Below are 60,948 nucleotides of genomic sequence, written 5' to 3'. Positions count from 1 at the left end.
CACTTTGAGCCGATGGGAAAGAGGAGGTTTGCCCACACCTCCTCCTACAATACCACCACCATCGGCCAGACCCATCGTTCCATCTCCGGAGTCCAGTGGGATTCGGCTCTCGCTCCCGAGGGCTTATGATGGCACCGCAGCCGGGTGTCAGGGTTTCCTGCTTCAAGTCGAACTCTACCTGGCAACCATTCACCCGGCGCCCTCGGGATACGAGAGCGTTTCCGCCCTCATCTCCTGTCTGTCCGGCAAGGCTTTGGAGTGGGCCAATGCCGAATGGAGGGGAATAGACGCTGCCACCGTCAGTTATGCGGAGTTCTCCCGCCGCTTCAGGGCGGTTTTCGATCATCCCCCAGAGGGGAAAGCGGCGGGGGAGCGTCTGTTCCACCTCAGACAGGGGAAGAGGAGCGCGCAAGAGTTCGCACTGGATTTCCGGACTCTGGCGGCCAATGCGGGATGGAATGAGAGGGCCCTCATCGACCACTATAGGTGCAGCCTACGGGAGGACGTTCGCCGAGAGTTGGCCTGCAGGGACACCAACTTGAGCTTCGATCAGTTGGTGGACATGTCGATCCGTCTGGATACCCTGCTGGCTACCCGCGGACGTCCGGAGCTGGGGCCGTCCATTCCATCCCCCAGCACCTCCGAGCCGAGCCCTATGGAGCTCGGGGGTGCTGGTGCTAGAGAGAGGAGGAGAGAGACCCGGAGAGAGGCCGTCCCCTGCACCAACTGTAGCCGTAGAGGACACACTGCGGTTCGGTGCTGGGGAGGGTCTCCTAGGGATCGAGGCAGCAGGTCACGCACTGATGAGTCATTCCAGGTGAGTAAGCGCCCAACTCACCCAGAGCTCTCTGTTGTCCACTTGTGTATCCAAGTTGAGTTTCCCCAGGTTTCATCTCATTCCCAGCATAAGGCGCTTGTCGATTCAGGCGCAGCTGGGAATTTTATTGATCATGATTTCTGTTATAAGTTAGGGATTCCCCTCATACCAGTAGATGTGCCTTTCCCTATCCATGCCCTAGACAGCCGTCCTTTGGGGTCAGGATTGATTAGGGAGGTCACGGCGCCACTTAAGATGAAGACGCAGGGGGGTCATGAGGAAATTATACAGTTTTATCTGATCGACTCTCCTGCGTTTCCCGTGGTGTTGGGGCTTCCTTGGTTAATATTACATTTACATTTTAGTCATTTAGCAGACGCTCTTATCCAGAGCGACTTACAGGGATCTCATGACCCCAACATTTCGTGGCAACAGAGGGCTCTCAGGGAGTGGTCTGATCAGTGTGTCGGGCGGTGTATAGGTGTTTCCGTAGGGGCGACAACAGTGGAAAGTCCGAACCAAGTGCCCGCACTGCACATTCCTCCTGAGTATAATGATTTGGCACTCGTCTTCAGTAAGAAGAGGGCGACTCAATTACCACCTCATAGACAGGGGGATTGTGCGATAGACCTCCAGGCAGGCGCTGCACTTCCGCGTAGTCATGTGTATCCTCTGTCTCAAGAGGAGACGGCGGCTATGGAGACATACATCGCCGAATCTCTGGGACAGGGATACATACGGCCCTCCACTTCTCCTGCGCCCTCAAGTTTCTTTTTTTGTGAAGAAGAAGGATGGAGGTTTGCGCCCGTGTATTGATTACCGTAGTCTCAATCAGATTACTATTAAATACAGTTATCCTCTCCCTCTGATTGCGAGTATGACAGAGTTATTACACGGAGCGCAATTCTTCACAAAATTGGATCTCAGGAGCGCTTACAACCTGGTGCGCATTAGGGAAGGAGATGAATGGAAAACAGCATTTAGTACCACCTCGGGTCACTATGAGTATCTCGTCATGCCATACGGGTTAATGAATGCTCCTTCAGTATTCCAATCATTTGTGGACGAGATTTTCCGGGATTTGCCTGGGCAGGATGTAGTGGTGTATATTGACAACGTTCTAATATACTCTGCTACACGAGCCGAGCATGTGGCCCTGGTGTGTCAGGTGTTGGGTAGGCTGTTGGAGCATGACTTGTATGTGAAGGCGGAGAAATGCCTGTTTTTCCAGGAGTCCATCTCCTTCCTGGGACATCGGTTGTCCGCGTCAGGGGTGGAGATGGAGATTGACCGCGTTTCAGCCGTGCGTAATTGGCAGACTCCCACCACGGTTAAGGAGGTGCAGCGGTTTTTGGGTTTTGCCAATTACTACCGGAGGTTTATCCGGGGTTTTGGACAGGTAGCAGCTCCCATCACCTCCCTGCTAAAGGGGGGCCCGGTGCGTTTGCAGTGGTCGGCTGAGGCGGACAGGGCGTTTAGACATCTGAAGGACCTGTTCACCTCGGTTCCGGTGCTGGCACATCCGGACCCCTCTTTGGCGTTCCAAGTGGAGGTGGACGCGTCAGAGGCGGGAATTGGGGCTGTACTGTCTCAACGCTCGGGCACGCCTCCTAAACTCCGTCCCTGTGCCTTTTACTCTAAGATGCTCAGCCCGGCGGAATGTAATTATGACGTGGGGGACAGGGAGCTGCTAGCTGTGGTTCAAGCCCTAAAGGTGTGGAGGCATTGGCTTGAGGGGGCTCAACACCCTTTTCTCATTCTGACTGACCATCGTAACCTGGAGTACATCCGGGCAGCTAGGAGACTGAACCCTCGTCAGGCTAGGTGGGCCATGTTTCTGGCCCGGTTTGTCTTTAAGCTCACGTATATACCAGGGTCACAGAACGTTAAGGCAGACGCCCTGTCCCGGCGATATGACACAGAGGAGAGGTCCATTGAGCCCACTCCCATACTTCCGGAGTCTTGTCTGGTGGCACCGGTGGTGTGGGAGGTCGATGCGGAGATCGAGCGGGCGTTACGTACCGACTCTACTCCTCCAGAGTGTCCGGAGGGGCGGAAGTACGTGCCGCTCGAGATCCGTGATCGACTGATTTATTGGGCTCACACGTCACCCTCCTCTGGTCATCCTGGTATTGGCCGGACAGTGCACTGCCTTAGTGAGAAGTACTGGTGGCCAACATTGGCAAAGGACGGGTTTATGTCTCCTCCTGCTCGGTGTGCGCTCAGTGTAAGGCACCTAGACACCTGCCCAGGGGGAAGTTACAACCCCTACCAGTTCCACAACGGCCGTGGTCTCACCTATCGGTGGACTTTGTCACGGACCTTCCCCCCTCCCAGGGGAATACCACTATTTTGGTCGTTGTGGATCGGTTTTGTCATTCTGATGCCGGGTCTCCCTACTGCCCTACAAACTGCTGAGGCCCTGTTTACACACGTCTTCCGGCACTACGGGGTACCTGAGGATATAGTGTCTGATCGGGGTCCCCAGTTCACCTCTAGAGTCTGGAGGGCGTTTATGGAACGCTTGGGGGTCTCGGTTAGCCTTACCTCGGGTTTCCACCCTGAGAGTAATGGGCAGGTGGAGAGAGTCAACCAGGATGTGGGTAGGTTTCTGAGGTCCTATTGCCAGGACCGGCAGGAGGAGTGGTCGGGGTATATCCCCTGGGCAGAGATTGCCCAGAACTCACTTCGCCACTCCTCCACTAATCTGACTCCTTTTCAGTGTGTGTTGGGGTATCAGCCGGTTCTGGCACCCTGGCATCAGAGCCAGATCGAGGCTCCTGCGGTGGATGAATGGTTTCGGCGCTCGGAGGAAACATGGAACGCTGCGCATGTCCATCTGCTGCGGGCTATCCGTAGGCATAAGGCGAGCGCCGATCGCCACCGTAGTGAGGGTCCAGTGTATGCACCTGGAGATCGAGTCTGGCTCTCGACTCGAAACCTACCCCTTCGCCTGCCCTGCCGGAAGCTGGGTCGGCGGTTTGTGGGGCCATTTAAAGTCCTGAGGAGATTGAACGAGGTATGTTACAGGTTACAACTGCCCAATGATTATCGCATTAACCCCTCGTTCCATGTGTCTCTCCTCAGGCCGGTGGTAGCTGGTCCACTCCAGGAGAATGAGATACGATAGGCTCCTCCGCCCCCACTGGACATCGAGGGGGCTCCGGCGTACTCAGTCCGGTCCATCGTGGATTCGAGACGTCGGATGGGGGGTCTGCAGTATCTCGTGGAGTGGGAGGGGTACGGTCCGGAGGAACGGTGCTGGGTGCCTAGGAGGGACATCTTAGATCCCTCCCTCTTGACAGAGTTCCACCGGAGTCATCCCACTCACCCTGCTCCGCATCCTCCTGGCCGTCCCCGAGGCCGGGGTCGGCGCACGGCTGGAGCCGCGCGTCAAGGGGGGGGTACTGTCACGGATTCTGCCGAGGCTGCTCCTCCTCCTTGCTCGGGCAGGCTTCGGCGTTCGTCGTCCCCGGAGTACTAGCTACTGCTGATCGATGTTTTCGGTGTTTGTCTTGTTTTGTCTAGATTAGTACACCTGTTGCCTATTAGTTTTGATTGTTTAGCCTATAATTTCCCTTGTTTCACGTTTGGGTTTTGTGTGTTATTGTTGTATGTCTAGTTGATGTTCGGCCTAGCTACTTCTCCAGATTACGCATATGGTGTTTTTCCCTCCAGTGTTGGAGACGTTTGTTTTGTGCGTAACGTTCAGTAAAGTAGTCAACCTGATTCTCTGTGTCCTGCGTCTGACTTCACTCGCCGCGTACACATCACCACCCTGACAGAGAAGAGGACCTGGGTTCCTTTATCCTCATTCCTCCGTAGCACAAAAAATTATAACTATTAAAACCATGAATATAGGGATAGACAATTACATTTAGCATTGAATTGTGTTTTTATCTCAGTGTCATTGTGTGTGTGTGTGTGTGCGCGCCTGCGTGTGTGTGTATTGGTGCCCTGGCTGCTTCCCCCAGTAAGAGGCCATTCATTCCCAGCTGTTGTATTTATCTTTGTGTCTGCCAGGCAGCAAACACAGAAAGGTTGTCTGAGACGTAGGAAACAGGTGGAGCGGTCAGATAGTCCGTGGGTATGAATGGGCAGGGTGGCCAGGAATAGGAGACGTACCCTAACTAACTCTGTATTGTTGCATTCCGTAGCAGTATGGACTGGACATGACATGGGATATCCCCTGAGAGTGTTTATCCCATTCACCTGGCTTTTGTTATTATTGACTGTTTGAAGGAAGTGGCTCATCATTGTTCTATGATCTAACCATGACATAGTTATTAGTTTGTTTGAATTTCAATTGTGTATGTTTTTATGTTGGATGACAAACAATAAAATGATAGCAAATCAACATGTGGTCAGGCTAAAAAGCAGCATTGTTCCTCCTCTGACAATAGAGCGAGAGAGTGAATCTATTCTCTGTGAAAGCATTTGTGTTGCTCTAAAATGTTACCTCCTGCACTGCGTTCGTAACATTTTACTGTCTCCCAGTGTTCACTTGGGCAAACTACACCTGTCTGCCAGTTATTCAGTTCAGCACTCTGTTGAAACATATCACAGATTGTAACTGACCCATAGCTGAGTTATAACTGAATTGTAATCGTTTTTTAGCCAAATTGTGGCCACTTAAAACATTCAAAATGACTCTAATTCTCTCTAATTTGCCCCTTTGGACTTCCTGTGCTGTAAAGAAGAGATCTTTGGTCAAGATTCACAATCCTCCTGCCCCAGTTCACAGTGCAAATGAGAATAGTAAAGGGCCACTTGGCTGCTGACCGTTGGAAAATGTGATGCAATATTTCTTGAAGACTCCAGGGAAGACCTTCATTATTGTCTTCCGGTCCATGATACAAATCCCAACTGTTCTCCTATACCCTAACGAATCAAAGTATTTTCAGCACATAGCTTTCTCAGTATTGTAACAATGACTCATAAGGCTCAAATGCACAGCGGCACTCACCATATATCAGAGGTCGTGAGAGGCCCAACACTTTCCTGGTCCTTTAAAAAAATGTGAGGACATGTGAGGCTTCAGGAAGTTCCCTACTGGCTGTTTTCTTTTAGTCCCGGTAGTTTGAGGCATGACATCACTGAGGCATTTTCCCTAGTCTCTCTGTTATCTTTGCAATCTCACACACACACACCCAGTCCTCCCACATACTTTCTAGACCTCAGGGACTGTAGCTGCTGTTGGATCTGAAGATTGAGCCTCACCTGAAGATAACCCTCTCATACAATAATGACTTTACAATCACAAGAGGCCAATTTAGATGGCTATAAAGGCATTATGAGACTGTTCTTTATCTTACAGCAAAACACAGAAACCAAAACTTAGAACGGACCATTGTTTGTACCAAGTTTCAAAGCTATATTATGCTAATCTAGTCAGTTCAATTCCATTTAGCATGATATTACTTTATTCCTTCTTGCATTTTTTGAAACAATAAAGCCCACTTTTTGTACTTCTCATTTGAGTGCTACGTTTATTTTACACATATTAAATTGGTACATAATAAAACGTTTTACACAATACAAACCTTAGAAAAGATTGTGTTCACCATCGTGAGAATGATCATAAACCAAGGCACATATTGCTCCCCTACAGAATAATCTAGCTGCATACAAAAGAAATGCATTTGAATGTTTTCTCTTCTCATTTTGGTGCCCAATACTGACACCCACTGGAGTGTATTTACACAGGTAGACTCACACCTACATACAGTATCAATCAATGCACAATTACACATCAATTAAACTACAAGTGTAAAAAAAGACTACATATTTTACACTTTCAGCTGACAAAGACCAGTGTCAAGTAAAATCATTTTGAAATAACGCAAAAGGAAGTGAGGCCAATATCAATATTCAGGCACATTTTCTATATACATTGTAGACAACTATATTTCCAGTACTCACAATCTCGATAACATGGATCCCGTATTGCCAAGTTACTTAGTGCCATTGAAAAATAGTCCGTAAGGTTTACAGATGATTATACAGAGCACCACTAACAGTAAGAGCTTGTGAAATAGAATAGAATTGTGAGCAGACAATGATTATTAATAGCATGGACCGAAGTAGATCAGGTATGTTATATAGAAATGGAGTACTGGAGACATAACATTACAGAACAGTTTACCAGTGGAAACTATTGTAAGCTGAGGTTTCACCATACTGATCTTTGGTAGATGGTCGACAATGAAATGAAATGTTGCCTGTTGTTAAAGTCATCATGGCTCTTGCATTGTTCTCTATCTATTTTGCCCTCTCCAAAAGGTTTTTCCCAGGCAGGAAAACAGGAAGCGGGCCGCAATGTGTTGCTTTACTTTAAAAGATAACAGGACAGGAAGAGGACTTCCTCACACACATATGTGCAGGAAGCTGATTCCAGTGTTTTGTTTGGGTGATGTGTAGGGGTGGACTCCGGTGTTTGAAAAAGGATGGAGGTCCAGCCCTCCATGTATATGATCCAGACAGGAAAGTGGTAAGATGGCTTCCACATATTGTATCCATAGTTTATGAGAGGTGGTCCCAAGTATTCAAAGCTTCAGTATACAACAAACAGTCCACATTCTAAATAATATGGAATAAAATGAAAACAGGAGTAAACCTTTGCTCTCTTTTTGCTGTATTCAGTCAAGAAGGACAATAGCGATAATGATAAACTTGAACTTGTGTAGATTGCCCTCATTATATTAAGCTGTTTCAGCAAATGGAGCAGAAGCACATGCTGTATGTTGAAGAAGTATGTTGAAGCAGTTTGTTGAAGCAGAATATTGAAGCAGTATGTGGAAGCAGTATGTTGAGGCAGTATGTTGAAGAAGAATATTGAAGCAGTATATTGAAGCAGTATGTTGAAGCAGTTTGTTGAAGCAGAATATTGAAGCAGTATGTGGAAGCAGTATGTTGAGGCAGTATGTTGAAGAAGAATATTGAAGCAGTATATTGAAGCAGTATGTTGAAGCAGTATGTTGAAGCAGTATGTTGAAGCAGAATATGGAAGCAGTATGTTGAAGCAGTATGTTGAAGCAGTATGTTGAAGAAGAATATTGAAGCAGTATATTGAAGCAGTATGTTGAAGCAGTATGTTGAAGAAGAATATTGAAGCAGTATATTGAAGCAGTATGTTGAAGAAGTATGTTGAAGCAGTATGTTGAAGCAGAATATGGAAGCAGTATGTTGAAGCAGTATGTTGAAGCAGATATGGAAGCAGTAGGTTGAAGCAGTACGTTGAAGCATTAGCTCAAAGATGAAAGGTTAAAGTTATTCAGATAACTTTGTTTTCATCCAAATGACTATTGAGATACTTCACATTTCCTGAGTTGGTTGTAATACTTTTGTTACAGTGGACCTCAGAGACCTGGGCTGTATCCACAACAATTGATGTGTTGATGAGTCCTGTCAAATAAACTGGGAATAGACTTTAATTCTTTCAGAGCTTCTGTTATCATTGTTTCCTGCCGGGCTCCCTGTGCAATAGTATCTCCTGAGGAGAAGGGTAATTCTGTCTGAAAGACAACTCAGGCTGCCACTGTGACTCACTGAATGGCCCACCTCTCACTACATAGCTACAGTTGGTTTAGTCAACCATAAAAAACACAATCAATCAAAATGAAGTTATACAGATTTCTGTGTGAGTAATCAGATAAAAAATCAAACTCATTTTCTCAATCTCCTCTGAAACCTAAAATAAATGTAAAACAAATAAATGAAGCACAGTTGTGGAATGTTAACAGTTTTCTTTACAGCAAATCTGTTTCCCTTTATCGTCATATTTACATGTGACAGAAATTAATGAAATGAAAGAAAAGGAAATAAAACACGATTTCTTTAAAATAATAATAATAACAAGGGAAAGAGAGGAAAAAGGAGACGTAAGAAGAGGAGGAACAGGAGGTAGAAGAAGAGGAAGCAAGAGAGAATTACTTCAAATTGGCACACGCTTGAGTGGACCCTATCATAGTGTGCTATGATTGGACGGATTAGTGGAATAAGTTAATCCCGTTGTGCTTTTAGTCAAAGGAAGAGCTGAGAGAGCTGAGAGACGTCCTGCCTGCTGGTCTTTAGGCTCAATGTGCTCAATACGGGGAGTCACTTCCCTCAGACCCATCCACCCCATAGAGCTCAGCCAGGGTTCTGAAGCGAGGGCCCCAGTCGTTTAAGAAGTCATAGTCAAGGTTAGAGCCAGTGGAGGAACTATCCAGGGAACTGAGGCTACCAGCCAGGGACTCTGGCCCCTCGTAGCCGTAGATGTGCAGGGTATCGTAGGGGATCCCATCCCTGTCATGGTCAGCGTCGTCTTTCTTCACCTCGATCATCATGGCCATGTCTCCCTTGCACGCTGTTGGTGGTTTCTTCACCATGGCGTAAAGGCTGGGGCCCTGCCTCATGCTCATGCTGCCGTCGTTCCGAGCTGAGGTCAGGATGGACACGTCGTAGCCGTTGGTGTCCATCTCCCCACCACCCTCCTCGTCATACGTCACCAGCTGCTCGTGGATCTCACTCTTTCCCCGAGTGACCAGGGCGTCCTTCTGGTGACGCTTCCTCATAGCAATCAGGATCACTATGACTGGAACGAGAACGAAAACATGTTTAATATCCATGACAGACACTTTGGGGTTTTAATAAGTACTGAAGGAGATAGGAGCGGGAAAAATATATATTTCATGAGGCAAATGAAATCGGGTGTGAGAAAATACTTTGTTGAATGGGTCTCCAGTATATTTCTTTGGGATTCATACGATAATGACTGTTTAATAGTTAATCACCACTTCATTATGTGTCTTTGATAACAAGACCGAATAACTGATCATCTTCTCATTAGCCTTCCCATTCTTCTCATGTTTTTCCCACATATCTGCTTTAGTGGAAGCCTACTGCAGCAGTGCGATTGCTCTCTGCTTCAGATATGAGCTTTTGACAAAACATCTCTGGCACATGGCTCATCTAATATGACAAATGGCTTTCTCCCAAGACAGCAGAGCAGAGAATGTATCAAAAAGAATATTCATCTCAATGCTTCCCGTTCCTTCCACTATTTACTTAGCTTGTCCTGGATTCTTGTATGTTATTTATCCAATCAGATACTTAGGTAAAACTCTTCAACTTTGTCCAAAAAAATTAAAATGAGTCGCACATCATCTGAATTGTTCACATTTACCTATCCTTCTCCCTGTGTCGTAAATACTTCATGATTTTACCCAAGAACACCTTGAGCTGAAGTACCTTGTTTAATGATCTCAGTTTTTTATTTCTTAGACGATTGCTCTATTTTACAATATGTCTTAATCAGGAACAGTGGTGTTGTAGAATGCCAGTTAAAATGGAGAGGGCTGTATACAGTAGAGGAGAGATTGACTCACCCAGAATAGTCAGGATGCACAACAGTATAGCAATCAGGGCGTGGACACTGACACCCATTTTGAGTTGGGCTGCTTTGCACTGGGTGTGGATCCTCTTGTTGTCACACCTGCACACTTTGATAGGCAGAGAGGTGATGCTGCTCATGGGAGGCCTGCCTCCATCGCTGATCTCAATGTCTATTACATAGTCCCTGGAGTCCTCCAGGCTGAAGCCTCCATGTTTCAGCACTATGTTAGATGTGTTGTCTAGGAGAGGTGGACATAAAACAATGTTAGTTATCAGAGGTTTGCCATGGTTAGATTTGGAGGACATTTTTATACATTATATGGGTCTTCATAGTGCATTGGTTCCAATGGTGGAATGTTCTTAGCTACAATTTACTTAGGTGTAGACTTTTGCATCTACCTAATAAGCAGACTGTTGAATCTGAGGGTTCCTGTGTAAGTGAAACTTTTCCGCACTAACAATCACCTAAAATCGCAGTAGGTAAGAATCCACAAAGCAGGATGATTGAATGTGCTCCGAACCTTGATATAGAAATTATGCTTTTCCACATATGATTATCTCCATGAGCTTTAGGTGCCAGTATATGTTGATAGAAACTGGGCATACTCATTTTGTATGTTCAATTTGGCTGGCCTAATTGAAGTAGAATTACAGTATATAACCATTCAGAAATAGAAGCTATGAAGGATGTCCTGTAGTGCATACTGTACATCAAAGCTAGAGATATGGCCTTAACATGCACATCATCACTAATGTAAGAACAACTTCTCACTGTTCTTCTGTTCTTCCGTTGCTATGACCTTCTCTCTAGTTGCACTGGGCTAATGTGCAGCCTACTCCCAGTGTTCCGTGTTCCTGGCTGATCAGTACATGGGGAAATGTCACATCAGTTCATTATGCAGTGCAGCCAACGAGGCAGCACAGACTGGACCAGGCCACCCCAGCGCTGCACTGAAAATGTTCCCCAGCCAGAGTGCCTCTGAGGTCGTCGCTGTTGCTCTCAAAATATGTATTGAAGGGCTGCTGGTTTTAAAGAGCTTGTACATCATGAATATTTCAGGGGCTCTCTGCGGTTTGTTGCTGTTCTCGTTTCCACCCGACTAGGTGGAGAACGTTCAGACGTCAGATAGCTTTAGAACGGAGCGCTGCCCAGGCTAATTCCTCTGCCACTGGGGAGCACAGTGCTATCCTGAGCCCATATGTGAACCAGCCAATCACATTATCCCTGTTATACCCACCTCACCACCCCTCACACCAACCAACAGCTTAGCATCAGTAGAATGTGTCTGCCTGCACAGCTCTAGTTGACATAATAAAGGTGCCACTTGTCATATGTTCATGCATAGAAATGATCAGTTCTCTCACCGTTGTTAGCGATGACTGAAAAGTTGGCGTTCGGCTTCACCAATGTGAAGCTGAATGCGGGCAAATGATCATCTTTGTCTGTGGCACTTATGGTCCCAATCACCTGTGTGAGGGGAATACATTTTAAGAAAGACATAATGCAATTTTCAGCAAGAGTTTAAAGATTGATGGCTTAGATAGATGACATCTAACTCTGGAAAAAATCCTACCGTGCCAGCCATATCATTTTCACAAACGAATATCTCTTCAATGGACAGCTCTGGTTTGTTGTCATTGATATCGATGACCAGTATGTTGACGTTCACAAAAGATTCCAGTCCTGAAGAGGAGACAGGAAACATGATTTTATTATTGGGAAACACCTAAAGCATACCAGTTATTAAGGTAAAACATGTTTTGGACATTAATTACATTTCATGCAATAAATGTGAATTTGCAGTTAATAAGATTAAAGATGATGGCTAATGTCATACCATTTGGTTCCTCCTTAGCTTTAACCTGGAACATGTGATTGGCTACATACTCCCGATCCAGCTTCCTCACTGTGAAAAGTTGTCCAGTTATGGGGTTGATACCAATGGGACTGTCCTTGTCCTCAATGGAATACCTGTAGAGGACACATTGAGACATTGTGGAAATGGCCTCTCAGAAAATAAGTGCTGTTTATTCTAGCATGTGCCAATTAGTGAAAGTGTAGGCCTACCGTATGGCCTTGTTGGCTTTATCAGGATCTCTGGCTGAAACGACTCCAATATTATTGACCATCATTTCCTCTATCACGTTGAAGTTATAGATGCTCTTGCTGAATTCTGGCTGCTCATCAACATCTAGTACCTGGATGGTCACCTGGGCCTTGATCACTGGATTGTCCTTATTATCTGCAGGGGACTGCAAGTGGTTCTCCCTCACATCCACAAAGAACGTGTAGCTGCTCTTAGTTTCATAATCAAGTCCCTGAAAAGAAGTAAGGAAGGTTAAGGAAAAGACTCAGTACATGTACTATACGTATAATCTTTAGCAAATGTGTCACTCTCATACATATTCCCTACAACGTTATCTATAATGTACAGGCTGTACTGATACTTTTTTCGCAGAATACTTTAAGTAGTTTAATTTTCTTAATTTACTTAATAATGCCCTTCAAGGAGTCTTTCAAGGACAATCATTTTCATATGTCCTTCAAAGAGTGCATGGTCTTATTTCTTTAGTCTCTGCTACTGTATAGTTCAGTGTTATGCATCACTCTGTAATGCTCACATGTACAGTAGAGTTTAGGACACATTAGGAAAGCATTAAACCTGGTTGCACTATTGAGACAAATGTGGATCATTTTCTGTGATATTTTTTTTTAAACAGTTTAGGATGAGTGAAATACCTGTTTCAGCAAGAGGTTGCCATCTTTGGTCTGACTGCGCTCCATTTCAAAGATGTCAGATGAAGGTGCTAGGGTGAAGATGGGGTCTTTATTCTGGATCTCATCTCTGTCCTCCAGGACCATGGTGTCTATTCTCTGTCCCCGCTTCATGTCCTCTTTCACACTAAATACATAGGAACCTAGGGGCAAAATACACTCTACATCTTAGTAAGAGAAGCTTCTGAGGGACATTATGGAATAATCCCTCATTTGCAGCTAAGCATTCCGTAACAATCATTCATATTTAGGTTTATCTCCTATAAGACCAATAATTGTCAATATGCTATATGTAGCTGTCAGGGATGTTCTATATTGCCCTTACTTTTGGTAAACGTGGCTATGTTATCATTGATGTCGCTGACTGCGATGGTGACAGAGGTGGTGGCGGTACCCCCTTGTTTAAGTCCTCTCAGATCCTGGGCTTGAACCACAACCACATAGCTACTCTGGGTCTCACGGTCCAGGTTCTCATACTTGGTGGTGATAATCCCTGAAATGAATAAGGGTTATTAGGAAAGAATATTGAAAAGAGATGAAGATACAATGGACTTTATGCCATATGAGTTAAAATGAATGAACATCTCCTACCTGTTGTGCTGTCTATATTGAAGACATCTCCCCCCTCTAATAATTTGTAAGCAAGTTCTCCATTTGCAGTCGTTGGATCATCTGCATCAGTGGCAGTGACTTCTATCACTTTAGTTCCTACACAGGGAAGAAATAAAGAGAAGGGATTTAGCAAAAGCAGTTTTTAATATCCAGCATAATCATCCCTGTGTTTAGGATTTGACCTCCTGTACCTCTTTTGGATCTCTCTTTGATAGAAGCGTTGAATGATTTAGTAAACACTGGATCGTTGTCATTGATGTCAGTAACCAGGATCACAAACTCTTCCACTCTCTCCACCAAGTTGTTGCTGGTATCAAACAGCTGGGCCTTTAGATGGTATGTGCTTTTCACCTCTCGATCCAATCGTTCAGTGACATAGATGTCTCCTTTTTCATCCACTTTGAAGATTGTGTTGGCACCTTCTCCTTCAATGACATAGCGTGTCCTGTAACCAGACTTAGTTGACTTTAACTACAAATAGAAAAACAGAAGACAATGTTAATTCAACTTTCTGGCATTCTACCTGAGCCTCCAAGAGTACACCGACATGGTAAAACAACGACATACCTTTCCAAGATAGTATTGGGTGTAGGTTGGCCTTTCCTCCTCCACGTAAAGGTTGTTCCACAACCACTCTCTCTTGTGCCTGTGGAGAACTGGGCTGGTTTGTAGTGCTGGCCTCTGGTCCATATGTTCAGCCATGGTTAGACTGAGGGACAGGGCCAAGGCAAAGAGACCCATCCACAGCTCTGGCCCAGTCATCTGCCTCCATGCAGACTGTCTCATCATCTGAAGGAAGGAAGGGAGAAGCAGAGGAAGGGAAAGCAGATCATTAAATTCGGGCCATTGAGACCACTCACGCCTCAGGCAACACACCTGGCTCAAAACTTATTTGTCTTCTTTCAATTGTTAACTATTACTTTGGGTGCATTTAATTAAGCTTGCCTGGCATGCCCGGTGGGCATTGTTGGCACTTTTGGGAGTTTTCCGCTAGAAAAGTTGAATGGACACTTTCTTTAAATGGACACTTTCTTTGTGGTCAAGAGGATAGCTAAACATTAAATCAGTCCATCCCAGATAATATACTTTATCTGGGTTATTCCACTCTTATTGTTGCCAGCCCTCAGCAGTGGATATTAAGATGAGGTGGATTATGGTTCGTAAATGTTCCCAAATGGCTTAATATCATATTCTAAAGTCCCAAAACTACTACAATCAAATGACTTTCATTACAACCCCATACAGCACAGATAATAAAGTATCTTATCTTCTCCACACTGACAATAGGTTTATCTGGGCCTTTGAGGTAAAGAACTTGGCACAAAGTGAGTATCTCATCATGTTTTGTTGTTCCATAACTTATTAAATCTTGTGTTCAGCTATTTATCGGAACAGTTAAAATGGTTTGTTAGAAAACATTTACTCTGTGCTATAACGTAAGGAGTCAAACCTTGTTACTCCTAATCATATGGGTTAACAGTGCGTCATCCGATGTCCTTCTTGCCACGCCCTGAAGTTTGTCCCATAAAGGAGAGAGGCCTTTTTTAAACTCCAGTTACTTTAGAGATAGACATCCTCAATCATCACTATTTGTAGCTGCTTTGTAGTCATGGATGGCCCACTATGTCAAAAATTGAATTTTTTGAATGTCTCCTTGTTCTGTTACTGGGTACATACAGTAAGTCCTCCCAGTGAGGTCATGATGTGAAGTCTGGGCTTTTATCAAGGAGAGGAAGTGTAAACACAATGCCCTTGGGAAATAACATTCACATTTCTAATGAAGGGTCATCATTACGCTAATGCTACTGTGGCCTTACACCCTTCCTGCAATTCAATTTCTGCCCCCGTCTTCTCCCCCCCTCTCTCTTTCTCTCCCTCTCTCTCTGTCTCTCTGGCTCTCTTTCTCTGACAATTTTCTTGAGCAGTAGCGAGAGTTAAGGAGACAACAATGGGATTTTTAAACAATGTGTTAAATGAGTTGGTTTAGGTAGGATGCTATCGGACAATTGTAAAGTATTTCATTCAGGACCTCAGCTATACCTAGTTCAAATGGATCAAACCCATTTAAACTCTCGAATGATGGGCAACCTATATCCATAATGTCAGTTTCTTGTTCTCCTCAAAGCGAGTCCATTGACCTTTCATTTGAATGCCATTCAATGATAACTGAAAGTATATTTCTCTGTCTGTGCCATTTTAAATGCTGTCTATGCAAATGTCCGATTTTATGACCATGTAGACATTTTTAAGAAGTTCTCAATAAGGCAGCTTATCTTGTAGAAAAAAAAGAGGAATACGGTACTGTATTTTGAAATATGCTGTACATTATTCCACATGACTCACACAGTTCACAACCTGGTATGCCTGAGACAATTGGTGCTGTGTTCCAATCCCAAGTAGCACACAAAGCTATATGGAAGATCCATATCAATTCATCAGTTTATGGATATATTCACACAACCTGACCTGATGCACCTGCGATCTCTAATCGTATACTGTACTGTAACATTAGTCAGAAAATAGGCAATATTTGGTAATATCAAGGCAAGCACTCAGCATACACATTATGTTGAAATCTGACTATTCAAGATCAACTATCAAGCAAGCCTCAATATTGTGATGATACTGTAGAATTAAGTGACGTACAATATGTGTGTGTGGGTGTGTGTGTTTGCCCGCTGTAGATTAAAACAGCTTTAATCACAGAGCAGCTTCCAACAATCTGTCTGCCTACTCACTCCTCTAGGAAACGCCGTCTGTCACTGATGAGCCGTCTCCTCAGCCCTGCTTCACCCACACACCATCACACTGGACTCACTGGCTCTCTCTGGCAGCACTTGTTCTCTGAGTCTAACAGACAGTGGCTATCTATCACACCTCTTCTCTGAGGTCTTTTACCAAAGTTATTTGACATTATATTTGCTAAAAGGATTAGTTCAGTGTCATTAGATGTTATTTGACTGGTTTAACTGCTATCCTAGCGTTCATCTGTATGTTTGACTTCATTCTCATCATTTCAAGCCTCAACAATTAGTTCTAGAGCAGCTGACGTCAGTATATATTTAAATTGCATATCTATCTATGTACAGTATCGAAACAATTCAATGTTATTAACACTGTCATAAATCTGGTATAGGTAAATGAATAAATTGTTCTACTTTTGAAAGGAAAAGGATAGGTTGAGTTACCTTACACTTAGGTCATAGAATACAAGACTCAATATGTTGTACACTATAGTGTAACTCAAGATGCACAGATGGTTTCAGGATTTGTTTTGATTTATTTCTCCCTCCTGGCTACAGAGTATTAGTGTAGCACATATAAACATAGTCAATCTGGTATCAAATTGTCTCGAGGGTTCAGCCTTCCACTCAGGGCTAATGTGATCAAATCAGTCACTGTTGCCCATTGTGGTAATAGATTATATCAGTTTGAGACGCAACAAGATACAACATACTGTATCGATGTGGTATTTCAATCATACATTTCATACGTATCCACACAAATGATAAAATGTTCTGAGTTATGTGTAACCAAACTTACAATAGAAACAAAACAATTCATACAGTATAAATGACTGGAATGACTTACTAGAGATGAATTGTTTTCAGAACTCCTCCTTTTTAGATCGTCCAATGCGTATGAGGCAGGTATAAGTCTCATGTAGATCCTGAGTGAAAGAGCAGTAGTAGTGTTAGCTGTTGGTTGTGGACCTGTCTGATTCTCTTCTCAGAGGGGAGCACTCAGGACTTCCAGGCCAGCCCAATGGCCACAAAGATCAGCCCAGTTCCCCTTGTCACGTTTCCTGTTACAGTCCCTCTCCTCTCCTCTTGTTGGAGTCCACTCTGTGGCCCCTGACGTGGAGAGTCCCACAGAGAATCAGATAGAACAAACAGCAGCTCCTAATTGCAGCCTGAAGAGCCTGGGCTGAGGGGGGAGAGGGAGGCATGCGATGCGTGGATCACAGCGCTGCACGTCGCTGCTGAAGTGACTGGAGGAGGCGGTGAGAGCACCAGCCACATGTTAAGAGGCAGGCAGACTGTGGCGCGTGGAGGGGCAGAGCGATGTGAGAAGCATTACATTCCTGCTCTCGCCTCCATGATGAAAACACAAAAAGAAGGAGAGAAAGCAAAGCGATTCATTATTCATACCTATGGGACAAAGATTATGATAAACAGGTTATAGACGTTAATCCCATGAGATTTCCCATATAGTGGTATTACATTTTTCAGGGCTACGGCGGCGTATCTGTCTCAGAGATCTTGTCTAAGCTGGTAAGTGAGATGAGTGGGCTTTCTCCATTGCCCTCTCGCTTATCCCTTGAGCATCATCTGTAATTTGGGGAATTGGACTGGAGCTGTATGGTTGTTTTTTTATCAAAGCCCCTCAGCAACACACCCTATAGATCTGAAGGGAGGCAGTCAATTTAGTGAGATTAGTCTTAAAGAGAGGGCAAGCCTATTTGACAGAAGACCTACGATGATACCTTGGGGCAGAGAGAGAGAGAGAGAGAGAGAGAGAGAGAGAGAGAGAGAGAGAGAGAGAGAGAGAGAGAGAGAGAGAGAGAGAGAGAGAGAGAGAGAGAGAGAGAGAGAGAGAGAGAGAGAGAGAGAGCGAGAGAGAGAGACTGCCCATTTGACGTTTGTTTATTTATTTGTTTATTTTCCGGCTTGGCAACCATTACTCTTCTCAACGTCTTCATGGATCAGACAGCAGACAGACAAGTAGCTCTAGAATGAAGTAGCCGTCCCTGGAGTGGGAGCAGCAAATCACCCTCCTGTCTCTCTCTATGTCTCTTACTCTTCTATTCTTCTCTCGTTATTCACCTGCTTTGACCTCACTTTACATTTCAATTCATTCTTTGATGGCTACTTGTAGGTATTTTCTTCTGGTAATGGACTCTCAAAGGGAAGCAGCCTTTATTATAATTAAAGCATTCTGTATTACAAGAAAATTACACCATCCTTTGTCACTGCAGGGGTCATGGTTCTAGCTGTTGTTGGTAGGAGGGAGGGGATCTGCTTCTTCTGTAGATATGTACTGTATAAAGAGAGAGAGATGTGATATTATGCACATAGCTATTTAGCTGTTTAGATATTAGATATAGTCATGGAAATCTACAGGGTTCCCATGAGAGGAACTGTGCTTAAGGCACAGCCTCTAGAATAAAGAGTTCAAAATGAATAAATTAAATCCCCCTATATCACGTTTCAGGAGAAGACCCAGATGCAGACAGTGTTGAAGTAACACAAGTTTATTACAAAAACAGGGGGCAGGCAAACGACAGGTCAAGGGCAGGCAGAGGTCAGTAATCCAGATCAGAGTCCAAAAGGTACAGAACGGCAGGCAGTCTCAGGGTCAGGGCAGGCAGAGGTCAATAATCCAGGGTGGTGTGACAAGGTACAGAACGGCAGGCAGGCTCAGGGTCAGGGCAGAATGGTCAAAACCGGGAAAACTAGAAAACAGGCTTGAGAAAGACAGGAGCAAGGGGAAAAACGCTGGGGCGCCACCTGGCGTCCTACCTGGGCTCACACCTGGTTGACCGGGGTGCCAGCGTTGAAACTCAGCGATGAGTCCTGGATCCAGGATGTCCCTAGCGGAACCCAGCAACTCTCCTCCGGGCCATAACCCTCCCAGTCAACCAGGTACTGGAAACCCCTGCCCTGAGGTTGAACCTTCAGGAGACGCCTCACCATGTACGCCGGTTGGCCATCGATGAGACGGGGGAAAGGGGTGGGCCTGAAAACAGGAGACAAAGGGCTGATCCTAGACACATGAAAAGTGGGATGTATACGGGGGGTACGGGGCAACAGAAGATGAACAGCAGAGGGGATAATGATCTTGGAGATGGGGAAAGGGCCGATAAACTGTGGGGAAAGTTTGCGGGACTCCACCCGGAGGGGCAGATCTTGGGTGGACAGCCATACCTTTTGCCCGAGACATTACCAGAGAGCCGGGGTCCGGTGGCGGTCCGCTTGTCGTCGATACCTGGAGATGGTCTTGAGAAGAGCCAACCAGGCTCTCCTCCAGGTATGACGACAGCGGTGGACAAACATCTGGGCCGAGGGTATGCCGGGAAGAGCGGGGGCTGATATCCCAGGAAATTCTCAAAGGGCGAAAGACCCGAGGCAGTGCAGGGAAGGGTGTTGCGGGTGTATTCGACCCACACTAGCTGCTGGCTCCAGGTGGTGGGGTTGGCGGAGACCAGGCAGCGCAGAGTCATCTCCAGGTCTTGGTTGGCTCGCTCCGACTGGCCGTTGGACTGAGGGTGGAAACCGGAGCACAAGCTGGCCGACGACCCAATGAATGTGCAGAACGCCTTCAAGAACGGAGACGAGAACTGAGGACCCCGGTCGGAGACCATGTCCACTGGGAGTCCATGGATCTGGAAGACGTGCTGCACCATGAGCTGGGCCGCTTTGGAAAACCGGCCCACAACTGTCAGGATGGTGGTGTTGCCATCAGACAGGGGAAGACCCGTGACAAAGTCCACGGATATGTGAGACCAGGGACGGTGAGGAACAGGCAGAGGTTGTAGGAGACCAGCCGGAGCTTGCCGGGGAGTCTTGTTCTGCGCACAGATGGTGCAGGCGGCGACGAACGCGGAGACGTCAGGAACCATGGTAGGCCACCAAAAGTGTTGTCGCACAGAGGCCAGGGTCCGACGGGAGCCCAGGTGGCATGCAAGCCTGGAGGAGTGGGCCCACTCCAGGACCGAGGAGTGGACAGCGCTAGGAACAAACATCCGGTTGTCTGGGGCCCCCCACATCATAATTCCTCTCCGTGGTGTTGAGGCAATGGGAGAAGAAGGCGCAGGGATGTAACTTGAGGTCCAGGGCCGAATGCTGGGACAGGACCACCCCCACTCCGACATTCGAAGCATCGGCCTCCACCACGAACTGGCGGGACGGGTCAGGATGAACCAAGATGGGAGCAATGGTGAAACGGTGTTTGAGGTCCCGGAACACCCGGTCAGCAGCTGGGGACCATGTGAACGGAACCTTGGGAGAGGTAAGTGCAGACAGGGGGGAAGCCAGGGTACTGTAACCCCGGATAAAGCGGCAATAAAAGTTGGCGAAGCCCAGGAAACGTTGCAGCTGCACTCTGGACGTAGGCTGTGGCCAATCCACCACCGCTCTCACCTTCCCGCTTTCACAAAAAGCTGGTTCTCCAGGAGGCGTTGGAGGACCTGTCGGACGTGGAGCACGTGTTCTTGGGCAGAGCGGGAGAAGACGAGGATGTCGTCGAGGTAGACGAAGATGAACTGGTTCAACATGTCGCGGAGAACATCATTAACCAGGGCCTGGAACACAGCCGGAGCATTGGTAAGGCCAAATGGCATGACCAGATACTCGTAGTGACCGCTCTGGCCGTGTTGAAGGCAGTCTTCCACTCGTCCCCCTCCCGTATCCGCACCAGATGGTAGGCGTTCCGTAGGTCCAGCTTGGAGAACACGTTGGCCCCCTGGAGCGGCTCGAAGGCCGAGGAGATGAGTGGTAGCGGGTAGCGGTTCTTCACAGTGATGTCGTTGAGGCCCCGGTAGTTGATGCACGGGGGCAGGGTTTTGTCCTTCTCCACAAAGAAGAACCCTGCGCCGGCGAAAAGGCAGAAGTACGGATGAACCCGGCAGCTAGGGAGTCCTCAATGTAGGTCTCCATAGCCTTGGTCTCCGGACCCGACAGCGAGTACAGTCGTCCCCATGGCGGAGTGGTGCCTGGGAGAAGGTCGATTCCGCAGTCGTAGGGTCAGTGCGGTAGAAGCGAAGTGGCCCGGGCCTTACTGAACACCTCCCGGAGGTCCTGGTACTCCTTGGGAATGGCGGAGAGGTCCGAGGCAACTTCCGAGCCCCCAGGAAGACGTCCCGGGGCAGGCTGCACTGACTTCAGGCAATGAGCGTGGCAGAACGGGCTCCAGCCCATGATGGCACCAGTAGACCAGTCAATAAAGGGGTTGTGTCGCTGGAGTCAAGAGAAACCCAATAGTCGATGGCCTCAGAGTCGGTCCCAGAGTACCCGGAGAGATTTCGACTGGTTCCCCCACAGCAAGATGGCATGAAAGGGGGTGTGAGTAAGGGGAGAAGAAAAGTTATCCATATGGCCCACCAGAGTACTCGCTCCTACAGGTGAGCCTGGTCTTTTAGTGGACAGGTGGACACAAAATGACCAGTAGTCCCGCAATACAGGCAACTCTTCATGTGAATCCTGTATTGCCGTCTGCCTAGTTGCATTGGCTCGGGAAGAGGTGAATCGGCAGACTTCGGAGACTCTCTGGGACTTCCGGGAGGGCTCGGAGGCGAGGTGTAACCGGACTTCCTCTCCTTCCTTCGTTTCCGTAGTCGGCCATCGATCCGAATGGTCAAGGCGATGAGCGAGTTGAGATCCGTCGGTAGTTCCCGGGCTGCAAGCTCGTCCTTTACTTCCTCCGATACTCTGTGCAGGAACGTGTCGAACTGCGCTTCCAGGTTCCAGGCACACTCAGCTGCCAACGTGCGGAAATCCACTGCATAGTCTGCCACACTGCGGGATTCTTGCTGAAGCTGGAGTAACTTCCGGGCAGCCTCTCTCAAGGACAATGGAGCATCGAAAACCTTCTTTACCTCCTGCATGAACTCCAGACTGAAGCATACGGCCGACTGTTGTTCCTACACTGCCGTAGCCCAGGCGGGAGCCCTCCCGGACATCAGCGTGAAGAGGTACGTTATCTCAGAGCGATTCAAGGGGAAGAAGGAGGGCTGCAGCTCGATGATGAGCAAACACTGAGCGAGAAATGCCCGACATGTTCTAGACTCTCCAGCGAAGTGTTCCGGGGGAGGTAAGCGGGGTTCTCGGGAAACCGAGGTGGCCGGGGAGGCCGTGCTGCTAACAGCTGGGTTACTGAGGGGCTGGGAGGTTACCGTCGTGGTAGGCTGCCTAACAGACAACCTGCGGAATTGCTCCAGCAAGGTGTTAAACGCTCGGTCATGGCATTCAGCCAAGGTCTGGAACCCTTTCATGAGACCACGAAGCAACTCCTCGTGCCTTCCAATGGTGGCTCCTTGGGAGGAGATGGCATTGCAGAGCTGGTCCGAGTCTGCTGGGTCAGTCATGGCCAGTTCGTACTATCACGTTTCAGGAGAAGACCCAGATGCAGACAGTGTTGAAGTAAAAAACTTTTCTTTCAAAAACAGGGGGCAGGCAAACGACAGGTCAAGGGCAGGCAGAGGTCAGTAATCCAGATCAGAGTCCAAAAGGTACAGAACGGCAGGCAGTCTCAGGGTCAGGGCAGGCAGAGGTCAATAATGCAGAGTGGTGTGACAAGGTACGGAACGGCAGGCAGTCTCAGGGTCAGGGAAGGCAGAATGGTCAAAACCGGGAAAACTAGAAAACAGGAACTTGAGAAAGACAGGAGCAAGGGGAAAACCGCTGGTAGGCTTGACGAAATAAAACAACTGGCAACAGACAAACAGAGAACACAGGTATAAATACACTGGGGATAATGGGGAAGATGGGTGACACCTGGAGGGGGTGGAGACAATCACAAAGACAGGTGGAACAGATCAGGGTGTGACACTCTAAATGCCATGCAGACCATAGATATAATTACAGAAATACATCCTTCTCAGAGCAGTAGATATTTAATCATAAAGATTATAAATATGTATGTGTTACTTTACATTGATCTGAACTGGCCCTGCATGTGACAGGGTGAGAGGTGTGCTGTGTGACTGAGATACTTCATTATGCAGACCAGGGGTGATTCTTGGAAAGGAAGCTTGATTTTCCATGTAGCCTATGCAAAGACTCAGCTACTTTTCATGACCGTCCTTAAAAGCGGTGTCTGGGAAATGTAATAAAAGTCACTCTGTAGGACTCAGAGGACACTCAGTGGAATGTAGCAGTGCTTTGACCTAATGATATTACTGGAAGCTCTTCTCATTTTCCGTTTTGGCAGTCATTTCTGTTTCAAGTGGTCAGCTAGTGGTTGTGTCGCACTGACTGTCTTGACCATTGAGACAGTGTTTAACCCTGTCCAGTCCTTGGTATGTGATCCTTGATGTTCATCACAGCCAGTGAAGGGGAGTCAATTCCTTGTGAAGTGTGCTCTTTAAAAATAGCAGGGTTCTTGTCATGGTTCATTTGCGTTGGGCAAGCAATACGCTGTATAGCCCCTTAGAGAATGGTGACGTACAGTTTACAAGAACTCATCTGACTGATCTCAATGTGAATGTGGCATTCAGCCTGGGGCTAGGATTGGGAGGGAACTGACTTTATAACCCCTGCATCCCAAATTCCCAAATCAACACATCTCCCCCTCCCATCTCTAACGCTATACATACTTCGACATTTTAAGCAATGCACCGAAACCCCTCTGAATGATTTTGCGCTGATTTTTGTAAAGGGTGGTTTCTTTTCTCTCCCCCTGATTTTACCTGACTCTGTGTGATTGCCCCCCACTTTCATCACTTTTCAAGCTTCTCGGACAATCCAGCCAGCGAGAGGTTATTTCAATGACACCAACCTGATGCAGAGGGTTGTGCCCCTCTCACTTTCCAGTGCTTTCAGATGGTGCCTACAATGCACTCTAGATCTGTTGTTTGGGGGAGGGGGGGGATCGGTAAATTATGCAACATGGTGGAAGCATTCCTCTTCACTGCATTATGGTTAAGTATTCAAGTTGGAAAATGTTAATGCTTCTAACACACCCAGTGTTAATTCAACTCAGCTAGACTGTGGTGGCTGGATGCTCACTCTAAATAAAGCAAAGTACAAGATACAGTCGAGTGGAAATAGGGAATTGTAAGGAATACAATGTACAGTGCCATGTTTTTAAACACTGAAAGTGATTACATCAAATGTCTAAATGTGTAAAATAAAAAGGTAATCTAGGTCATGTTACCTTGACAGTTCAAAGGTTAACCACTTTAACGATGTAGTACTGTAATAAAACATTTGATTTAACTGCTTTGACCAGTATATAATTAACAAATTCACTATATTTTGGTACAGTTTCTCTGAAACTAAAACCAAGCTGGCACTCCACTGTTAACACCAACAACAATCCAAACGAATAAGAAATGTTTTATGATAGCGAGATGTGTGGAGTTGAAGAAACCTGAAGCGATGCTTGGAAAAATGAAAGAGAAAGCCACTTAGTTGTTTGAGAAAATAGACTTAGGCAACGCTTTCATGTTGCTTTCCTTAGACTCACATGTTGAAACCATTAATTCCCAGAATATATTCCCTTCAGGTTTTTAGACTTGAGTTAAAATTGCCATAGAGTTTCATCATGGTGTTGCACTTTGCCCTTCATACCTTCTCTCAATAACAAACCGTACAGACACTGCATTATGGTTAACCACAAGAGAAAGCTCTTCATTTGGCAAAAATGCTGTAATTTGTCATGTACAGGACCAATAAAACCAACAGATATTATAATTGTCATATTTCAATTGATATTTTACTCCCAACATAGCTCATTTAAATCAGATGGAGAAATCATACATTATTCAGAGTGCGACTTTACGACTTTGTATCTACCCTTGATGAAGACTTTGTAAAAAAAGGAATAGTCAGTATAGAATAGTTGGGGTAGTTAGTCACACATCTGCCTTTAACTCATGACGTCCAAACTCCCATGATGCATAGGGCCGTACTGTATAATGTATGCCCTGACTCACTTCCCTGTCCTCACATCAGAGGTGATAGCTAGCTTCACTACAAAGACCTCTCATTGTCTTATTACACATTTTGAAAATCAGTGGTTCTGGTAATCTAATCTGCTCAGTCCTAATCAAGGAGCTCCAGCCCTCACAGTCATTTCCGTAGTGTCAAGCCTCGGCTTCCTCCCAAAACCAAACTAATCGGGAGCTCATGTCCTGTGTTTCAACCTTCTGGAAGCGGCCGCAATTGGGAACGGTTTATCTGCTCTCTATGTTTAATCAGGGAGCAGATTTGCACTCTAGCAGTTGATTACTACAACATAACCTCTATGGCCAATGGGCTGGGCAGCCCACAAAGTCGGCCTTTTATTTCTGATTGGGAAAAGAAACAAAGATGCAACATAACTCTTTGGTTATCAGCGTAGGCTATGTTTGTCTATTGTGGGAAGTATATGCATTTCGCTCGTTTGCTGTCTAATTGCACACTGATGCGTACACTCAGGCGCTCACACGCACACTCTCACAGACTCAGTCACAGACAAATGCAGACAAAAACACATAAGCCTAAATTTTTCCATCATAGACAAACACTGACGGACACATACTGTGTCACAATCTCTCTGTCACTGGCATAATCGCCTCTGTATCTGCGGGAACAAAAGTTCTCAGCTGGCCAGCTGTGCGCCGTCCAAGGGATTTCCATTTTCTCAACAGGAAGATAAGGGTTAAAGGTTTTAAAGGGGGAATGTAGCTACTGTTTCAATAGGAGGAAGTGGGATTGACCTAGCACAACAACAATATTCCTCCACTGCTGGTCAAAAGTTACCTCTACATTACAATCTGTTTGAATCCTCTTATCCGATACAAAAGTCTCCCACAAGTACCTATCTTTATTATTACCTGGCAAAATGAAGTGGCTTGGCAGTTAATCAATCAGACATTTCAATATCAGATTATCACCTCTCCAATCTCGTTCATATTCAATGTAAATATTCAATAGTACAAATGATTTCCATAGTGTTCCTTAACAGGTTATTGACAATGTTATTTATTTTGATTCCATCTGCTTTGAAATGGCTTGTAAAATTGAAATGATGGCCACTCATGTAAGGATGATATAACAAGCAATGGGATTATCAGACAATTAAAGAAGATTGAATCAATATTGAAAGGGTCACTACAGTTTGTTTTAATCAGCTTTAAAAAAAGTTAGGTTTGGAGAGCTCTTTGATCCTATAGCGACACAACAGCAGCTGGTATATCTGGCGTGTTCAGGGGAGTCATTTGACCAGGATGGATTCCCTTGTTGTTTATAGAAGGTTGGGATCATCCAAGGTATGCATATAAAATACTTTTAAACCTGTTATTAGAGGGGACATCCAAAGACTGATAACGGGAAAATGATTTATGTCGGATTTTGATCCCCTTTAGCATTGTAGCCTACATTTTCTAACCAATATTTCCAGGCGGAAAAAAAGAATTTGGACCCTGGTAATTGAAGAGGAAATGTGTGCCTCTTAAGTGGATTTTTGGATGTATGGATTTAGAAGCTGTAATGCTTTTGCCTAGCCCTAAACCAAAGCCACACTTTAACCCTTTCTACATTTGACTCAAGGCAAAGGGCTAATGTTTTTGTTTATTATATGCCACATGAGCCGCCACAATAGGGCACGGAGAGAGAATGAAAGAGAAAATACAAACAGAAACATCACGAGAGCTGATATTTCTGTGAATGTCCCCGAAAGCTTGGGGGGAAAAAGGTTGAGCTGGCTGTTAGTGACTTATCAGACACAGCCATGCACAGAGGCAGGATACCCAAGCCATTTGTCAGTCACCGCAGGCCGCAGTCTTAATTGAAGCATGATTAATAAATAAACCAAACTCCTACTGATTGTGGATTATCTCTATAAATATACCTAATTAATCCTGCATATAAATGTCATTGTTTTCCTATTTCTAGACATTGAAAAGCTCTTGTCTCCCATTGGTTTCTGCCTGAGAGAGGGAGTTGTTTTAGTGGATTTTTAATGGCACAATAAGACTTATTTTGCATCCACAAAGATGCCGTGCCGATAGCAAAGCTCATTGATAGAAAATAATCAAATGGTTCTGCCTAGGAGATAAAAGCTATTTGAGAGGATAATGAATCATTTTTGTTTGTCCCTCTCAGGGTTGGTAACAGATTACCCTCAGAGAGGGGGGATAAATACAGAGTGAGAGAAAGAAAGAAAGAGAGTGGCACTCCATTCCAATTTATCCACTCACCATGAAGTTACAGCCATGCAAAACACAAACTCATGCATAATGAATGCCAAACATAAGAATAACATTAAACACACTCGCTCTGCCTCATTGTGTCCCCGATTTCAGGCATAAAGTTGTGTCTGAGAAACTGAGCTCGAGGAAGAGCGTCAGAAGCACATCAATAACTTAACACATTTGTCAATTAAAATATGTAACAAAAACCCCATGGAAGTCAGTAAAAGATTATTACGAATTACCTGGTATGTATCAGTCTGACTGTGGCAGGAACGACCTCCTTCTCCTCCTGTGGACTGGAGTTGTGTGGCTTGCTCAAAGAAAGGGCTGTTCTTTTTAGGGGGTGGAATTAATAGTCTTATTAATGAGCGCTAATCAGTAAAAATAGCAATGGGGGTACTGTTTAGTCTGCCACACATAGCACATGTATATATGCTCCACATATTAATCAAGCGTGAAGGGCCCCTGGCTCCCTGGTGAATACGTGGTCGGACTTCGGAGGCCACAGCAGACCTGAGGTCATATCTTCTAGCCTTCCCAACACGCTGAGGTCATTAGGAGTGAAACAGAAACAGGAAATGAAAGATGCCTCGTTGCACACCTCAAAATATGATGCTGGTTCATTGACCCATTGCTCGTTTATGAAAGGGAACCTTTGTTAAGTGAATAGGTGGACAGTACAGTACCCCAAGACTAAATGGGAGTCAGTAGAGGCTTAGAGGAATAGCGTGATATACAGTGCCTTCAGAAAGTATTCATAACCATTGACCTATTCCACATTTTGCTGTGTTACAGCCTGAATTCAAAATGGATTAAATATTTTTAAAAAATCACTCATCTACACACAATACCCCATAATGACAAAGTGAAAACATGTTTTTAGACATTTTTGCAAATGTATTGAAAATTAAATATAGAAATATCTAATTTACACAACCCTGAGTCAATACTTTGTAGAAGCACCTTTGGCAGCGATTACAGCTGTGAGTCTTTCTGGGTAAGTCTTTAAGGACTTTCCAACATTTGCTCATTATACTTTTCAAAATTCTTCAAGCTCTGTCAAATTGGTTGTTGATCATTGCTAGACAACCATTTTCAGGTCTTGCCATAGATTTCAAGTAGATTTAAGTCAAAACTGTAACTCGGCCACTCAGGAACATCCATTGTCTTCTTGGTAAGCAACTCCAGTGTAGATTTGGCCTTGTGTTTTAGGTTATTGTCCTGCTGAAAGGTGAATTAATCTACTAGTGTCTGGTGGAAAGCAGACTGAACCAGGTTTTCCTCTAGGATTTTGCTTGTGCTTACCTCCATTCCGTTTCTTTTTTTATCCTGAAATACTCCCCAGTCCTTAACGTTTACAAGCATACCCATAACATGATGCAGCCACCATTATGCTTGAAAATATGGAGAGGTACTCAGTAATGTGCTATATTGGATTTGCCCCAAAGATAACACTTTTTATTCAGGAAAAAAAGTGATTGCTTTGCCACAGTTTTTTGCAGTATTACTTTAGTGCCTTGTTGCAAACAGGATACATGTTTTGCAATATTTTTTATTCTGTACAGGCTTACTTCTGTTCACTCTTTCAGTTAGGTTAGTATTGTGGAGAACTACAATGTTTGTTGATCCATCCTCAGTTTTCTTCTATTACAGCCATTAAACTCTGTAACTGTTTTAAAGTCAACAATGGCCTCATGGTGAAATCCCTGAGCGGTTTCCATCCTCTCCGGCAACTGAGTTAGGAAGGATGCCTGCATCTTTGTAGTGACTGGATGTATTGATACACCATCCAAAGTGTAATGTGGTCCTCTGTAGCTCAATTGGTAGAGCACGGCGCTTGTAACGCCAGGGTAGTGGGTTCGATCCCCAGGACCACCCATACGTAAAAATGTATGCACACATGACTGTAAGTCGCTTTGGATAAAAGCGTCTGCTAAATGGCATATTATTCATTAATAACTTCACCATGCTCAAAGGGATATTCAGTGTCTGCTTCTTTTTTTTTCTCCCAATGAAAACCTCCCTGGTCTTTGTGGTTGAATCTGTGTTTGAAATTCACTGCTCGACTGAGGGACCTTACAGATAATTTTATGTGTGGGGTACAGAGATAAGCTACTCATTAAAAATGACTACTGCACATAGAGTGAGTCCATGCAATGTATTATGTGACTTGTTAAGCAAATCTTTTGTCCTGAACTTATTTAGGCTTGCCATAACAAAGGGGTTGAATACTTATTGACTCATTGACATTTAATTAAGTTGTAAACATTTCAAAAAACATAATTCCACTTTGACATTATGGGGTATTGTGTGTAGGCCAGTGACAAACGAATCTCAATGTAATCCATTTTAAATTCAGGCTGTAACACAGCCAAATGTGGAAAAAGTCAAGGGGTGTGAATACTTTCTGAAGGCACTGTAGGTATTATGATGTTATGGCGTGATGTTTTCCTCTAATCAGACTACGTCTTTCATTAGCACTACCTCTTTCATTCCTTCCCTATCAACAACAGTATCGACATTAGAAATGAAAAATAAAAACAACTAAAAACCCATGCCGGCCATGCAAAGTGGAAGATTATCATGAGATATTTAATCCCTTTATCTTTTCTCATCTCTTGATTGCTTGGCTAAAGCCATTTCTCCCCACACTTTCCAGTCTCCACACCTTCAGACCTGTTTATCGCTTTTATTCCAGATTAAATTGGGCCCTAATCCCATTGAGGGGATCTGATTAAACCGCTGCACAGAGTGTCTGTCTCGTCTAAGTGATTTTCTTTGTTGCATCATCCCACCCCCCTGACATTACAAGAAGGAAACAATCTCCCTTGTTCTTGCACACATGAAAATAAGTTCAATATGCACACTGGAAAAGGAAGAATGAAAAAAAGACATGGGAGGTGTGGGGAAGTTAGTTACTTCCTTTTAAAATAACCAAGGTTACTTTGCGAGCTGTCCATCATGTCTTTGTGAAATAGGCCTCTTTTAAGTGTGTGGCCATATTTAAAGGAGTATAATTGTTGGACCCCTGTGGTTATTACTAATCTCTGCTTGGCATGATTCTCAACATGAATCAATACAGTTTACAGTCCCACACCATTAGCTGTGTTTTTTACAAGATGCATAAATACTCTGTTTTTAGTACTGTAGAGAGGGTGATAAACAAATGAATACTTCAGACATGCAGTATTATTATGAGATACTGCACTGGAATTCTACAAAGCCCACAGTCGCCATCTTGTGGATTTATTTTCCATTACAGCATCTTTTATGTGTTGCAGTTGTCTTGTACAGTCTATGGCAGTTCTGCTGAAAGCAGGGATAGTGTTGAGACATTTAACAATTGTGATTTTCCCTGTAAATAATCAGAGGATCCTTGGATGAAGACAATGATTACAATTTAAGTGTCTGATACGCCTTCATCAGCGGTTTTCTTCTGGCTATAGGTCCCTGTCTGCACATTTTGGAGCATCTCCAAAATGGCCCTGGCTGTTTTATTTGAAGAGGCTGAGTGCTGGGCTGTATAATTATCACTGATGAGTTTGCTTGTCGTGGAGTGGCATGCTGGGAAATTGGACGGAATTCAGGGACAGTTAGCCTGACTGTTCCCGAGATAGACAAGATGGCTGAGTCCAGGACGGGTTTAGCTGGTTGTTGCACCACGAATGAATGTGTGTTCTGCAATCGTTAGGAGTTACGACTGCACTAGATATACATGAGAAATGAATGGTTATGAATGGTCTGCATGAAATGCTCTCACTGTGCTGCTCTCATTGTGCTAGAAGATACAGAAACAGAACATTCCATCTTGCTCTTTCTGATGAATGAATGGAATTCTGAGTGTTTATGGTTTTCATTTAAGTGATAATGCCCGAGAAGCCGGTGTTTGGGGGATATATTGGCATCGGTGTTGTTAGGCCTGAGACGAAGCAGAGGCCCGGCAAACCGTGCCAATAAATTAATTTTCATCTTCTAGTTCATCCTTGCACAAGATATAGTCCCGACACAAATCTAAGGTTGCTATCCAAGCCGGCTGGTCGTTCGTTCTATCGGTTCGGTTGCCAGACATGCGACCCAGTCGCTCAGTCTTTTGGTTCTGTAACTATGGACGCGACCCAGTCGTTCATTCTAAATGTTCCATTGTCATACTGGCTGGCAATGTTCTTATCCCTTGCTTGCTAGCTAGTCAACTATGGCTCATTTACAGTCACGTCAAACAGTGCAGCAAAGTAGCTGCATTTGCGTTTGTTTAAGCTGTTTTCTAGTGATATTTATTTGGATACATCCATAACAATGAGCTAATGATGCACGATTTCGCTGGCATAGAAGATGTGCTCTCTCATCAGGACACTGTTGTTCAGAGGAGCTAGCCAACAACAAAGCTAACACAATCACTTCAAACTGAAGCTGGAAAGAATGCAAACTAGCTGCACTTCATTTTGTTTGACCTGTTTTCTATTGGCAATACTTTGTATATGTACAGTTGAAGTCTGAAGTTTACGTACACTTAGGTTGGAGTCATTAAAACTCATTTTTCAACCACTCCACAAATTTCTTGTTAACAAACTATAGTTTTGGCAAGTCGGTTAGGACATCTACTTTGTGCATGACACAAGTCATTTTTCCAACAATTGTTTACAGACAGATTATTTCACTTATAATTCACTGTATCACAATTCCAGTGGGTCAGAAGTTTACATACACTAAGTTGACTGTGCCTTTAAACAGCTTGGAAAATTCCAGAAAATGATGCCATGGCTTTAGAAGCTTCTGATAGGCTAATTGACATCATTTGAGTCAATCATTTGAGTCAGCAAGGAAGAAGCCACTATCCAAAACCGCCATAAAAAAGCCAGACTACGGTTTGCAACTGCACATGGGGACAAAGATCGTACTTTTTGGAGAAATGTCCTCTGGTCTGATGAAACAAAAATAGAACTGTTTGGCCATAATGACCATCGTTATGTTTGGAGGAAAAAGGGGGACTTGCAAGCCGAAGAACACCATCCCAACCGTGAAGCACGGGGGTGGCAGCATCATGCTGTGGGGGTGCTTTGCTGCAGGAGGGACTGGTGCACTTCACAAAATAGATGGCATCATGAGGAAGGAAAATGATGTGGATATATTGAAGCAACATCTCAAGACATCAGTCAGGAAGTTAAAGCTTGGTCGTAAATAGGTCTTCCAAATGGACAATGACCCCAAGCATACTTCCAAAGTTGTATCAAAAATGGCTTAAGGACAACAAAGTCTAGGTATTGGAGTGGCCATCACAAAGCCCTGACCTCAATCCTATAGAAAATGTGTGGGCAGAACTGAAAAAGTGTGTGCGAGCAAGGAGGCCTACAACCTGATTCAGTTACACCAGCTCTGTCAGGAGGAATAGGCCAAAATTCAGCTTGTGGAAGGCTACCCAAAACGTTTGACCCAAGTTAAACAATTTAAAGGCAATGCTACCAAATACTAATTGAGTGTATGTAAACTTCTGACCCACTGGGAATGTGGTGAAATAAATAAAAACTGAAATAAATCATTCTCTCTACTATTATTCTGACATTTCACATTCTCAAAATAAAGTGGTGATCCTAACTGACCTAAGACAGGGAATTTTTACTAGGATTAAATGTCAGGAATTGTGAAAAACTGAGTTTAAATGGATTTGGCTAAGGTGTATGTAAACTTCCAACTTCAACTGTGTATATACAGTGGTGGAAAAATGTACTTAGTCAGCCACCAATTGTGCAAGTTCTCCCACTTAAAAAGATGAGAGAGGCCTGTAATTTTCATCATAGGTACAGGTCAACTATGACAGACAAAATGAGAAAAAAAAATCCAGAAAATCACATTGTAGGATTTGTTATGAATTTAGTTGCAAATTATGGTGGAAAATAAGTATTTGGTCAATAACAAAAGTTTCTCAATACTTTGTTATATACCCTTTGTTGGCAATGACACAGGTCAAACGTTTTCTGTAAATCTTCACAAGGTTTTCACACACTGTTGCTGGTATTTTGGCCCATTCCTCCATGCAGATCTCCTCTAGAGCAGTGATGTTTTGGGGCTGTCGCTGGGCAACACAGACTTTCAACTCCCTCCAAAGATTTTCTATGGGGTTGAGATCTGGAGACTGGCTAGGCCACTCCAGGACCTTGAAATGCTTCTTACGAAGCCACTCCTTCGTTGCCCGGGCGGTGTGTTTGGGATCATTGTCATGCTGAAAGACCCAGCCACGTTTCATCTTCAATGCCCTTGCTGATGGAAGGAGGTTTTCACTCAAAATCTCACGATACATGGCCCCATTCATTCTTTCCTTTACACGGATCAGTCGTCCTGGTCCCATTGCAGAAAAACAGCCCCAAAGCATGATGTTTCCACCCCCATGCTTCACAGTAGGTATGATGTTCTTTGGATGCAATACAGCATTCTTTGTCCTCCAAACACGACGAGTTGAGTTTTTAACAAAAAGTTATATTTTGGTTTCATCTGACCATATGACATTCTCCCAGTCCTCTTCTGGATCATCCAAATGCACTCTAGCAAACTTCAGACGGGCCTGGACATGTACTGGCTTAAGCAGGGGGACACGTCTGGCACTGCAGGATTTGAGTCCCTGGCGGCGTAGTGTGTTACTGATGGTAGGCTTTGTTACTTTGGTCCCAGCTCTCTGCAGGTCATTCACTAGGTCCCCCAGTGTGGTTCTGGGATTTCTGCTCACCGTTCTGGTGATCATTTTGACCCCACGGGGTGAGATCTTGCGTGGAGCCCCAGATCGAGGGAGATTATCAGTGGTCTTGTATGTCTTCCATTTCCTAATAATTGCTCCCACAGTTGATTTCTTCAAACCAAGCTGCTTACCTATTGCAGATTCAGTCTTCCCAGCCTGGTGCAGGTCTACAATTTTGTTTCTGGTGTCCTTTGACAGCTCTTTGGTCTTGGCCATAGTGGAGTTTGGAGTGTGACTGTTTGAGGTTGTGGACAGGTGTCTTTTATACTGATAACAAGTTCAAACAGGTGCCATTAATACAGGTAACGAGTGGAGGACAGAGGAGCCTCTTAAAGAAGAAGTTACAGGTCTGTGAGACCCAGAAATCTTGCTTGTTTGTAGGTGACCAAATACTTATTTCCCACCATAATTTGCAAATAAATTCATTAAAAATCCTACAAACAACCAAGTTTGTGTCACGCCCTGGCTCTAGGGACTCTTTTAAGTTGAGCCAGGGTGTGTAGAGTTTATGTTTTGTGCTCGTTGTGTCTAGTCTAGTTTTTGTATATCTATGTTGGCCAGAGTGGTTCTCAATCAGAGGCAACGAGTATCAGCTGTTGCTGGTTGTCTCTGATTGGGAACCATATTTAGTCAGGTGGTTTTCCCACAGTGTTTGTGGGATCTTGTTCCGTGTTGGTTTGTACCTGTGGACGTCACGTATCGATTTGTTGTTTTGTTCGTGTATCATTTAATAAATAAGTATGTTCACCTTCCACGTTGCGCCTTGGTCCTCTATATCCGACGATCGTGACAGAAGATCCCACCAATACAGGACCAAGCAGCGTGCCCAGGCAGGAGAGGAGAAGCGGCGCCAACCGGGCAGTCGTCGGACAGGCGAGGGGCACCCCCAATAAATTTTTAGGGGGGGGCACATGGCAGGGACGACGGGGCCACTGGAGGCAGATAAGGGGCGAGTTGGTGGACGAGGAGAGAAGGCCACCGGGTTACGGGAGCCATTGGTGTATAGAGGGAAGGAAAATGTAGAGGCACGGCGAGAGGTACTGAAGTGTGTTGCCAGTCCGGTCCGGCCCGTTCCTGATCCCCGTGTAAGGCCAGTGGTGTGTGTTCCCAGTACGGTCCGGCCTGTTCCTGTCCATCGCGCCAAGCCTATGGTGCGCGTCGCCAGCCCGGCCCGGCCTGTTCCTGCTCCCCGCACCAAGCCAATGGTGCGCGTTGCCAGCCCGGCCCGGCCCGTTCCTGCTCCCCGCACCAAACCTGTGGTGCGCATCGCCAGCCCGTTCCGGCCTGTTCCTGCTCCCAGCACCAAGCTAGTGGTGCGCGTCGCCAGCCCGACCCGGTCTGTTCCTGCTCCCCGCACCAAACCTGTGGTGCGCATCGCCAGCCCGTGCCCGTTTCACCGGTGCCTGGTCAGGGACCGGTCAGCTGCTCCACACCGGAACCTGAGCAATCCGCTCCACCGAAGTCCAGTCCAGCTCCAGCCAGTGGGGCTAGACCAGACCAGGGGCACTACGGGGGGGTTAGTAGAGGGTGGTGGTCAAGCCCGGAGCCGGAACCGCCTCCGAGGAGGAATGCCCACCCAGCCCTCCCCTGTTCGGTGATGTTTAGGCGCGGTCGCAGTCCGCGCCTTTAGGGGGGGGTACTGTCACGCCCTGGCTCTAGGGACTCTTTTAAGTTGAGCCAGGGTGTGTAGAGTTTATGTTTTGTGCTCGTTGTGTCTAGTCTAGTTTTTGTATATCTATGTTGGCCAGAGTGGTTCTCAATCAGAGGCAACGAGTATCAGCTGTTGCTGGTTGTCTCTGATTGGGAACCATATTTAGTCAGGTGGTTTTCCCACAGTGTTTGTGGGATCTTGTTCCGTGTTGGTTTGTGTTTTGCACCTGTGGACGTCACGTATCGATTTGTTGTTTTGTTCGTGTATCATTTAATAAATAAGTATGTTCACCTTCCACGTTGCGCCTTGGTCCTCTATATCCGACGATTGTGACAGTTTGTGAACATGCACCATATTCATTCTCCAGGACATAATAAACGGTCAGGATAAAAGGCGTTCCCTCGGATGCTAAATCCAGGCATTTAGCAATACATCACATTTTTTATCGTTGGTCAAGAGAAACATATTTACCCAGATGCTATTCAGGCTAATTGCATTTTATGAAGGCAGCTGATCCCACCACTTTAATGCAATAAAATGTATATTTTAATCCCTATAAATCCAGATCATTGGATTTGATGACATGTCATAACTACAGGATTTACTGACATAAGAAGTAGTTTCTGCTCATCTTTCAAACTTCAGGGATATAAATCTGCTCACAGGCCTAGAAACAAGTTGACCAACACTTAACAGTAGCTATGTTACTACAATTATCTAATAGCTGGCAATACAAAACCTATCATGCGGCCTATTTAATTGAGCACTAAAAATAACTCCAAGGCAACGTGTCAGCAATTTCCCATCATCTTTCCTGTTAGACAAGTTGTGGGCTCTCATAAGCAGTGCTGTATTATCTGTCCATCAACAACCACAAGGATATTGGACTGGCCTATTGCTCAGAACAGTTGGAGTCCTGCCTGAAAAGCTTGTCATTTGGACAGAGAAAAATTGATAAACAACAACCGGAGACATGTAGTTATAGTACAGACTTCAGACTTCGAAACGTCAGCCGAGTTTCTGTCAAGCAATGCCCAGAATTTGTCAGGTCTGTTTTGGCATCTATAAAACAAATTAACTCTATTGTTGGAGACAACACAACATGATACATCAATTTCAGTTCAATTGTATGTGTAGTAAAACATATGCATACAAAGGCATCTAACAGCAGTCTGTTCTGCAGTCTGGAGAACACAATGGCAAACAATTGCAGTTGGCAGAACAAAACACAACCAACGTATTTTAATTGTTTTAATCAAAGCAGAAGTAGAATAAGACATCCACGTCAAAGTGGATTCAAGGTTTACTAAATGATGCCATTGAAATGTTGAAGATGATTAGAAAGACACTGTCACTTTCAGATATCTTCTTCTGTGGCTAAGTGTAGATTATTATGACTAGCAATAGTATGCACAGGGTTTGGCTACAGATTATGGGAAATCAACATATATTACAACTGCTAACTTATTAACACCCACTTTTTTTGTATACTGTATATATCAGAACTCGGGATAAGACCCAGATGGAGACAGTTCGGATCACAGATGTTTATTTACAAAACAGGGGGCAGGCAAACGACAGGTCAAGGGCAGGCAGAGGTCCGTAATCCAGGGTAGTGTCAGTAAGGTGCAGAATGGCAGGCAGGCTCAGGGTCAGGGCAGGCAGAGGTCAGTAATCCAGGGCAGTGTAAGAAAGGTACAGAATGGCAGGCAGGCTCAGGGTCAGGGCAGGCAGAGGTCAGTAATCCAGGGCAGTGTAAGAAAGGTACAGAAAGGCAGGCAGGCTCAGGGTCAGGGCAGGCAGAGGTCAGTAATCCAGGGCAGTGTAAGAAAGGTACAGAAAGGCAGGCAGGCTCAGGGTCAGGGCAGGCAGAATGGTCAAAACCGGAAGAACTAGAAAACAGGGACTAGACCAAACAGGAGTACGGGAAAAAACATGCTGGTAAACTTGACGAGACAAGACGAACTGGCAACAGACAAACAGAAAACACAGGTATAAATGCACAGGGGATAATGAGGGAAAATGGGCAACACCTGGAGGGGGTGGAGACAAGCACAAGACATGTGAAACAGATCAGGGTGTGACAGTATATTGCATTAACAGTGTCTAGAGAGAATGAGGTACAATACATAATTTGTGTATGGGTATGAGAGCTATGGGATATAAGTTGCTGTGAAGGGTACTTTGAGTGAGAACTCAGTTCCATTGCAGGAGGGAGAGAGCTCTCATTGCTCGGTTGTGTAGCAGTTGTTTGTCACGGAAGCAAACTGTTCTCAATTAACAGGCTGAACATTTTATCCAGTCGGCTTTAGCAGAGCGACTGCCTCCCCCACCTCCCTTCACACACACTGCACACCCTGGCTGCGTTGCGAAGCGCTGCTGGGAGGGCCCCAGCTCCGGCCCCCCATTCCTTGGTTCACACCTTCAGATATGCTGTGATGGAGATGCAAAGCTGGCTAATATAATTGCATATTAGCAAGCTTAGGCCTCCACCTCCCAGAGGGGTTGTTAATTCATCTCCACCAATTTACATTTCTGCCACTTTCTAATAACACTAATGAAAGAACTTTCCTCAGCAACAAGAAGGCCCCCAGTGCCTTTGGTAAGGGCTCAAGGTGCATTAAACACACAATAAATGCACAGAAAAACAGGGGCAAATCTCCCGACAGTGTTTGCCATATGCCACCAAGGTCCTAATTAGTGAGAGTTTTGTATTTTCAGAGGAGGAAAACACAAATGTGTCTGAATTTAGAGAACAGAAATGTTTCTCAGTGGGATACATTTCAAGCGAATAATAAGCAGAATTAAGCATTTTATGTTTCAAAGCACTTGAAGAGACTATTAATGAAGCAGCCATTGTGTGTGTGATTTTACTGCTGGCTTATTAGATGTGCAAATGATGTGCTGATGGCTCTTTAATCTGGGGAACTAGACGATGCAGTGTTCTCAGTGGGAGCTGGTGTACTGGGTTTAACTCTTCACTTCACCTACTGTCACTGATTCCCTGCAAAACTATTCAGAAGACACAAAGATCACTTTGACTTGTCCAAGTTTAAGTTCTGTAAATACATTTGGTGATAAAGCTGCATCGGAGCATCTGTTTGTAAACAGATACATCAGTAGATTGAAATTGTTATAAGACAGGCTCCTGTCATACAGCCCTCTTTATACAACTATTTCATCTGTGCAGCGAGGGGTTTAGAGTGGCGTTGGTGCAGTTAAAGAGCACTGCCCGCCCTCTCCATATAATTTTAATGGTAGGTTTATTTGAACAGTGAGAGACAGAATAACAACAACAAAAATCCAGAAAAACGCATGTCAAAAATTTTATAAATTGATTTGCATTTTAATGAGGGAAATAAGTATTTGACCCCTCTGCAAAACATGATTTAGTACTTGGTGGCAAAACCCTTGTTGGCAATCACAGAAGTCAGATGTTTGTTGGCCACCAGGTTTGCACACATCTCAGGAGGGATTTTGTTCCACTCCTCTTTGCAGATCTTCTCCAAGTCATTAAGGTTTCGAGGCTGACATTTGGCAGCTCGAACCTTCAGCTCCCTCCACAGATTTTCTATGGGATTAAGGTCTGGAGACTGGCTAGGCCACTCCAGGACCTTAATGTGCTTCTTCTTGAGCCACTCCTTTGTTGCCTTGGCCGTGTGTTTTGGGTCATTGTCATGCTGGAATACCCATCCACGACCCATTTTCAATGCCCTGGCTGAGGGAAGGAGGTTCTCACCCAAGATTTGACGGTACATGGCCCCGTCCATCGTCCCTTTGATGCAGTGAAGTTGTCCTGTCCCTTTAGCAAAAAAACACCCCCAATGTTTCCACCTCCATGTTTGATGGTGGGGATGGTGTTCTTGGGGTCATGGGCAGCATTCCTCCTCCTCCTCCAAACACGGCGAGTTGAGTTGATGCCAAAGAGCTCGATTTTGGTCTCATCTGACCACAACACTTTCACCCAGTTCTCCTCTGAATCATTCAGATGTTCATTGGCAAACTTCAGACGGCCCTGTATATGTGCTTTCTTGAGCAGGGGGACCTTGCGGGCGCTGCAGGATTTCAGTCCTTCACGGCGTAGTGTGTTACCAATTGTTTTCTTGGTAACTATGGTCCCAGCTGCCTTGAGATCATTGACAAGATCCTCTTGTGTAGTTCTGGGCTGATTCCTCACCGTTCTCATGATCATTGCAACTCCACGAGGTGAGATCTTGCATGGAGCCCCAGGCCGAGGGAGATTGACAGTTATTTTGTGTTTCTTCCATTTGCGAATAATCGCACCAACTGTTGTCACCTTCTCACCAAGCTGCTTGGCGATGGTCTTGTAGCCCATTCCAGCCTTGTGTAGGTCTACAATCTTGTCCCTGACATCATTGGAGAGCTCTTTGGTCTTGGCCATGGTGGAGAGTTTGGAATCTGATTGATTGATTGCTTCTGTGGACAGGTGTCTTTTAAACAGGTAACAAACTGAGATTAGGAGCACTCCCTTTAAGAGTGTGCTCCTAATCTCAGCTTGTTACTTGTATAAAAGACACCTGGGAGCCAGAAATCTTTCTGATTGAGAGGGGGTCAACTACTTATTTCCCTTGTTATTCTGTCTCTCACTGTTCAAATAAACCTACCATTAAAATTATAGACTGATCATTTCTTTGTCAGTGGGCAAATGTACAAAATCAGCAGGGGATCAAATACTTTTTTCCCTCACTGTATATGCAAGAACTGTGTGGCTTCCTGCTCTTCCTTCTCTGAAAGCTGAATTGTACTTTGCTTGCATGGCTGGTCTTTGCCACCAGCCTTTCATTTCACTCAAAAGTATGAGGCAATAAGAGGGAGGCAGAAGTCAAGAGGTGACAAGTCCACTGCAGAGCCCAGAGAGTCATTTTGGATCGAGTGGCACTCAGCACCTCAAGACAGTCCTCAGGTTAAAGACAAAATAAGAAAAAATATGAAAAAATCATTAGCTCCAGTCTGAGTTGTCATTTCCACAAAAAAACGGTGGAGACTTGCTCCTAGCGGTCATCTCAGTGGAGGGCAAAGCAGGCTCAGTCCCACTGAGGGTAAACTAATTGTCCCTGGAGCTCCCTCCAACCATCATAGAGAAAAATGAAATCCAGAGGCTGTCCAGTCCACCAGCGATTTACACACTTGGGCCATTGATTTGATCCTTTAATAATAATTGGAATTTGTGAAGCACAGCAGGAAAGGCCAGACGGGAGAAACAAAAAGATCAAAACAAACCTGAAGCTCTGTGGTTTAGAAGCCATAAGTGGACCCAAACAAACCGCCCTCCATCACTACAAACAGAAAGAGTGGTTGGCCACAATCTGGCCGCTTTTTGTGCTCAGCAGGCCATCAGAATGGAGGCTGCCTCGACAGGTTTATTAATGTAGCCTGTCATCTGTGCATGACTGAAATACAACATTTGCACAGTGTTGCAGAAAATAAGTGGGCTCTCAAACATTTGTTGCACTCTTTCCAGGCTGCGGGAAGATGTTTTAGGGTAGGGGTGCTGAATGTTTTTGTCACTAGATTCGCTTGTCTGCTGAGCCACCGGTCTGAGTGCACCACCTCGGCAACACCGGAATGGAAACCCAACGCACCCTAATCACCTCCAGCGCACCTGCACCTCATCACATTTACATTTACATTTACGTCATTTAGCAGACACTCTTATCCAGAGCGACTTACAAATTGGTGCATTCACCTTATAGCCAGTGGGATAACCACTTTACAATGTTTTTTTTTTTTTTTTTTTTTTTTTTTTGGGGGGGGGGGTAAGGGGTGGGGTAAGGGGGGGGGTAGAAGGATTACTTTATCCTATCCCAGGTATTCCTTAAAGAGGTGGGGACTGTTCAGGGTTGTGTTGTGTGTGATTGTTAGTGTCATGTCGTGTACTCGCTCATTGTTGTTCTCTTGCTCAGTGTTAAGTAAACCTTTACAGTTGAAGTCGGAAGTTTACATACATTTAGGTTGGAGTCATTAAAACTCATTTTTCAACCACTCCACAAATTTCTTATTAACAAACTATAGTTTTGGCAAGTCGGTTAGGACATCTACTTTGTGCATGACACAAGTCATTTTTCCAACAATTGTTTACAGACAGATTATTTCACTTATAATTCACTGTATCTGAATTCCTGTGGGTCAGAAGTTTACATACACTAAGTTGATGGTGCCTTTAAACAGCTTGGAAAATTCCAGAAAATGATGCCATGGCTTTAGAAGCTTCTGATAGGCTAATTGACATAATTTGAGTCAATTGGAGGTGTACCTGTGGATGTATTTCAAGGCCTACCTTCAAACGTAGTGCCTCTTTGCTTGACATCATGGGAAAATCAAAAGAAATCAGCCAAGACCAATTTCCAAATGCCTGAAAGTACCACGTTCATCTGTACAAACAATAGTACGCAAGTATAAACACTATGGGACCACGCTGCCGTCATACCGCTCAGGAAGGAGACACGTTCTGTCTCCTAGAGATTAATGTACTTTGGTGCGAAATGTGCAAATAAATCCCAGAACAACAGCAAAGGACCTTGTGAAGATGCTGGAGGAAACAGGTACAAAAGTAACTATATCCACAGTAAAACGAGTCCTATGTCGACATAACCTGAAAGGCCGCTCAGCAAGGAAGAAGCCACTGCTCCAAAAACGCCATAAAAAAGCCAGACTACGGTTTGCAACTGCACATGGGCACAAAGATCGTACTTTTCGGAGAAATGTCCTCTGGTCTGATGAAACAAAAATAGAACTATTTGGCCATAATGACCATTGTTATGTTTGGAGGAAAAAGGGGGTCTTGCAAGCCGAAGAACACCATCCCAACCATGAAGCACAGGGGTGGCAGCATCATGGTGTGGGGGTGCTTTGCTGCATGAGGGACTGGGGCACTTCACAAAATAGATGATATCATGAGGAAGGAAAATGATGTGGATATATTGAACTGAAAAAGCGTGTGCAAGCAAGGAGGCCTACAAACCTGACTCAGTTACACCAGCTCTGTCAGGAGGAATGGGCCAAAATTCACCCAACTTATTGTGGGAAGCTTGTGGAAGGCTACCCGGCACGTTTGACCCAAGTTAAACAATTTAAAGACAATGCTACCAAGTACTAATTGAGTGTATGTAAACTTCTGACCCACTGCGAATGTGATGAAATAAATAAAAGCTGAAATAAATCATTCTCTCTGCTATTATTCTGACATTTCACATTCTTAAAATAAAGTGGTGATCCTAACTGGCCTAAGACAGGGAATTTGTACTAGGATTAAATGTCAGGAATTGTGAAAAACTGAGTTTAAATGTATTTGGCTAAGGTGTATGTAAACATCCGACTTCAACTGTACATTGTTCCTGCGTCTGCGTCCTACCTCTTTGTATCCTCAGTACTCGTCACAGAATCACACACCTCATGAAGATGGATGCAGCAGGTAATCCTCCTGGAGTTTCCCAGCGCCTCGACCAGCAGCAGATTTCCCAGCTCAACGCCTCCATGCAGGACATGCTCCAAACACTGCATAAACTGACCATCGCTCCGGTTCCACCTCAGGGACCGGCGAGTGCACCTAGTCCACCTCCTCCTGTGCTATCACCAACGTCTGAGGGACCCCTCGTCCTGCCGGAGCGCTATGACGGGAAAACGACTAAATGTAGAGGCTTCCTGCTACAAGTTTCACTGTATCTGGCGCATCAGCATGGGGCATCCCCATCGGACCAAGCCAGGATAGTGCTGGTGATTTCGCTACTGAAGGGAAAGGCGCTGGATTGGGCCACGGCAGTCTGGCAACGAGGTGAGGCCGCGGCGCTTCCCTACTCCACCTTCCTCGATTGGTTCAGGGCGGTGTTTGATCATCCCACAGAGGGAAGGGACGGGGTTGAGCGTCTCCTCCGGCTACACCAGGGAGAGGAGGCTGCGTTCGAGTACGCCCTGAGCTTTTGCACGGTGGCGGTGTCTTCTGGCTGGAATGAGCGTGCTCTGCGCACAGCCTTCAGGAGAGGCTTACGGGAGGACATTACGATGGAACTCGCATGTCGGAACGACAAGATGGACCTTGATACCCTCATCGCCACATCCATTCGTCTCGACGACATGTTGAGAGACCGACGGCGTTCCCAACACCACCCGGAGCCTCGACGCTCACCCCATCTTTTTTATTTTTTTTGTCATTTAGCAGACGCTCTTATCCAGAGCGAGTGCATACATTATTTTTATTTTCTCATACTGGACCCCCGTGGGAATCGAACCCACAACCCTGGTGTTGCAAACGCCATGCTCTACCAACTGAGCTACATCCCTGAGCTATGGAAGCCACCCTGCCTCAGAGTCCTCACCCATGGAGGTGGGCAGCACCCCCTACCACGGACCACAGATCTCCTGGCGTTCCCTATCTAGGCAGTATGACCCCCGTCACCGCTCCGTGAGTGTTCCGTCATCACCTGTCACCAAATCATTGTTTTTAGTTCCCCTAACGGTGAATGGTTCTTCCTTCTCTTCGCTTTCCATGGCAATGATAGATTCCGGATCAGCGGGGAACCTTATCGATAGGGAGCTGGTCTCTGAATGGAGGTTGCCCACCGTGCCACTGTCTTCTCCGTTAAACATTACCTCGCTGGACAATAAACCACTCGGATCAGGCACCATTACGCACGTCACTCTCCCCATCACCATCACCATTCCCACACTACCGGAGCAACACGAGGAGCTGTCCTTCCACATCGTCACATCACCCCTTCACCGGATCGTGTTGGGATTGCCCTGGCTCAGACTACACAACCTCACCATCAATTAGATCACCAAGAGGATCACAGCCTGGTCTCCCTCATGCTGGAGGACTTGCCTGCCGGTGGTTTGTTGTTCCACGTCAGTGGATAGTCCGGAGTCGGCCCTCCAGCCCAACATTCCACGTGAGTACGCAGATCTCTCCGATGTCTTCTCTGCCTCCAAGGCTAAGTGTCTCCCTCCTCACAGGCCCCGGGACTGCGCCATTGACCTGCTGGAGGGACAACACCCCCTGAAGAGTCGCATTTACTCCCTTTCCATAGCGGAGACTGAGGCCCTGGAGAAGTATGTGGCGGAGACCCTGAAACAGGGGTTCATCAGACACTCTACCTCTCCTGCCTCCACCAGCTTCTTCTTCGTGGCCAAAAAAGACGGTGGACTGAGGCTGTGCATTGACTACTTGGGGCTGAACGCAGTCACCACCAAGTACCGGTACCCCCTCCCTCTGGTTCCGTCGGCCATTGAGCAGCTGCGAGGGGCCCGGTACTTACCAAGTTGGACCTGAGGAGTGCCTACAACCTGTTCCGAATCTGGGAAGGAGACAAGTGGAAGACGGCATTCAGCACTACCTCAGGCCACTATGAATACTGCGTCATGCCCTGCGACCTTGCCAACGCACCTGTGTTCCAGCCCTTCGTCAATGACGGACATGCTGAGTAGACAGGTGGTGGTGTACATCGACGATATCCTGATCTACTCGGCTACGTTCGAGGAGCACATCAGGGACGTCCGAGCGGTCCTACTCCGCCTCCGGGAACACAACCTGTTGGTGATGGGGGAGAAATGCGAATTCCACCAACAGGCCATCTCCTTCCTGGGATACAGGATCAGTCCTCAGGGGGTGTTCATGGAAAGAGCAAAGATGGACGCCGTCAGGTCATGGCCAGTCCCCACCACCATCAAGGGCCTACAGAGCTTCCTGGGCTTCGCACATGTCTACTGGCGATTCATCAGGTCCTTCAGCTCCATAGCCACCCCGATCACCTCTCTCCTTAAGGGTGACCTCAGAAGCTGGCCTGGAACCCTGAGGCTGACGCTGCCTTCAAGAGGCTGAAGGAGAGGTTCACCACAGCTTCCCACCTAAAACACCCAGATACATCTCGTCGTTTCATCCTGGAGATCGACGCATCTGAGGAGGGCATGGGTGGGGTCCTCTCCCAGCGGCAAGGTAAGACAGAGAAAATGTATCCCTGTGCCTTTTTCTCTAAAAAGCTTACCCCCGCAGAGAGGAACTATGGAGTTGGAGACAGGGAGCTGTTGGCAGTGGTCCTCGCTCTGGAGGAATGCAGTCCATCCATTCCGGATTCTCACTGACCACCGGAATTTGGAGCACATACGAGCAGCGAAACGGATGAACTCTCGTCAAGCCAGGTGGGCCCAATTTCTTCCTCGCTTTCAGTTTATTCTGTCCTACCGCCCAGGATCCCAGAATGTGAAGGCCGACGCACTTAACAGGATGGACCATACTGGAGAAAGGAAGGATCTGGGGGGCCCTATCCTGCCTCCGTCTCTCATCGTGGCACCTGTTGTTTGGGATGTGGACAAAGACATCCGCCTGGCGGCTCAGGAGGACCCAGCGCTTGCCAACGCCCCTCCGGGGCGTGTGTATGTACCCAACAGGGTCCGTGACTGCCTGCTGATCTGGGCGCACACCACCCTTACGGCAGGGCAATCCGGTATTCTCTCTCACAGAAATACTGGTGGCCCACCTTGACTACTGATGTCTCCCGCTATATCAACTCCTGTTCCGTATGTGCCCATACGAAGACCCCTCGGAACGCCCCGGCAGGCAAACTAGTTCCTCTCCCAGTGCCTCAGCGACCTTGGTCACACCTGTCCATAGACTTTGTCACCGACCTCCCACGTTCTTACGGCTTCAGCTCAGTCCTTGAGGCCGTAGATCGGTTCTCCAAATCATGCCGTTTTTTGCCACTAACTGATCTTCCTTCTGCACTCCAGGTCGCTGAGGTATAATGGACCGTGGCCCCCAATTCACCTCCTGAGTGTGGAAGGCTTTCCTGGAGAAGATCGGGGCCAAGATCTGGGTATAGGCCTCAGTCGAATGGGCAGGTGGAGCGCATGAACCAGGAGCTGGGGAGGTCTCTTCGTTGCCACTGTCAGGACCAGCAGGGTGAGTGGGAAAGGTTTCTTCCCTGGGCAGAATATGCCCAGAACTCCCTTGTTCACTCCTCCATGGGGCTCACTCCCTTCCAGTGCGTCCTGAGGTACCAGCCGGCCCTGGCCCCTTGGACACCCAGCCAGACCGATGCGCCCGCTGTCGACGAGGTCTGGGACTCCGCCCATGTTCATCTCCAGAGGGTCATTCGTCGGCAGAAAGACCAAGCTGACCGCCACCGCAGTGAGGCCCCCGTATTCCAGCCTGGTGATCGTGTCTGGCTGTCCACAAAAAACCCTCCTCTCCGCCTGCCCTGCAAGAAACTGAGCCCCCGATTTGTGGGGCAGTTTAAGGTCCTCCGGCGGATAAATGAGGTATCGTACTGGCTGCTCCTTCCCCCTCACTACCATGTCTCACCCACTTTTCATGTGTCTCTCCTCAGGCCGGTGGTCCCCTGCCCCTGGACATTGACGGGAGTCCGGAGTATACGGTGAGGGACCTGCTGGACTCCAGGTTCTGTGGGGGACGGCTCCATTACCTGGTGGACTGGGAGGGGTATGGTCCTGAGCAGAGGAGCTGGTTTCCGGCTGGTGACGTTCTGGACCCCAACCTAATTCGGGACTTCCACCGTCGCCGCCCTGACCGGCCCGCTCCTCGTCCTCAGGGTCGTCCTCCCGAACGGGGACGTTCTGCGGCGGGAGCCGTGCGTCTGGGGGTGGGGTACTGTCACGTCTCCTCCCGTTGCTCTGATTCGCCGGTCTACTGAGCCACCGGTCTGAGCGCACCACCTCGGCAACACCGGAATGGAAACCCAACGCACCCTAATCACCTCCAGTGCACCTGCACCTCATCACCACCCCTATATAGCCCTGGACTGTTCAGTGTTGTGTTGTGTGTGATTGTTAGTGTCATGTTGTGTACTCTCTCTTTGTTGTTCTCTTGCTCAGTGTTAAGTAAACTTTTACATTGTTGATTGTCTGCGTCCTACCTCTTCGTATCCTCAGTACTCGTCACACTTCCCAAGGCTATGACTTTTTCTAAACAGACAAAATGCCATAAACTAGTGTTTAAATACAGGTAAATGGCAGTAATCCTCTAGATATAAAATGCTCTCTCACTTGAAAGCTATCAATTCGGTGAAAGGGTTAACTTGTTTTCTAACCCTGCTGTGAGCACTTATGTGTATGCTCAATATTCTCTGCTTGTTATTGGCCTTAGCTGAGGCTTCTGGGAAAGGGGCATTTAAAGTGCTTCGTTTTCATTCCTGTTATCAGGGAGGCAATGGGAGATGATATATCACAGGCACTTACCCAGTGTATCTGACAAATGAAATGGCATTGGGCTGTGGACAATGGCTTCTTAATGGAGCTGGCCTTCCTCTAACACCAAGTCCAGGCAGACACTATGCCACAAGACTAAATCTTTAGCGACCCTTTCATGCACACGCTGGCGTCCTTGATAACTCAGCAACTCTTTAGAGAGAAGGGAGGCCGGGGGAGGTGGAGATGAAATTCAACTCAACCTTGTATTTAGAAGTCACCACCTGAGTCAATGAAGTGGGATTATATGGCCTGGTGTCACATCCTTCCCTTTAGATTCACTCACCGGTAGTAAAGTATATCACTTCTCTGCTTGAGTGTGAGTGCTCTGGTGCCAGGCAGGTTCACCAGACTGACAGTCACTGAGACAGCAGCCATTTCAATTGGGGCAGATTGATTGGCCTAGCTAGATTGCGCTGTGATGGTGGTTTGTGGGAAGGAGGGGGCGGGGGGCTTTAAGGGGGGTGGCTTTCGTTCATCATTGACTGTGTGCCGAGCATATTGCTCTGATTGACTAGTTCAGCGTGATTGCAGGAGTGATTATTCCCACTGTGTCTTTCAAAAGATCCCAAGGCAGTTTTTTAAGAGGCTAAAGCAGAGCACTTAGCTGCCTTCCTGCCTGAGCAGTAGCCATTGATCTTAATGAGGGTTAATGGTTTAACTATGCTGGATGAGATGAAATGAGGGAGACTTTGACCTGTTATAGGGAACCCACATTTAAATACAATTAAGCCCTGTGTTCCTGCAAATGAGCCCTCAACTTGCTGTGGCATGATGCATTTAGAGACGGGGAACAAGCCTTGGAAAACAACAGCCACACTTTGTTCTTGGATGCCCCTGCATTTATTCAAGTGGTGCTGTTCTGTACTTTTATTCTAATCTATCATTAAGAATGTTTCAGTCACCAAATAAAAAAAAAACATACAAAAACAATTAGTCTTGTTCTAGTCTTTATAGGAACAACATCTGCTGCTGTCAAGGCATCAGTGTAATGCGGTAGGACGAAGTCAGGCGCAGGACACAGAGCTAATCGAAAAAAACGTACTTTACTCGTAGGTAATAGAAAGAACATCCCTCCACGCAGGGAGGAACAAACCCGCACAACACATAGTGTGAGACAGAGGGTTAAATAGGGAAGACATAACTACATGATGGGAAACAGGTGTGACCAATAAAGACAAAACAAGTCGAACATAGAAACATGGATCGGTAGTAGCTAGTACTCCGGTGACGACGAACGCCGAAGCCTGCCCGAGCAAGGAGGAGGGGCAGCCTCGGCTGAATTCGTGACAGCTGCTTTTTAAATTACACTGGAGCTCCATTCCAAAGATGGTCACCAGTACCTTGGTGACAGTGACAGAGATTAAACTACTACTCTAATGAGTGATGCAATACGAAGAGCAACAAACTCTTGATTTCTTCTTTCCCATCCAAAGCGTTTTTGATTCATGGAGGTAATTGGTTTTAATATGCCCAATCATCAATAATACATTGTGTACAATGCTCAAAAAGGGCTATGTGGTTTTTAATTGCTGCTTGCTTTCAGATTAATTTCAATTCAAAGTGGGAATAATTTTAATTACCTAGCAAACAGGAACAAATGTAAGCTACTATTAGATGATGCAAAGGGCTGAAATGCATTATTTTGTCTGTGTGCGAGAGATCAATGAGAAGATTTTTCAAATAATCTGCCATGGCTTGCTTTCAACTCTCCCTCATCAACTACAAGCATACTTAGGGATCATAAAGCCATTTTGATCTTGGTGATAATCAGACATGTTCTTTTTCTGAAGTGGATGTGAACACCTGACTCCTGTGCTAAGAGAGCCTGTTCTATGTCAGTAAATGTGTCATCTCTTTTTAATCACTTGAGTGTTTTTTGTTCCCTTTACAAACATTGCTTGTGATCTTCTTTCAAAGAGAAGGTCAGTCTTAAGCGCCAACACTTGAGCTGCCTGGCTGAGATCAAGTCGAGCACTCACCCCAAAGGTAGGCAACTACTGCACCTTCATTAGCACTCTGAGGTGTGATGTTGTACACCATGTTGCTATCCCTGATTGTGAGTTCTATAATCTGACATGTAGTCTCTGTGATGCAAGTAGGCCTTGCAGTATTACACTGGACTAGCATGTCCACTGAAGACAGGGCTGTTCATACAGACAGAGCAGAGGAACTAACAAGTATCCCCACCGGCCCTCTCAGTACAGAAACAGTGGGTGTGTTGACACCGGACCGTAAATGAGAGGCAGCAGCTCTCCTCTCGAGGGGGTTGGACGGAGCGGAGGGAAGAAGGGGATCCAGGAGATTTCTCAGTGGTGCTGCTCCTCGCTGGGGAACACCTAATCAACTGTCATCCAGTGGGGCCTGTTTAGAGAGCGCCCCCTGCCGGGCCTCAGTGGTAGCCACCACAGGGGAGTGTCCAAACTGTGCCCGGCAGGCCTACCCAGCAGGCCCCTCTTCACAGCCCCTCATCCACATGATGGCTCGACTTGTTTACCATGATGTTGACTGAAGTGGCCTCTCACTGTGATGTATACGCTGATCCACAGCATCGCCTGTCAGTGGCACAGAGGTAAAACAAACAACAACAACTTCTCTTGTTGCATCCCTGCCCCTCTACAAAATCTAAGGTATAAATGAAACAAGCATCAACAATGAGATAAATCAAATCAAATCAAATTTTATTGGTCACATGCGCCGAATACAACAGGTGCAGACATTACAGTGAAATGCTTACTTACAGCCCTTAACCAACAGTGCATTTATTTTTAACAAAAAAAGTAAAAATAAAACAACAACAAAAAAGTGTTGAGAAAAAAAGAGCAGAAGTAAAATAAAGTGACAGTAGGGAGGCTATATATACAGGGGGGTACCGTTGCAGAGTCAATGTGCGGGGGCACCGGCTAGTTGAGGTAGTTGAGGTAATATGTACATGTGGGTAGAGTTAAAGTGACTATGCATAAATAATTAACAGAGTAGCAGCAGCGTAAAAAGGATGGGGTGGGGGGGCAGTGCAAATAGTCCGGGTAGCCATGATTAGCTGTTCAGGAGTCTTATGGCTTGGGGGTAGAAGCTGTTGAGAAGTCTTTTGGACCTAGACTTGGCACTCCGGTACCGCTTGCCGTGCGGTAGCAGAGAGAACAGTCTATGACTAGGGTGGCTGGAGTCTTTGACAATTTTGAGGGCCTTCCTCTGACACCGCCTGATACAGGTATAGGCGATGCTGGACAGTGAATAAATGAACAGACAGATAAATAATAATGACAGACGATTCGAACACGACCACTGCGGCTTCCTGCTCTGAATTCTCGTATCCGCCAACGCCTCACCAGCTCCTCAAGTGTAGAGAGAGGCAGACGAGGGCTGTCATTGGCTGCCCAGACACAAATTGGGAAGATGAAGCCTGTCATTGGTTGCTCAGACACAAATTGGGCAGATGAGGCCTGTCATTGGCTGGCTCAGACACAGATTATATTGACACTGCGATTAAGGGCCTCCTCCCTTGGGGGCCTCCTCTCCATTCATCAACCATCCAGACAGCCAGCAGATCCTCATCACAACGCTCTGACTAACAACCAGCCTCGGCAGACATACACTGACTAATTTATAGAGCCATTGCCAAGCAACTTCTCTTTATTAATTGGAATATCTATTCAGGATCACTGTGGATGGATGGCCCCCTGATGCTGCTTCAGAAAGAGAAAGAAAGGAAAACTCTGCTCTGATGGAGACAGACTGAAGTCCAGAACCAGAGACAAGATTCAGAAAACTCTGTCAAAAGCCAGACGGGGATATCCTGATGTGCTCCTTTCAGACATTCTGTGAATGATGGTAACTTAAGAGAGGGTCATGACATTTCTCCCTTTGTCTGCTGGAAAGATTCACAATATTGATATGTCTCAATTCATTCTTCATGAGAAGTATAATAGAAAACACAATGCTTAGAGGCTCAGCAGTGCTTAAATAATGTACAGCCAGCTAATGGGGCACAGTGATTCAACATTTCCTGTGGCCTTTAGCAGGGACTAATGGAAATGTGAAAACGAACTAATCTGTGGGGCGTAAATCAGCAAAAAATATACAAGAGGTATAACAGAGAGGGTCTGACTGTGGTAGTAAATGGTTGGGGGGATAATAGAATGATATGGTGAAGGTGTTTCTTTCTCCTAGCCAATCAGGATTTCAATATAAACCCAGTGGGTGTGCCTTTAATGTTGCATGTGGCAACAAACGTGTTGCACAGAGGAGCAGTAATAAACTCAACTCCTCACACAGGAGGAAGTAGATATCCTCATAAGTGAATTCTAAGCGTGTTATCTGTAAATCTACGGTGAAGACACCAATCCCCTAGGGACGAACACTGTTAAACTGAGTTAGAAGGAGATGGAGTCTCATTTATTCATCAATGAATGAATCATTCCATGTATAACATGCATTAAAACCAACACATACAGCAGCTCTTACAGATGTGTTATCTGCTGGCAAGGCTATGGAATTGTGTTACTTTCCCCACTTAATCTCATACGCTTTTGTGTAAACTGAAATTTGGCTCAAAGGTTTCATTGGTTTAATGGATTAATAGAGTCAGGAGAAAGGAGTGTAGACGACCAATGACCAATGGCTTGCAATAACTAACATGATTGCCTTCCACAATAAAACAGTGGAGGGAACTCTATTATGACCCAACCATACTGAAATGGCCATAATAATAATGCCTCCGCAAATGTTTGAGAGAAACTATATGAATATAGCAACAGCCAGCCATTTTGTACTGGATGTAGCCTAGTTTTGAGATTGTGATTTTATGGCTTTTAGTCATCGTCCCTGTTGCTTATTGTTCCTATTTTAGATCTGGTCGTCTCTGCCATCTTTATTGTGCCAATATATTAATGAAAATGAGTTATGGAGTGTTCATCACGGTGTTCATCACTCCCCAAAGACAACAACTCCACCAGGTATATTCCCTGTACACCACAATACTCTTTAGTCTTATCTGTGCAGTGCAGTTAATCAGCCCAGCAATACCCAAATAGTTTCTGCTCATGGGATAGGGCATTGCTAAGGCTGTTCTGTGGACAGAATATGGAGCCCCAAAAGGCAGCGAAATCTTAAATTGCAATGGTACCGCAAGCTTTGTTTTTTTTACCACAAGGCAAGCGTTTGATTCGAGACTGTTTGAGATCGAAAAACAGACTCACTTCAGAAAGAAGTTTCATATTGGCGTTGCATTTCAAAATACATTTTACTCTTTGAAATAGTTCAGAGAACCCAACAGTGCAATCCTTCAGACAAACAACAAATATGTAAGCCTTTCCCTAGTACTTCAAAGCAAGTAGAGCAACTCAAATATTAAAGGTATTTTACAGATCCAAGTGAAACCACAGTGTATTGTGCTTCACCTTTTGAAACAAGAGAGTTTCAAAGTTCAGCCTTGATCCTGTTTCAACAATATGAAATGTGGCTCAGAATGATGATGTCATTGTGCCCTGAAAGCTGTCATCGTCTGTAAAACCTTTCCTATTAGCAAGCTCAGATCCACAGGTCTATCACCATGCCTATCTGACTACAATACATAGTCAGACTGTCTGTAACTCTCCTGTGAAACCCTTGACTCAATCAGAGTGAACTAAGGGGCCCAGATGAGGCAGAGATATGATGCCATTGTCTAGCCATGGCACATCCCCAACACTGTCTCTGTCGGCTGTGGGACTCCAAGAGCTGAATGAACCCAATCTACTCAAACAGTTTCTCTCTTAGTGGCCAGACATACTGTCACACACTAGCCAGCCATGGCCTTTCCCTCTAACAGAGGTCAAATAGCCAGCCACCTTTGCTATGCTAATCCTAAGCAGGCCTTTTTTTGTGGTAAATACAAATCATAGTGGATCACATAGCCCGTGTGAAGTGTGACATTTAAGAGTGGGGAGAGTTGTCAGAGCCATTCCAGGAAGCCTGGCTGGGAGACAGCTGGAATCAACACCGGCATGCACAATTTAATAACATTCCGTTAGTAACATGTTAAATACTCTGTTCCTCATCGCTCCTCATGGGGGCAGCATATCTCCATAGTTTACTGTCACCTAACCCATTTCTAAATCCTTTTGTTTTTCCCACCCCTTTTTCTTTCATTTCACTCATTTCTATCTGTTTTTCGGAGATCTTTTTGGTGAGAAACAGTGAGACAGGTTCCAGTGATTTATCAATTCGATCGAAAAGCTATTTAACAATCTGAGGGCCAGAGCAGTGCAGAGCAATCCAGCCGCTCTCCCTCTCACCACACCCACCTACAGTGTTCAGCACCCAAACCAGGCTGTGCCGATGGTAATAGACCTTGAATTACAATTAATCCTGCCTCGCTCGATTTGCCAATAGTGATTCCAGCACAGAGTAGGGAACTGAGAGTGAGCTGGAGAAGTGAGCAGGGACTTCAGGGGGGTGTATTTCAGTATGTTAGAGAGAGGGTGCATCTGAATTATTTAAGGCCACACTACCTGACATTCATGCAAAAATATACAGCCCCTTTATGCCTTGGTACAAGACCAGGCTGTTAGACTTGACATACTTATTTCACCTCTTTCTCCATTAGTTACAAAGCAAGCTCTTGCAGCTCGCCATAAAATTGTTTTATCGCCACAGTGTTCCATATAGCTTTATGGGAGACTTCCTTAATCTATTGATGGTACTTGGTCAGCCTTGGTTTGGTGGCTAGGGGTAGAGGCTGAGATGACTGTGTTGTTGTGTTAGCTCTTGCACATGCCTATCCTCTGTGTGAAGTGTTGTGCTGTGCTGTGCTTAGCAGAGCCGTGCTGAGCGAGATAATAGCAGGGCTCCTAGCAGCAGGCTGGGCTCCTGCCAGGAGTCTGCTCCGGAGCCCAAGGTGCACGCTGGTATTTAGATTAAGAGGCAAAGAGGGATTTCATTAGTTGTTTATCTGAGGGCTATGAAAGTGTTGGCCTGCTTATTAAAAACACACACAAGCCTGTGGGGTAGACTGGTGGGGGTTGAGAGATCACTGGGTGTGGAAACACAGCTGGGGAACAGTCTCTCTCCCCGCCACCTCCCTTCTCTCCCCTCCTCACCCCTCCTCACCCCCTAGACCCCCTCCACCCAACCCCTTCCCCATCAGCACTCTGTCAGTAGTGACAGCCAGTGGCAGCCAGCAGGCAGATGTCATCTAGCCCAAGGACAAAACGAGCAGGGGATCTCTCAGAGGCACCGCCACCCTGGCTGGCTGTGGAAACTGCCTGCCTCCGTCATTCCAGCTCCATCTGAGTCCCTGTTGTCCTTGTCCATGTCCCTGTTGGCCTCTTGGATAAGAGGTAAACTGAATAGAGCCACCTAACGTTAGATGTTTTACAATACGTGATGCCAAAATAATAAAGCCAGTGTCATCAGGAATGCTCCTATCTGGCTGTCTGGTGGAACTCATTGTGATGATGTGTGCTGGTTTGAAGAGCAAAAAGGCACAGGCCTGAACCAAACTTAAAATCCGATTGATTCTTTCTTCGTATGCTTCCTCCGTAGCCTTTATTGAGAGAGAGAGAGAAGTAAGAATGACAGAGTTTAGGCAGGTGAATAGCACCAGAGAGGGCTTTAATTGCTCCTTTTCATACTGTGGAGAGAGTGTAGAGTTTTTCATTTTGCTCAGTCTTTATACGGACGAACAAGGAAAATAAAAGAAAATGGAGACTTATAATCACCCAGTATGACTCATTGCCCCTTGGTGGTTCACATGCTGTGTTGGTACGAGGTTGATGGCACAGGTCAGACAGTCAAACCTACTAGTGAAACATGTACTGAGCCCCAGAGCAAAGCTTTGCTACCACTGGAGGAGAGCTGTGTCTCCCACACAGACTAATGTGTGTCACATCTGTGCTAGATGGACCTCCCACCTCTGGAATGGAGGCGGGGGAGGATCCGATATCCCATATTTAAACTATTCCATCCTCCTTATTTGGCTGCAAGTCTAAATATTTTGATGTGGTGGAAATGGAGATGTGGAGTGGGGACAATATGGCTGTCAGCTAAATTTACTACCCAGACATGAGAATTGTCCCATCCCCCCACCCAGCCGCCTTGCCCTGTGCAGAGTCAGAAACACCACTGTGATAGGGCTGTTTTGGCAACAACATAACACAATGCTGTTCAGTAGACCCCATGTCTCTAATGGTTCAACATATAGTATATGATGTGAACTGCCAGTCAGCCTAATGTCTGTGGCTAGGGAAGAAGGGGGTCCACAGTACTGCTGCCGTGGAAACAGAGTTTATGATAATGGCTGTCATACCCTGGAGATGGGCTGAGACAATGTGACAAGAGTCGGTTCTGGTATGGTGCTTTATCGATTGTTCCCCAACCTGGGCTCTGTTTAATGGCAGTCATGTACAGCCTGTAAAGTCCATGTATATGCAGCAGTCTGGTGTCCTGGTTCTCCCTCCCCTGTCTCAGGTGTGTGTTATTTATGAGGCCCGCTCTGCTGTGAATCTCCCTCCTTCTGGTACTCTCCAATTTATAACAAGTTCTTTCATAACTCATCAAACTGTGAAGGACAATCTACCTGCTGAAAGAGAGCACATTCAACAATTTATTCTCGCTTTTCCCACTGCTTTTCTCCTATTTTGTTCATCACATGATAGGTGCTCCTTTGACCACATTTCAGATTATGTAGAGGCTCACATTTATCACTCACACTTGGTTACCGCCGAGCTAACATAAAAACGTTATTTACATATACTGTAGAAAGTGAATGATGCATTTCATAGACAACATCAGTGACAGATTGCATGTAATTTCATGTATACTGCATAGTTACATTTCAAGTGTACATATACACTTGAGCTAACATAAAAAACGGTATTTACATATATACTGTAGGTAGTGAATGAAGCATACCATAGACAACATCAAATCAAATCAAATCAAACTGTATTTGTCACATGCGCCGAATACAACAGGCAATGCAGTTTTAAGAAAAATAAGTGTTAAGTAAAAAATTAAATATAAAAATAATGAAAGAGCAGCAGTAAAATAACAGTTGCGAGGCTATATACAGGGGGTACCGGTACAGAGTCAATGTGCGGGGGCACAGCTTAGTCGAGGTAATTGTACATGTAGGTAGAGTTAAAGTGACTATGCATAGATAATAAACAGAGAGTAGCAGCAGTGTAACAGGGGAGGGGGGGGACAATGCAAATAGTCCGGGTAGCCATTTGATTAGCTGTTCAGGAGTCTTATGGCTTGGGGGTAGAAACTGTTAAGAAGTATTTTGGACCTAGACTTGGCGCTCCGGTACCGCTTGCCGTGCAGTAGCAGAGAGAACAGTCAATGACTAGGGTGACTGGAGTCTTTGACAATTTTTAGGGCCTTCCTCTGACACCGCCTGGTATAGAGGTCCTGGATGGCCGGAAGCTTAGCCCCAGTGATGTACTGGGCCATACGCACTACTCTCTGTAATGCCTTGCGGTCGGAGGCCGAGCAGTTGCCATACCAGGCAGTAATTCAACCAGTCAGGATGCTCTCGATGGTGCAGCTGTATACATTTTTGAGGATCTGAGAACCCATGCCAAATCTTTTCAGTCTCCTGAGGGGGAATAGGCTTTGTCGTGGCCTCTTCACGACTGTCTTGGTGTGTTTGGACCATGATAGTTTGTTGGTGTTGTGAAGCTCTCAACCTGCTCCACTACAGCCCTGTCGATGAGAATGGGGGCGTGCTCGGTCCTCTTCTTTTTCCGGTAGTCCACAATCATCTCCTTTGTCTTGATCACGTTGAGGGAGAGGTTGTTATCCTGGCACCACATGGCCAGGTCTCTTACCTCCTCCCTATAGACTGTCTCATCGTTGTCGGTGATCTGGCCTACCACTGTTGTGTCGTTGGCAAACTTAATGAGGGTGTTGGAGTCGTGCCTGGCCATGCAGTCATGGTTGAACAGGGAGTACAGGAGGGGACTGGGCACGCACCCCTGAGGGGCCCCCGTGTTGAGGATCAGCGTGGCAGCTGTGTTGTTACCTACCCTTACCACCTGGGGGCGGCCCGTCAGGAAGTCCAGGATCCAGTTGCAGAGGGAGGTGTTTAGTCCCAGGGTCCTTAGCTTAGTGATGAGCTTTGAGGGCACTATGGTGTTGAACGCTGAGCTGTAGTCAGTGAATAGCATTCTCACGTAGGTGTTCCTTTTGTCCAAGTGGGAAAGCGCAGTGTGGAGTGCAATAGAGATTGCATCATCTTTGGATCTGTTGGGGTGGTATGCAAATTGGTGTTGATGTGAGCAATGACCAGCCTTTCAAAGCACTTCATGGCTACAGACGTGAGTGCTACGGTCGGTAGTCATTTAGGCAGGTTACCTTAGTGTTCTTGGGCACAGGGACTATGGTGGTCTGCTTGAAACATGTTGGTATTACACACTCAGTCAGGGACAGGTTGAAAATGTCAGTGAAATGTCAGTGAAGACACTTGCCAGTTGGTCCTGGTAATCCTTCTGAATGTTGACCTGTTTAAAGGTCTTACTCACATCGGCTATGGAGAGCATGATCACACAGTCATCCGGAACAGCTGATGCTCTCATGCATGCTTCAGTGTTGCTTGCCTCGAAGCGAGCATAGAAGTAATTTAGCTCGTCTGGTAGGCTCGTGTCACTGGGCAGCTCATGGCTGTGCTTCCGTTTGTAGTCTGTAATAAAAGCCCTGCCGAGCATCGGAGCCGGTGTAGTACGATTCAATCTTAGTCCTGTATTGACGCTTTGCCTGTTTGATGGTTCGTCGGAGGGCATAGCGGGATTTCTTAAAAGAGTCCAGGTTAGAGTCCCGCTCTTTGAAAGCGGCAGCTCTACCCTTTAGCTCAGTGCGGATGTTGCCTGTAATCCATGGCTTCTGTTTGGGGTATGTCCGTACGGTCACTGTGGGGATGACGTCATGCACTTATTGATGAAGCCAGTAACTGATGTGGGGTACTCCTCAATGCCATCGGAAGAATCCCGGAACATATTCCAGTCTGTGCTAGCAAAACAGTCCACTAGCTTAGCATCTGTGTCATCTGACCACTTCTTTATTGACTGAGTCACTGGTGCTTCCTGCTTTAGTTTTTGCTTGTAAGCAGGAATCAGGATGATAGAGTTATGGTCAGATTTGCCAAATAGAGGGCGAGGGAGAGCTTTGTACGCGTCTCTGTGTGGAGTAAAGGTGGTCTAGAGTTTTTTCCCCTCTGGTTGCACATTTCACATGCTGGTAGAAATTAGGTAAATTACATTAAAGTTTCCCTGCATTAAAGTCCCCGGCCACTAGGAGCGCCGCATCTGGATGAGAGTTTTCCTGTTTGCTTATGGCCTTATACAGCACATTGAGTGCGGTCTTAGTGCCAGCATCGGTTTGTGGTGGTAAATAGACAGCTTCGAAAAATATAGATGAAAACTCTCTTGGTAAATAGTGTGGTCTACAGCTTATCATGAGATACTCTACCTCAGGCGAGCAAAACCTAGAGACTTCCTTAATATTAGATTTCGTGCACCAGCTGATGTTTACAAATATACACAGACCGCCACCGCTTGTCTTAACGGAGGCAGCTGTTCTATCTTGCCGATGCAGCGTATATCCCGCCAGCTGTATTTTATCCATGTTGTCGTTCAACCACGACTTGGTGAAACATAAGATATTACAGTTTTTAATGTCCCATTGGTAGGATATCCGTGATCTTAGTTAGTCTACTTTGTTATCCAATGATTGTACGTTGGCTAGTAGGACTGATGATAGAGGTAGATTACGCACTCGCCGTCTCGATCCTTACAAGCCACCCGACCTACGTCCCTGATATCTCTGTCTCTTTCTCATGCGAATGATGGGGATTTGGGCCTTGTCGGGTGTCTGAAGAAAATCCTTTGCGTCTGACTCGTTAAAGAAAATATCTTTGTCCAGTACGAGGTGAGTATTCGCTGTCCTGATATCCAGAAGCTCTTTTCGGTCATAAGAGACGGTGGCAGAAACATTATGTACAAAATAAGATACAAATAACGCAAAAAAACACACACAATAGGAGCCCGTAAAACGGCAGCCATCTCCTCCAGAGATTTCATGTATACTGCATAGTTAGATGTCAAGTGTACATATACTTTATAACAAACAAGTATTTCAAAGTCATATTTAGAGCTGAAGGAATTATGATGCGCAGGTGTGTGCCAATGACTGAGGTCGGTCATTTGATAGTGCCCTCCCTCCTGAATGTGTATGGGCAGAGTTTATGTACACCTGCACCCACAGCTGTGTGGAGCTCAAGGTTAGACATAATGCTTCCTGTGATCATCCACACAGAGACAGGATGTGAAAGTGAGATTGTAACTCAGGTGAACCTGGGATCTGGTTTCCTGTCTCTGTCTTTGGATTGTCCTCGTTGTCGGTTGCGACGCACCTGACTGACTGCCACCCGGAAGGTCGCATTGCTCTGGAGCATGCAGGGCAGCAGTCACCCCCCCTCCTCCCTCCCCTCCTCCCTCTCCTTCCCCCTCCCACAGAGCCACTGCGTCCCCTGAGTGACTTTTAGCCACGTCAAAGAGAGAGAGAGAGGGACAGAGAGCTCTGAGTCAAGTCTAGCAATTGAATGCTGCACATTTCACACCACACAGTACCTTTGAGCAGCTTGACAATAGCCCCAACATATTCAGCTTAATGGATGGAGCTACAAGAATGGATGAGAAAAATCCATGCTCAGCCTCCACAACCCCAATAACTAGTGGCAAAAGACGTCAAGGCACACCAGAAGAGAGCCGGACAAAAAAGAATTGTTCCGGCAGTAATTTGAGACTTCACAGATGTTCCATCGATCAGGAATATGCTTCCTCAGAACAACATTAGAATTGCTCTCTAACCACACGGTGGCTGAGTTTGCAAGAAAGGCATT

At 45.9% G+C, this 60,948-nt stretch overlaps 1 protein-coding gene across 1 annotated transcript; it reads right to left on the bottom strand.

Moving 5' to 3' along the window:
- Positions 1-6,289: 6,289 nt before the first annotated feature.
- LOC123482425 (cadherin-5-like) lies at positions 6,290-27,779 on the bottom strand. The gene is made up of 13 exons (XM_045210008.1): positions 27,720-27,779; positions 17,172-17,250; positions 14,148-14,369; positions 13,772-14,051; positions 13,560-13,676; positions 13,294-13,461; positions 12,933-13,111; positions 12,261-12,511; positions 12,031-12,164; positions 11,767-11,876; positions 11,558-11,660; positions 10,186-10,431; positions 6,290-9,392 (listed from the first exon to the last, which is right to left on the bottom strand). The coding sequence occupies exons 2-13, from the start codon at positions 17,241-17,243 to the stop codon at positions 8,902-8,904; spliced, it is 2,373 nt and encodes a 790-aa protein (XP_045065943.1). The 5' UTR covers positions 17,244-17,250; positions 27,720-27,779; the 3' UTR covers positions 6,290-8,901.
- Positions 27,780-60,948: the final 33,169 nt, after the last annotated feature.

Source organism: Coregonus clupeaformis, chromosome 32, assembly GCF_020615455.1.
Source record: "Coregonus clupeaformis isolate EN_2021a chromosome 32, ASM2061545v1, whole genome shotgun sequence".
In the NCBI taxonomy this organism is placed as follows: Eukaryota; Metazoa; Chordata; class Actinopteri; order Salmoniformes; family Salmonidae; genus Coregonus; species Coregonus clupeaformis.
The sequence above is the reverse complement of the archived record's forward strand: the minus strand, read 5'-3'. Positions and strand labels throughout refer to the sequence as shown.

Excerpts from the sequence above, each read along its gene's own strand:
- LOC123482425 (XM_045210008.1), bottom strand. The coding sequence starts at position 17,243 with ATGAGACTTATACCTGCCTCATACGCATTGGACGATCTAAAAAGGAGG. Across the intron at positions 14,052-14,147 it reads CCCAATACTATCTTGGAAAG|TTAAAGTCAACTAAGTCTGG; the intron begins GTATGTCGTTGT and ends TTCTATTTGTAG. Across the intron at positions 10,432-11,557 it reads TTCAGTCATCGCTAACAACG|ACAACACATCTAACATAGTG; the intron begins GTGAGAGAACTG and ends CACCTCTCCTAG.